We start from the raw sequence: 68,219 nt of genomic DNA, 5'->3' as shown, positions 1-68,219 counted from the left end.
CAAACTTACTAAAGAAAAATACCTTACACACTCAGACGGTGTTATAATGACTCTAATAGAGAACAACACACTACATGCAAAGGGGGTTACAGTAGAATTACAGTAGAATTACACCTCCCACCTCCCAATACCTAAGTCTAGCTAGGTTAGACTCCAGGACAGGCAAGGACTATGCTTACCAATCCTTTTGACAGTTAACGATAGATCACAGTTTCACAGTTCATTGGATGTGGTAGGGTCTGCTTGCCGTACCCCGAACGTTGGAGAAGACATTCTGCTGCGCAATCTTCAGTTGGGTTGAGTCCGCTGATGCGGTAAGATCTGTGGGGTAAATACCCGTTTTCTTTGGTTAGAAATAGGTTTCTACAGTCCTTTCGGTAATGTTTTACCTGTTGGTAGGTCAGGGTTAGATTGCAGAGTGGAAATTTTTCGATTCTTCGGGTTTTGCCCGCTGGAGTTTGTTTCGAGTTTGGTGGTTCGCGGTGGTTTTCCGTTGATACCACGTTGGCTGTGGTCGGTTGCTGCCGCGATGGTGATGTTCTTCCTTCCTTCAGGACTTCAGGACTTTGAGGCTGGAGAAGTTAGTTTACAACTGTCGCGTTGGTTTCTCTCCTTATCTTGATGAGGTAGTAGCAACCTTGTAGCTACTTAGCAATCCAACCTCTGTTGAAAACAGGGGCCAGTTATACGGTTTCTAATCTTGGTGCCAAATCTGTTCAGAATTCTTTGTTTAAATTTGGCGGGCTTGGCTCTTCTTTGTAATATTTTGGCGGGCTCGTTAAAAGTTAATATGTCTCGGGTGGGCTGATGTTCGAAAACTGTTTCCTGATGGAAATATTAGTTTGGTAATTGCAATGTCCTTTGTGCTTAGTTTTTGGCATACAGGCTGGATTGGGCCTCTTTGTGATGTATATGCTGAAATGGTTTTTCCAGATCCATGTTGATGGGTAGCTATCTCTGAGTGATTTTGTAATGTTAATGCCTCTTGTGGAGAACGATTCTTGAACACCCATTTCTCCAGACAGGTTACTTTAGTCCTCACAGCCAGGTAGTCTCACTAATCAGGTTGTCTCCTGTTAGTTCTTTAGGTCCGCCCACAGACTTGAATTTGTCTTGTAAAATCCAAAATTCGATTAAAGTTCTAGTTTCTTCCATAAGCACTTTAGGGTTCCAAACTTTTCGGTAGATAGTCCCAAATTAAATACCCTTTCAATGAGCCCAAACACTGCAGGGAGGGGTGGGGGGTTCTTATGAATTTTGCACCTCCCTTCAACTGTTTCTCCTGTTTTCTAGTTACATTCTGCCAGTAGATATCATTCACATTCTGCTACTTTCTCTTTAGTGTAATGAACCAGACTTTGTTAATAATTAACAACAACAACTTGCATTTATATAGCGCCTTTAACGTCCCAAGACACCTAACAAGAGCATTATCAATATAATTTTTCACACCGAACCACAGAAGGAGATATCAGGACAGATGGCCAATGGCTTAGTCAAAGAGGTAGGTTTTAAGACGTGTCCTAAAGGAGAGGAGAGAGGCGGGGAGGTGGAGGGGAGGTGAGGTGGAGGGGAGGGGACAGAGGTGGGGAGGGGGAGGGGAGGGGAGAGAGGCTGAGAGGGGGAGGGGTGGGGAGAGAGGCAGGGAGTGAGAGGGGAGGGGAGAGAGGCAGGGAGGTGGAGAGGAGGGGAGAGAGGCGGGGAGGGGGAAGGGAGGAGAGAGAGGCGGGGAGGTGGAGGGGAGGGGAGAGAGAGACGGGGAGGGGGAGGGGAGGGGAGAGAGTCAGGGAGTGGGAGGAGAGGGGAGAGAGGCGGGGAGTGGGAGGGGAGGGGAGAGAGTCAGGGAGTGGGAGGAGAGGGGAGAGAGGCGGGGAGGGGGAGGGGAGGGGAGAGAGGCGGTGAGGTGGAGGGGAGGAGAGAGAGGCGGGGAGGTGGAGGGGAGGGGAGAGAGAGACGGGGAGGGGGAGGGGAGGGGAGAGAGTCAGGGAGTGGGAGGAGAGGGGAGAGAGACGGGGAGGGGGAGGGGAGGGGAGAGAGTCAGGGAGTGGGAGGAGAGGGGAGAGAGGCGGGGAGGTGGAGGGGAGGGGAAAGAGGTGGGGAGGGGGAGGGGAGGGGAGAGAGGTGTGGAGGTGGAGGGGAGGGGAGAGAGGCGGGGAGGGGGAGGGGAGGGGAGAGAGGCGGGGAGGTGGAGGGGAGGGGAGAGAGGTGTGGAGGTGGAGGGTGAGGGGAGAGAGGCGGGGAGGTGGAGGGGAGGGGAGAGAGGCGGGGAGCGGGAGGGAAGGGGAGAGGGGGAGGGGAGGGGAGAGAGGTGTGGAGGTGGAGGGTGAGGGGAGAGAGACGGGGAGGTGGAGGGGAGGGGAGAGAGGCGGGGAGGGGGAGGGGAGGGGAGAGAGACGCGGAGGGGGAGGGGAGGGGAGAGAGGTGTGGAGGTGGAGGGTGAGGGGAGAGAGACGGGGAGGTGGAGGGGAGGGGAGAGAGGCGGGGAGGGGGAGAGGAGGGGAGAGAGGTGTGGAGGTAGAGGGGAGGGGAGAGAGACGGGGAGGGGGAGGGGAGAGAGATGGGGAGGGGGAGGGGAGGGAAGAGAGGTGTGGAGGTGGAGGGGAGGGGAGAGAGACGGTAAGGTGGAGGGGAGGGGAGAGAGACGGGGAGGTGGAGGGGAGGGGAGAGAGACGGGGAGGTGGAGGGGAGGGGAGAGAGACGGGGAGGTGGAGGGGAGGGGAGAGAGACGGGGAGGTGGAGGGGAGGGGAGAGAGACGGGGAGGGGGAGGGGAGGGGAGAGGAGGGAGGCGGGGAGGGGGAGGGGAGGGGAGAGAGGCGGGGAGCGGGAGAGGATTAGAGAGGGAATTCCAGAGCTTAGGACCAAGGCAGCTGAAAGGACGGCTGCCAGTGGTAGAGCGATTAAAATCAGTGATGCACAAGATGCCGGAATTGAAGGAGCGCAGAGATCTCGAAAGCTTGTAGGGCTCGAGTAGGTCACAGAGATAGGGAGGGCTGAAGTCATGGGGGGATTTGAAAAAAAGGATGGAGACTTTTAAATTGAGGTGTTGTTGGGCTGGGAGCCAAGGTAGGTCAGCAAGCACAGGGTGATGGGTGAATGAGACTTGGTGCAAGTTAAGATGCGGGCTTAATGTAACAGTAAGGGAATAATTATCTAACAGTGATCATTGTATGACCAAATTCAATATTAGGTTTGAAAAGGAGAAACTTAACACAGTTACAAAGGTTATAGATTGGTAAGGCTAATTATAACGGGATGAGACACAGACTGACGACAGCAAACTGGACCAAAGTGTTACGCGCTAAAACTACAGAAGAGCAGTGGGAGGTGTTCAAAACTGCAGGACCAGTGTATACCCCTCAGGGGAAAGAGCTCTGCTCACCAAACAAAACAGCCATGGTTGACAAAAGAGGTGAGAGATAAATAAAACTAAAGGAAAGAGGATATAATAGTGCAAAGCATAGTGTAGATCCAGGGGACTGGAAGAGATATAAAGTACAGCAAAGGAAGGCACAAAAGATCGTAAGAGCTGCAGAAAGGGAATATGTAAAGAAACTTTCGAGGGACATCCACATTAACACAAAAAGTATTTACAATTCTATTAGAAGAAAAAAGGTAGTCAAGGTTCATGTGCGTCCTTATAAAAACAGATGGGGGTAATATAGCAAATCTAAATAAGGGCACGGCAAACTTGTTGAATAATTCCTTTGTGTCGGTCTTCTCAGTAGAGGAAGAGGATAATATAGCTGACATTCCGGGGAAATGAATAATGAATCAAGGACTGGAACTCACTAAAGTTAACATAAGCAAGAAAACAGTATTACAAAAAATAATGGCATGAAAGACTTACAAATCCTTAGGTCTTCATGGCTTCCCCCCTACAATTTTAAAAGAAGTAGGTGAGGAAATTGCAGATGCTTTAACCATAATCTTCCAAAACTGTTTTGATTCAGGAATTGTCCATTTAGATTGGAAAATTGCAAATGTAACTAAAGCAGCAAACCTGAGGACTGGGAGAATTTTATAATTCAGCAGAGGAGGACAAAGGGTTTAATTAGGAGGGGGGAGTATGAGAGGAAGCTTGCTGGGAACATAAAAACTGACTGCAAAAGCTTCTATAGATATGTGAAGAGAAAAAGATTAGTGAAGACAAACGTAGTCAGATTTACGTGAATTTATAATGGAGAACAAAGAAATGGCAGATTAGATATTTGGTTCTGTCTTCACGAAGGACGACACAAATAACCTTCCTGAAATACTAGGGGACCGCGGGTCTAGTGAGAAGGAGGAACAGAAGGATATCCTTATTAGGCGGGAAATTGTGTTAGGAAAATTGATGGGATTGAAGGCCGATAAACCCCCGGGGCCTGATAGTCTGCATCCCAGAGTACTTAAGGAAGTGGCCCTAGAAATAGTGGATGCATTGGTGATCATTTTCCAACAGTCTATCGACTCTGGATCAGTTCCTATGGACTGGAAAGTAGCTAATGTAACACCACTTTTTAAGAAAGGAGGAAGAGAAAAAACGGGTAAATATAGATTGGTTAGCCTGACATCAGTAGTGGGGATAATGTTGGAATCAATTACCAAAGATGAAATAGCAGCGCATTTGGAAAGCAGTGACAGGACCGGCCCAAGTCAGCATGGATTTATGAGAGGGCAAGCATGCTTGACAAATCTTCTAGAATTTCTTGAGGATGTAACTAGTAGAGTGGACAAGGGAGAACCCGTGGATGTGGTGTATTTGGACTTTCAAAAGGCTTTTGACAAGGTCCCACACAAGAGATTGGTGTGCAAAATTAAAGCACATGGTATTGGGGGTAATGTACTGACGTGGATAGAGAACTGGTTGGCAGACGAAAAGCAGAAAGTCGGGATAAACGGGTCCTTTTCAGAATGGTAGGCAGTGACTAGTGGGGTGCCACAGGGCTCAGTGCTGGGACCCTAGCTATTTACAATATACATTAATGATTTAGATGAAGGAATTGAGTGTAATATCTCCAAGTCTGCAGATGACACTAAGCTGGGTGGCGGTGTGAGCTGTGAGGAGGACACTAAGAGACTGCAGGGTGACTTGGACAGGTTAGGTGAGTGGGTAAGCGTATGGCAGATGCAGTATAATGTGGATAAATGTGAGGTTATGCACTTTGGGGGCAAAAACAGGAAGGCAGAATATTATTTGAATGGCGGCAGATTAGGAAAAGGGGAGTTGCAATGAGACCTGGGTGTCATGGTACATCAGTCATTGAAAGTTGGCATGCAGGTACAGCAGGTGGTGAAGAAGGTTAACGGTATGTTGACCTTCATAGCTAGGGGATTTGAGTATAGGAGCAGGGAGGTCTTACTGTAGTTGTACAGGATCTTAGTGAGGTCTCACCTGGAATGTTGTGTTCAGTTTTGGTCTCCTAATCTGAGGAAGGACGTTCTTGCGATTGAGGGAGTGCAGCAAAGGTTCACCAAACTGATTCCCGGGATGGCAGGACTGACATATGAGGAGAGACTGGATCGACTGGGCCTGTATTCACTGGAGTTTAGAAGGATGAGAGGGGATCTGCCGGGACTGGACAGGTTAGAGGCAGGAAAAATGTTCCCAATGTTGGGGAAGTCCAGAACCAGGGGATATAGTCTAAGGATAAGGGGTAGGTTATTTCGGACTGAGATGAGGAGAAACCTCTTCACTCAGAGAGTTGTTAACCTGTGGAATTCCCTGCCGCAGAGAGTTGTTGATACCAGTTCATTGGATATATTCAAGAGGGAGTTAGATTTGGACCTTACGGCTAAAGGGATCAAGGGGTATGGAGAGAAAGCAGGACAGGGTTACTGAGGGAATGATCAGCCATGATCTTATTGAGTGGTGGTGCAGGCTCGAAGGGCCGAATGGCCTACTCCTGCACCTATTTTCTATGTTTCTATGTTTCTATTTAAGAAAGGCGAGAGAGGAAAACAAGAAAATGATAGGTCTGTTAGTCTAACATCTGTTGTGAGGAAGTTATGGGAATCTATAATTAAGGACAGGGTGACTGAGCACTTCGACACATTTGAGGTGATTGGAGAAAGCCAACATGGATTTGTAATGAGTAGGTCATGTCTAATGAACCTAATTGAAGGTTTTGAGAAAGTAACTGAAGTAGAAGGGAATTTTTAATAGATGTCATGATTGTTGGTGTCTCGCCTGGGCTGTCTATTGGGATTGCCCTTTCCTCAGGTTATTCCCTCTGTCTGTCCACCAGGTGTGGTGTGAGTTCCACATTGTAGTCTGCCTCTGGTTCAGCAGTGTTGTTGGTGAATCTACTTTTGACTTGGTCTACATGCCTCCGGCAGGTTTTGCCATTGTCTATTTGTACAACCAGTAGCCTGTTCCCTTCCTTGCCCGTTACTGTCCCTGCACGCCATTTGGGACCCCTGCCATAGTTTAGTACAAACACTTTGTCCCCTATCTCATTCCACCTCCCCCTCGAATTTCGGTCATGGTACTCAGTTAGCTTACGGCGCTTTGCCTCAACAATTTCGTGCATATCTGGGAGGATTAATGAGAGCCTTGTCTTTAAGGCCCTTTTCATCAACAGTTACCCAGTCAATGAATGCGGACGAGATCTGTATGCCAGCAGCAGTCGCAACAGGCAGCCCTGCAGCGTGGGACCTTGGATTTTAAGCATGCCTTGTTTAATGATTTGCACTGCTCGCTCCACCTGGCCATTGGAGGCCGGCTTGAACAGTGCCGTCTTAACGTGATTTATGCCGTGGTCAATTATAAAATCTTGAAATTCTGTGCTGGTGAAGCACGGACCATTATCACTGACCAATATGTCAGGAATTACGTGCGTTGCAAACATGGTTCCAAGGCTCTCCACAGTGGTGGAGGTTGTGCTCAAGTTTAAAATGGTGCATTCGATCCACTTTGAAAATGTATCTACAACTACGAGGAACATTTTTCCCATGAATGTGCCCGCATAGTCTACATGCACCCGCGACCACGGTTTGGTGGGCCAGGGCCAGGGGCTCAAGGGAGCCTCCTTGGGGGCATTATTTAGTTGGGCACAAATGGTGCACCACCGGACGCAGAGCTCCAAGTCCGTGTCAATGCCAGGCCACCAGACGTGGGATCTGGCTATGGCCTTCATGAGAACAATCCCCGGGTGCTCGCGGTGGAGCACCCGGACAAACGCCTCTCTGCGTCGCAGAGGCATGACTACTCAGCTGCCCCACATCAGGCAGTCTGCTTATAGTGACAGCTGATGCATGCGCCTATGAAAGGGTTTGATCTCCTCGGGGCAGGCATCGCGAGCCTCTGCCCAGTCACCAGATAAGACACATCTTTTTACTAAGGATAATGTGGGGTCGCTGGTCGTCCAGGCTCTGATTTGGCGAGCCGTCATGGGCGAACCTGTGAACTCAAAGGCATTGATTGCCATGACTATCTCACAGTCCTGTTCGTCAGACCCTTCTGTGGTCGCCAGGGTTAGCCTGCTAACCGCGTCGGCACAGTTGTCTGTGCCTGGTCTGTGCCTTATGGTGTAGTCGTAAGACGCCAGCATGAGTACCCACCGTTGAATGCGTGCCGAGGCGTTGCCGTTTATTGCCTTGCTCTCAGATAGCAGGGACATGAGGGGCTTGTGGTCGGTTTCTAACACGAACTTGGCCCCGAAAAGGTATTGGTGCATCTTTTTGACACCGTACACGCACGCGAGCGCCTCCTTCTCTACCATACCGTACCCGCGCTCCGCCCGCGAAAGTGACCTGGAGGCATAAGCTATGGGTTATAATTTGCCCGCACTATTGACATGTTGTAAAACGCACCCGACCCCTTACGCTGACTCATCACATGGAAGAACTAGCTTTTTACCTGGATCAAAAAAAGCTAAAACACAGTTGGAACATAGAAGGTTGCATGCCTTATTGAAGGCGCGTTCCTGGGCATCCCCCCAAAACCAATCGTACCCCTTTCTGAGTAGCACGTGGAGAGGCTCCAGCAGCATGCTTAGGTTCTGCATAAAGTTCCCAAAGTAATTGAGTAGCCTGAGAAAGGCGCGCAGTTCCGAGACATTCCGAGGCCTGGGTGCCAGGCGAATTGCTTTTGTTTTGGGCTCTGTTGGGTGGATTCCATCAGTGGCAATCCTTCTGCCCAAAAATTCAACCTCGGGCGCGAGAAACAGACACTTGGATTTCTTCACTCTTAGGCCTACCCGATCCAACCGCTTTAGTACTTCCTCCAAATTGCGGAGATGAGAGTCGGTGTCCCTGCCCGTGATAAGTATGTCGTCTTGAAATACAACCGTCCCCGGGATGAACTTGAGCAGACTCTCCATGTTGCGCTGGAATATAGCAGCTGCCGACCTGATGCCGAATGGGCATCGATTGTACATGAAAAGGCCTCGGTGTGTGTTGATGGTGGTGAGTAGCTTAGACTCTTTGGTCAGTTCTTGCATCATATACCCAGATGTGAGGTCTAGTTTTGAGAAAAGTTTTCCTCCAGCCAATGTGGCAAATAAGTCCTCCGCTCTGGCAGCGGGTATCGGTCCTGTAGGGAGACTCTGTTTTTGGTAGATTTGCAGTCCCCACAGATTCGTACGGATCCATCAGGCTTCATGACTGGGACGATGGGACTTGCCCAGTCGCTAAATTCCACGGGTGATATAATGCTTTCCCGCAGAAGCCTGTCTAGTTCATGTTCAATCTTTTCCCTCATCACATAGGGTACAGCTCTAGCATGCTGTGTGATGTAGATTTTGACTTTAACCCCTTTGAAGGTGCCCACACCTGGCTGAAAGAGATGTTCAAATCGACTTAGACCTGTTGAGCAGGAGGTCCGTTCCTCTGATGATATGGCGTGAACATCATCCCATTTCCAATTTAGTTTAGCCAGCCAGCTTCTCCCCAGCAGTGCTGGGAGGTCTCCAGGAACAATCCACAGGGGAAGTCGGTTCACTGTCCCTTTGTGTGTGACTGAGAGCATGGCGCTGCCAAGGACTGGGACGATTTATTTCGTATAGGTCCTTAGTTTGGTGTCGATCCTTGTGAGTTTTGGTCTGTTGCTTTTGTGCGGCCACAGCTGTTCAAATTGTTGAGCGCTCATGAGAGATTGACTCGCTCCCGTATCCAGCTCCATGGTGACGGGTATCCCGTTGAGTAGGACCTTCATCATTATTGCAGGCATCTTGTTGTAAGAACAGTGGCCATTGATCGTGTTGACCCGCTGTACCTCGGTGTCCCTGTTACTGTCCCCACTGTCTTGTGTTCCGCTTTCCGACCCTTCCGATTCGTATACCAGCCGAGCTGCCATTTTCCTGCACATGCGGGCCAGATGCCCTGTATAGCTGCAGTTTCTGCAAATGACGTGCTGAAATCAACACTCCCTTGATGAGTGCCTTCCCCCACATCTCCAGCACAGACCGCTTCCATTGTTTCCGAAGGATGAGCTGCGTCTGGATGATCTCTTGAGCTTCTCTCAGTTTGTAGTTGATTGCTCGCATTGTGGGTTGATGAGGTGTAAATGGCCGTTCATGTGGCCCTTGACGGCTTCTGGCGCCACTGCCTGCTATTGAGGGCCTGCTCTCCTGCCTTTGTCTGTGTGTGGGGGTAGCGGCTTGTTTCACACTGTGAACCCCTTGTTCCGATATTTCATTAGTTGTCGTACCTGCAGTGTAGATCAACCTCGTTTCTTCTTCTCCTGCCAAGAATGTCTGTGCAACCAGTGCTGCTGCCTCTAGAGTCAAGTTCTTGGTCTCTATGAGCTTTCGGAATATGCCTGCGTGGCCTATTCCTTCAATAAAAAAGTCTCTCAGTACTTCTCTCCTTAGTTCATCGGAGAACTCACATAAGTTAGCCAACCTCCAAAGTTCCACCACGAAGTCGGGTATGCTCTGGCCCACACAGCGTCTGTAGTTGTAGCACCTGTGACTGGCCATGTGTAGGCTGCTCGCTGGCTTCAGGTGGTCTCTTACCAGTGTGCTCAGCTCTTCAAACGACTTGCTTGCTGGTTTCTCGGGTGCCAGCAGGTCCTTCATTAAGGCATATGTTTTCGAGCCACCGCTGGTCAAGAGATGGGCTCTTCTCTTGTCTACCTTATCATTGCCTAACCAGTCTTTGGTTATGAAGCTTTGCTGGAGCCTTTCTATAAAGTTCTCCCAATTATCTCCAGCATTGTATTTTTCATCTGAGCCGTTGGTCGCCATTCTGTGGATTCTGTAATCCCGTAACTCGTCGCCACTGTAAAATCCTGTCCCTGCAGTACAGACTTACATGAGGCACATGCTGAAGTCAAGGGCACTCAGGACCTGCACCTTTATTACACAGCACTCAAATGCCACACTTGCCTGAGACCTACTTTTATATACCTGCGTGGGGCAGGTATCCAATGTCTCCTGCAAGTGCACCTCTGGTGGTAAGGTATGCTGGTGGTTACAGGTCATATCTAGTTACAGTCATGTATAGCATGGTAAGATACAGTTATATGCAGTAGTGTGAGATACATGACACTAAGTGTGAAGTTAGCCATTTTGGACCAAAAAAGGATAGATCCGAATATTATTTAAGTGGTGAAAATCTAGGAACAGCGGCGGTCCATATGTACAGATCACTGAAATGATCACTGAAATGTAGAAGTCAGGAAACAAAACATCATAAAGGCTAATGGAATGATAGCCTTTCTAACTCAAGGGCTAAAATATAAAGGGAAGGCGGTTTTGTTTCAGTTATACCAAGCTCTAGTTAGACCACATCTGGAGTACTGTGTACAGTTCTGGGCATTAGAAAGGATATATTGGCCTTGGAAGAAGTCAGCACAGATTCACCAGAATGTTACCAGGGCTCCAAGAGTTTGATTATATAAACTAGGCTTATATTCCTTGGAATATAGAAGGTTAGGGGTGAAATGAATGAGGTTTTTAGGATTTTGTAAAGGATTGATGAGATCGACAGGGAGAAACTTTATCCGCTGGTGGGGAAGTCTAGGACAAGAAGTCATAACATTAAAATCAGAGCCAGGCCATTCAGGAGAGAAGTTCGGAAACACCTCTTGATGCAAAGGGTGGTAGAAGTGTGGAACTCTCTCCCACAAAAAACATAGATGCTAGCTCAATTTATAATTTTAAATCTGTGATCAACAGATTTTTGCTAGATAAGTGTACAAGGGGATATGGAGTCAAGGCAGGGGGATGGAGTTAGGATACAGATCAACCTTGATTTCATTGAATGGCGGAACAGGCACGAGGAGCTGAATGGCCTCCTCCTGTTCCTATGTTCCTATCCCTAGATTGTCTGGAGTAATTTTAACATTCATCATGCAGCAATAGCGAATGGGCAGCCCATCTTACACCCCACTCCATTGCCTTTTCCATTGACTTCAATAGATAAAAGAAAGATAGAAAGACTTGCATTTGTATAGTGCCTTTCACAACCTCAGGATGTCCAAAAGCACTTCACAGCCAATTAAGCACTTTTTGAAGTACTTTTGTAGTCACTGTTGTAACGTAGGAAACATGGCAGACAATTTGCGTACAGCAAGCTCCCACAAACAGCAATGTGATAATGACTAGATCATCTGTTTTAGTGATGTTGGTTGAGGGATAAGTATTGGCCAGGACACCGAGGAAAACTCCCCTGCTCTTCTTCAAAATAGTGCCGTGGGATCTTTTACATCCACCTGAAAGGGCAGACGGAGCCTCGGTTTAACGTCTCATCCAAAAGACAGCACCTCCAACAGTGGAAATCAGTGGTGTACCATGAACTTCTGTTAATTAGTTTTTTATATGGAACATAGGACCTGGAGCAGGCCATTCAGCTGCTCGAGCCTGTTCCGCCATTCAATTAGAGCATGGCTGATCTCAACTCCATTTATCTGCCTTGATTCTGTAATCCTTAATACCCTTGCCTAACACAAATCTATCAATCTCAGTTTTTAAACTTTCAATTGTCCCCAGCTTCAACAACTTTTGGGTCAGAGAGTTCCAGATATCCACTCTCATTTATGCGAAGAAGTGTTTCCTGATATCACTCCTGAACGGCCTAGCTCTAATTTTAAGGTGATTCCCTCTTGTTCTGGACTCCCTCAGAACCAGCTGTCACCCACCCTTACCCGTGGCTAAGTTGTTCCCGTACAGTTATGACACCGACACCTCGAGGGGCAGGGAGGTGTTACTACAGTTGTACAGGGCCTTGGTGAGGCCACACCTGGAGTATTGTGTACAGTTTTGGTCTCCTAACTTGAGGAAGGACATTCTTGCTATTGAGGGAGTGCAGCGAAGGTTCACCAGACTGATTCCCGAGATGGCGGGACTGACATATCAAGAAAAATTGGATCAACTGGGCTTGTATTCACTGGAGTTCAGAAGAATGAGAGGGGACCTCATAGAAACGTTTAAAATTCTGACAGGTTTAGACAGGTTAGATGCAGGAAGAATGTTCCCAATGTTGGGGAACCAGGGGTCACAGTCTAAGGACAAGTGGTAAGCCATTTAGGACCGAGATGAGGAGAAACTTCTTCACCCAGAGAGTGGTGAACCTGTCTACCACAGAAAGTTGAGGCCAATTCACTAAATATATTCAAAAAGGAGTTCGATGTAGTCCTTACTACTCGGGGGATCAAGGGGTATGGCGAGAAAGCAGGAATGGGGTACTGAGGTTGCATGTTCAGCCATGAACTCATTGAATGGCGGTGCAGGCTAGAAGGGCCGAATGGCCTACTCCTGCACCTATTTTCTATGTTTCTATGTTTCTATGTCCGATAGCAGCAACTGCTCACCAATACAAAAGCAAAATACTGCGTCGCTGGAAAACTGAACTAAAAGCAGAAAATGCTGGAAACACTCAGCAGGTCAGGCAGCATCTGTGGAGAGAGAAACAGAGTTAATTGGCTAGAAATTCGGTATCACGTTTGGGGTGCTAACTTTTGAGAAGCTGGAAGCTTAGCGCCAGACACTAAATAATCCCGCTGCCCGCTAAACTCAATCTCGGTGCTCAAAGATTGCAGGGGAGCATTAAATGAGGCACTAATGGCTTAGCTGGGTGGCATTAGGTTCCAAACGATAACGAACATGATGGGGCTGAAATTGCCCACTGCCTGAAATGAGGCGCACCTACGGTTTTCAATGTGTTCTGGTCACCCCAATGCATGGGGCGGCCTAACCGTCGAAATTCAGCACTTCGGAGATGTTTTTGCAGCCTGGCGGAAGTGGCCTCATCATGTGGGCGGAAGTGGCCTCATCAGTGCCGCGCTGATGACATCATAGCGCTGACGCATCACAACGTCTCTCCCCTTCCGTTAAAGGGGACGGCCGCTGCGAACTCTGCAGCCACTTTAGTGGCAAAACCTGGGCCACCGGGGAGAGTTTCGGCCAAGAGGGGGTGCCAGGCTGCCTGTTGGCGGCCCGGCCGAACCGGCGGTCACAACTGTCGGACAACAAAAAAAAAACATGGCGGCTGCGGCAGTGCGCCCTCCCCTTTAAGGGCAGCCGGCTGCCATGCCACAGAGAGTGCACCAGTGCACCGATAGAAAAAGCTGTCGGGGCCACCGACCGGCGGTGTGGCCAATCACGCGGGGCAATTCCAGGAAAGGGGTAATTTCCCGAGGGGCAATTTCATGAAGGGGTCCTCACCAGTCAGTAAGGGATCGGCGATTGCACAATGCGGTGGAAATATGGGCGGAGCGGTCCCAGACACTGCTCCAAAACTGAGGAAGGGCAATTTCCAAAATGGCGGCGCCTCAGCGGCCATTCTGCGCCACCTCGTGGCAGTTGCTTTCAGGCGGCCATTGGCCTTACCGGATTGGACAATTTCGGCCCTGAGGTGTTGTGTAATCGGGAGTGAGCATTGGCGAAGGCGACTTCCAGTCATTAAAGGGTCACTGGAGTCAGCATACTGGCCCCCAATAATTCGGGGAGTGCAGAACGGCGATCTGCTGTGGGATCAAATGCAAAGTCCTTTGACGGGCCCCAACACACCGGGCACTAAGCAGCCTTTATTTGGCTGCTGATACATCCTGTACTCTCTGCCACTCATGACTGATCTCTGGAACGGAAGATGGGTTCTCTTTGGGTTCCCTTTAAGTATCTCCCCGCCAGCCGGCTGGTACACGCCTCCGCTCCCTGGCGCTGTCGGCGTAAGGCAGTGAGGCGGGGTGCGCTACTGAAGTATGTAGATCGGGCCGCTCGCTGACATCACGATCTGCATGGCGAATGGTGCCCTGGCACTAACTGTTATCACCGGTGGTACGGGGCTGGCAAATTTGCCGTGAACGCGAGATTTGCCCCACGGTTGCGCTACTGCCTGAGCGCCCCGTTAGTGCCCCCGCCAGGTGCTAACTGGGCGCACTAACGTGCCGAATTTCTACCCCAACGTTTGAGGTCGATGACTGGAAAAAGTTAGAGGTGCAATGGAATTTAATCAAGTGCAGGGGCAAGGAGAGGTGGGAGGGGAGCATAGAACAAAGGGAAGGTCTGTGATAGGGTGGAAGCCAGGAGTGATTAAATGATTGCGCAAAGCAAAAGGAGATGGTCACGGGACAAGTAAAGAAACAAAAGATGGGTCTAGAAGAGGTGTAAATGAGTTTGGCAGAATAATCAATGGTTGACAGCTGAAAAAATTGGGGCAGAGGTTATATTATGAAAATGTTGAAATCTATGTTGAGTCCAGAAGGCTGTAAAGTGCCTAATTGAAAGATGAGGCACTGTTCCTTGATCTTATATTGAGCTTTATTGGAACAATGCAAGAGACCGAAGACAGAGAGGTCAGAATGGGAACAGAGCGGGGTGACCAGATGCTCGAGGCCAAGCTTGTGACTGAACAGAGGTGTTCCACAAAGCGGCACCCAACCTGCGTTTGGTCTCCCCAATGCAGTATCTGTAATGGTGACCATGAAACTACCGGATAGTCATTAAAAAAAACATCTGATTCACTAATGTCAGTTGGGGAAGGACATCTGCCGTCCTTACCAAATCTGGCCTTATGTGACTCCAGACACACAGCAAATTGGTTGACTCTTAACTGCCCTCTGAATTGGCGGCTCACCACTAGCTTCTCAAGGTCAATTAGAGATGGGCAATAAATGCTGGCCTTACCATCGACGCCCACATCCCATGAACGAATTTTTTAAAAATGTGGAGGAGACTGCAACGTGAGCAGTGAATACAGTATATCAAATTGGAAGAAGTACAAGTAAATCGCTGTTTCATCTGGAAAGAGTGTTTGGGGCCCTGGACATGGGGAGGGAGGAGGTAAAAGGGCAGCTGTTGCATCTCCTGCGTTTGCACGGGAAGGTGGCGTAGGAAGGGAAGGAGGTGTTGGAGGTAATTGAGAAGTGTACCAAGGTGTCACGGAGGGAGCAGTCCCTTCAGAAGGCTGAAAGGAGAGGGAAGGTGAAGATGTGTTTGGTGGTGGGATCATGCTGGAGGTGACAGAAATGGCGGAAGATGATCCGTTGACTGTGGAAGCAGGTGGGGTGAAAGGTGAGGACAAGGGGAACCCTATCATAGTTCTGGGAGGTAGAGGAAGGGGTGAGAGCAGAAGAGCGTCTAATGGAACGGGCACGGTTTGAGGGCCATGTCAACCAGATTGGGGGGAAGCCTTGGTTGAGGAAAAAGGAAGACATATTGGAAGCATTAGCATGGAAGGTGACATCATCAGAGCAGATGCGACGGAGACGAAGAATCTGGGAGAAGGGAATAGAGTCCTTACAGGAAGCAGGGTGGGAGGAAGTGTAGTCCAGGTAGCTGTGGGAGTCAGTGGGTTTATAGCGTATGTTTGTCGATAGCCTATCCCCAGAAATGGAGACAGAGAAGTCGAGGAAGAGCAAAGTCAGAGATGGACCATGTGAAGGTGAGGGAAGGGTGCAAATTGGAAGCAAAGTGATTGAAATTGTCCTGTTCAGGGCGAGAGCAGGTGATTACAAATCATAGATCGATATATTTTTAACCAATAAGGGAATTAAGGGTTACGGGGAGCGGGCGGGTAAGTGGAGCTGAGTCCACGGCCAGATCAGCCATGGTCTTGTTGAATGGCAGAGCAGGCTCGAGGGGCTAGATGGCCTACTCCTGTTCCTAATTCTTATGTTTTTATGTAAACCGCACCAATACAGTCATCAATGTATTGGAAAAAGAGATGCGGGAGGGGACCCGAGTAGACTGGAACAAAGAATGTTCCACACATCCCACGAAAAGGCAGCCATAGCTAGGGCCTATGCAGGTTCACATAGCAATACCTTTTATTTGGTGGAAATGAGTGGAGTCAAAGGAGAAGTTGTTCAATGTGAGAACAAGTTCAGCTCGGCAGAGAAGGGTGGTGGTGGATCTGGACTGGTTGGGCCTCTGTTCAAGGAAGAAGCGAAGCTCGTTCAGGCTGTCCTGGTGGGGGATGGAGATGTAGAGGGATTGGACATCCGTGGCTCACTAATAGTCTGCTCACTGGCTGTCACCTTGGGTTCCACAAAACCACTAAGTTCCAACTTCAACCTAGCCTTAATCTCAACATAGATTCAAGAGCTGAATACTAGAGAGAGGTGAAAGTAACTTCCCTCAACATCAAAACAGCATTTGACTAAACAACCCTAGCAAAACTGCAATGAAAGGGGGTCAATGGGAAAATCTTCCATAGGCTAGCATCCTTCCTAGCACAAAGGAAAATGGTTGTGGGTGTTTGGAGGTCTTTCATCACAAGCCCCGAGGACATCACTGCCGGATTTCCTCAGAAAAGCATTCTCTGCCCAACCATCTGCAACTGCTTTATCAATGGACTTCCCTCCATTATAAGACCAGGGGTGAGTCTCTTTGCTCATGATTCAGAGCATTCAGTTCCATTTACAACTCATCTAACAATGAAGCAGCCCGTGCCAGCCTACAGCAGGACCTAGATAACATCCATGCTTGGGCCGATAAGTGGCAGGTAACTTCCGCCCTACATAGGTGTACGGTCATGGCGATCGAGAACCAGAGAAAGCCCAGCCATCAATCTGTGACGTTCAATGGCATCAGTATCACCAAACCTCCATCATAACCATCTTAGGGCCATCACTAACCAGAGGGTTAACTTTTCTTTATTATTCATTCATGGCATCACGGGCAAGGCTAGCATTTATTGCCCATCCCTAGTTGCCCTTGAGAAGGTGGTGGTGAGCCACCTTCTTGAACGCTGCAGTCCGTGTGGTGAAGGTATTCCCAGGGTGACATTGTTATTGCGGTTTGGTACAAATGGCTTGTTCGGCCATTTCAGAGAGCAGTTAAGAGTCAACCACATTGCTGCGTGAATCTGGAGTCACGTGTAGGTTGGACCAGGTAAGGACAACAGATTTCCTTTCCTAAAGGCCATTAATGAACCAGTTGGGTTTTTACAACAATCTGTTAGTTACATGGTCACCATTACTGATACTAGCTTTTTATTCCAGATTTATTTAATGAACTGAATTTAAATTCCCCAGATGCCATGGTGGGACTTGAACTCATGTCTCCAGACCATTAGTCCAGGCCTCTGGATTACTAGACCAGTAGCATAACCATTATGCTAACGTTCCCGTAACTGAACCAGTCTTATCAACACCAGGCAGAAGCTGGATATTCTGCGGGGAGTGGCTCACTTTCAGATCCCTCAAAGCCTTTCCGCCATCTAAAAAGCAAAATCAGCAGTGTGATGGAATACTTGCCACTTGCCTGGATAGATACATCTTCAACAACACTCAAGAAGCTTGACACCATTCTAGACAGAACGGTTTCCTTGATCAGCCCCTGTACGATGGGACTCTATCCAGCCCCTCCACCACCACTGGCCTGTGGCTGCAGTGTGTATGGTCGACAGGATACATCATCATCATCACAGGCAGTCCCTCGAAATCGAGGAAGACTTGCTTCCACTCTAAAAGTGAGTTCGCAGGTGACTGAACAGTCCAATACGGGAATCACAGTCTCTGTCACAGGTGGGACAGACAGTGGTTGAAGGAAAGGGTGGCTGGGGAGTCTGGTTTGCCGCACGCTCCTTCCGCTGCCTGCACTTGGTTTCTGCATGCTCTCAGCGATGAGACTCGAGGTGTTCAGCGCCCTCCCGGATGCTCTTCCTCCACTTCGGGTGGTCTTTGACCAGGAACTCCCAGGTGCCGGTAGGGATGTTGCATTTTATCAAGAAGGCTTTGAGCGTGTCCTTGAAACACTTCCTCTGCCCACTTGGGGCTCGCTTGCCGTAGGAGTTCTGTATAGAGTGCTTGCTTTGGGAGTCTTGTGTCGGGTTGCGAACGATGTGGCCCGCCCAACGGAGCTGGTCGAGTGTGTTCAGTGCTTCGATGCTGGGGATGTTGGACTGGTCGAGAACACTGACGGTGGTGCATCTGTTCTCCCAGGGGATTTGCAGGATCTTGCGGAGACATCGTTGGTGGTATTTCTCCAGCAATTTGAGGTGTCTACTGTATAATGTCCACATCTCTGAGCCATACAGGAGGGCGGGTGTCACTGCAGCCTGTAGACCATGAGCTAGGTGCCAGATTTGAGGGCCTGATCTTCGAAAACTCTTCCTCAGGTGGCCGAAGGCTGCGATGATGCACTGGAGGAGGTGTTGAACCTCATCGTAGATGTCTGCATCCGATAGGATGCATTTGTAAGCGGTTTTGATCCTAGCCCAATTGCTAGGCGGACGGTTCGAATCGCCCCCGCCTTATGAAAATTCTAAACCTGGGGATTATTATTCAGAGTGTAAATAAAATAAGTCACGGACAGGAACGCTTCGGTGAAAAATCGTACTTATATTTATTTGGTCTAACATACACTTGCTAAAACATGCACTACTAAATGAAATCACTGTCTCGGTTGAGAATACGGAACAAAACTGAGGACCTGTAACATGCAGTAATTCTTTGGTGGATTCTAACTCCACCCCTACCAATGATTACCCAGTCAAAGTTTCCTCCCCAGGATAGCCCTAAAAGGCTTCACTTCTGACAAAACCATGAGCTCTTAGTCTCACCCAGCACGCCTGGGATCTCTGATTACCGCTTGGGACACTCGCGATCATGCTCACCACTACACACACAGTTGGTTCCCTCGCTCAGCTCAGCTTTATGGGAAGTCACTGCCTGGTTTTCAATCTCGGTGGCTTCTTCTGCAGAACTGCGGCTTCCTCTTCTGGAACATCGATCTTGGTGGAGCGAGAGCGAGAGGGAGAGGGAGCTCTCTCTAGATACAAGCTGCAAACTCCAAGCTACAAGCCAAAAATAAAGTGGAAAAGAGCCTTTCTTTATGGGAGTCTTGCTACCCCTTATCTTTCCCGCCAATCTTTAAAATTCTTTTGTTTCTAAGCACAGGTACTGAGTCAGTGATGGGCCATCCAACCCATGTGTATTGGACTAATGGCCCTTAGTCTGGAGCATATCTCTCAGCCTTTGTGTTGGGAAAGACCTGGTTCCTCTTTGGCTGGCCAGGCTAGAGGGTTCATTGTTCTGCTCTTCTTCTGAGGTGGAGGTGAGAGGTGCTTTTGCATATTAGAGTGGCTTGGTCAATGGCCCCCCTTCCTGGCCGACAGTTCTTTTGTCAATATTCATGGCCCCCTTCCTTTAGCTGGGACTGGTGGGCGAACCCGTACATGACTGACATTTCTTTTCTCAGAGCTAACTGCCATACAGTCTCCAGAGTCTTAACAAAAAACAACTTTTTCACGTATCGACTGAGTCCATTCTTTAAACAGAAACTTTGCAATCTCTTCAGTCCCCGGTTTGATGCTTTTTCTTTCCATAAAGCATCACTCGACGAGAGAGCAAAGGCCAAAGTCTCCCACAAGTGAAGCTGTTCCCCTGATTGTACATTTTAAAACCCCAGAACTGTACCCCTTACTGCGTGTCACAGTTCCCTTCTACAGAGTCAAGACAACAGTGCAAACAGCTTCTTAACACATTCAAATGGTGGGTTCCACTCCACAAAATGTTACAAAAGAAACACCGCGCACATTGCGCAATGCAGAGTTTAAAACTCTAACCAGAATATATAATACACTTACTTACAGAACTTTGGTACATTACAAATTTTAGCAGGGAGAAACTATCATCAACATACCTCAATTACAGCTCTCCGGGTCGATGTAACTCCCCTTGCCACTGCACTCGGAGCATCTGGCTCCGTCGCCTGCAGCTGATGTAAAACAAGTAGCCTATAAGCAACAATTGTATGATAACCAATGCATGGGATCAGACACGGATCCAGGGAGAAATCTCTACACTCAGACCAATGTCCCACCACGGTGGCGAGACAATCCCCTTTATCTCCTCCCTCAGTTCTACTGTCTTTTGCTCTAAAGTGTAAAAATGTTTCTGGGAGAGCTCAATGGCCTTTATTAACTCAGTGAGGTGTTCCGGAAGAAAAGGGATCGGGTACCTGAAATGCTCCACATAGTCCTGGAGATGCGTGAAGGTGTCGTTCACGGTGAGGTGAATGGTCGAGGGTTCGGGGATGGGGGTAACTCGCTCTTGTGCCACTTGAGCCTTGGGTTTTGTTATGTATCTGGATTTGTATATACTCTGTACAGCCACCAGAGGGCTCATTCCCCCGAGTCCCAAGGGATCTCATAATCCCTTGGGAGCACAGGTATTTAATAGTGCTTCACAGGTTGGAGAGGCACTCTGGAGACCTGCAATAAAGGACTAAGGTCACACTTTACTTTGAGCTCACAGTGTTCAGTCTGACTCTTTCTACCTACACTACAACTGGCGACGAGATACAGATAGCGAACCCAAAGATGCAAAGAACAGTGGGCATCCTGGAGAAATTCTTGGAGGGAGATGATTGGGAAACTCGACCAATATTTCGTGGCCAACGAGCTAGATGGCCAAACGTAGAGTGATCCTCCTCACCGTCTGTGGGGCACCAACGTATGGCCTCATGAAGAATCTGCTCACTCCAGCGAAACCCACGGAGAAATCGTACGACGATTTGTGCACACTAGTCCGAGAGCATTTGAACCTGAAGGAGAGCGTCCTGATTGCGAGGTACTGGTTCTACACCTACAAAAGGTCTGAAGGCCAGGAGGTGGCCGAGCTAAGACGCCTGGCAGGACACTGTGAATTTGAAGGACATTTGGAGCACATGCTCAGAGACTTTTTCGTGCTTGGCATTGGCCACGAAACCATACCTCGCAAACTTTTGACTGTAGAGACCCCAACCTTGAGTAAGGCCATAGCGTTAGCCCAGGCGTTCATTGCCACCAGTTACAATGCTAAGCAAATCTCTCAGCACACAAGTGCTGCTACAAGTACTGTGAACAAAGTGATGTTGTTTTCGAATCATAACAGACAGGGCAGGTCACACATACCTGCAGTTATCGTCCGCAGATGTCTCAGAGTCCACCATCAAGGGTGATGAATGCAAGCCCATTAACACCTTGTTGGCGCTGCAGGGGCGATCATCATTTCTATTCATGCCGATTCAAAGGATATATTTGCAGTGGCTGTGAAACAATCGGACACCTCCAACGAGTGTGCAGGTGAGCTGCAAAGCCTGCCAAACCTACAAACCACTACGTTGCAAGGAGGACAGATCCACGGAGGATCACGACCCAGTGTCCCAGTGTCTCTGTGTCTCTGTGTCTCTGTGTCTCAATGTCCCAGTGTCCTAGTGTCTCTGTGTCTCAGTGTCTCAGTGACCCAGTGGCCTAGTGTCTCTGTGTCTCTGTGTCTCAGTGTCTCAGTGACCCAGTGGCCTAGTGTCTCTGTGTCTTTGTGTCTCAGTATCTCAGTGACCCAGTGTCCTAGTGTCTCTGTGTCTCTGTGTCTCAGTGTCCTAGTGTCTCAGTGTCCCAGTGTCTCTGTGTCTCAGTGTCTCTGTGTCTCTGTGTCTCAGTGTCTCAGTGTCTCAGTGACCCAGTGTCCTAGTCTCTGTGTCTCTGTGTCTCGGTGTCTCAGTGACCCAGTGTCCCAGTGTCTCTGTGTCTCTGTGTCTCTGTGTCTCAGTGAATTAGTGTCCGAGTGTCTCTCTGTCTCAATGTCCCAGTGTCCAAGTGTCTCTGTGTCTCAGTGTCTCAGTGATCCAGTGTCCTAGTGTCTCTGTATCTCTGTGTCTTTGTGTCTCAGTGACCCAGTGTCCTAGTGTCTCTGTGCCTCTGTGTCTCGGTGTCTCAGTGTCTCAGTGTCTCAGTGACCCAGTGTCCTAGTGTCTCTGTGTCACTGTGTCTCAGTGTTCCAGTATTCCAGTGTCCCAGTGTCCTAGTGTCTCTCTGTCTCAATGTCCCAGTGTCCTAGTGTCTCTGTGTCTCAGTGTCCCAGTGTCTCAATGTCTCAGTATCTCTGTGTCTCCGTGTCTCAGTGTCTCAGTGTCTCAGTGACACAGTGTCCTAGTATCTCTGTGTCTCTGTATCTCAGTGTTCCCGTGTCCCAGTGTCCTAGTGTCTCTCTGCCTCAATGTCCCGGTGTCTCTGTGTTTCAGTGTCCCAGTGTCTCAGTGTCTCAGTGACCCAGTGTCCTAGTGTCTCTGTGTCTCTGTGTCTCTGTGTCTCAGTGACCCAGTGTCCTAGTGTCTCTGTGCCTCTGTGTCTCGGTGTCTCGGTCTCTCAGTGTCTCAGTGACCCAGTGTCCAATGTCTCTGTGTCACTGTGTCTCAGTGTCCCAGTGTCCCAGTGTCCTAATGTCTCTCTGTCTCAATGCCCCAGTGTCCTAGTGTCTCTGTGTCCCAGTGTCCCAGTGTCTCTGTGTCTCTGTGTCTCGGTGTCTCAGTGCCTCAGTGTCCTAGTGTCCGAGTGTCTCTGTGTCTCGTTGTCTCAGTGTCTCAGTGACCCAGTGTCCTAGTGTCTCTGTGTCTCTGTGTCTCAGTGTTCCAGTGTCCCAGTGTCCTAGTGTCTCTCTGTCTCAATGTCCCAGTGTCCTAGTGTCCTAGTGTCTCAGTGTCTCAGTGTCTCAGTGACCCAGTGTCCTAGTGTCTCTGTGTCTCTGTGTCTCAGTGACGCAGTGTCCTAGTGTCTCTGTGTCTCTGTGTCTCAGTGTCTCAGTGACCCAGTGTCCTAATGTCTCTGTGTATCTGTGTCTCTGTAGTCCAGTGTCCCAGTGTCCTAGTGTTTCTCTGTCTCAATGACCCACTGTCCTAGTGTCTCTGTGCCTCTGTGTCTCAGTGTCTCAGTGTGCCCGTGTGTCTGTATCTCTGTGGCTTAGTGTCTGTGTCCCAGTGACCCAGTGTCCTAGTGTCTGTGTCTCAGTGTACCCAGTGTCTCAGTGTCTCAGTGTCCCAGTATCTCAGTGTCCCAGTGTCCCAGTGTCTCTGTGTCTAAGTGTCTCAGTGTCCCAGTATCTCAGAGTCTCTGTGTCTCAGAGTCTCAGTGACCCAGTGTCCCAGTGTCTCTGTGTCTCAGTGTCCTCGTGTCTTTGTGTCTCAGTGTCCATGTGTCTCTGTGTCCTCGTGTCTCTGTGTCTCAGTGTCCATGTGTCTCTGTGTCTCTGTGTCTCAGTGTCCCAGTGTCTCAGAGTCTCTGTGTCTCAGTGTCTCAGTGACCCAGTGTCCGAGTGTCTCTGTGTCTCAGTGACTCAGTGTCCCAGTGTCTCTGTGTCTCTGTATCTCTGTATCTCAGTGTTCAAGTGTCCTCGTGTCTCTCTGTTCCAATGTCCCAGTGTCCTAGTGTCTCTGTGTCTCTGTGTCTCAGTGGCCCAGTGTCCTAGTGTCTCTGTGTCTCTGTGTCTCTGTGTCTAAGTATCTCAGTGACCCAGTGTCCTAGTGTCTCTGTGTCTCTGTGTCTCAGTGACCAAGTGTCCTAGTGTCGCTGTGTCTCTGTGTCTCTGTGTCTCAGTATCTCAGTGACCCAGTGTCCTAGTGTCTCTGTGTCTCTGTGTCTCAGTGACCCAGTGTCCTAGTGTCTCTGTGTCTCTGTGTCTCTGTGTCTCAGTGTCTCTGTGTCTCAGTGTCCCAATGTCCCTGTGTCTCAGTGTCCCAATGTCCCTGTGTCTCAGTGTCTCTGTGTCTCAGTGTCTCTGTGTCTCAGTGTCTCTATGTCTCTGTGTCTCAGTGTCACAGTGTCTCAGTGTCTCAGTGTCACAGTGTCCTAGTGTCTCAGTGTCCCAGTGTCCCAGTGTCTCTCTGTCTCAATGTCCCAGTGTCATAGTGTCTCTGTGTCTCAGTGTCTCTGTGTCTCTGTGTCCCAATGTCCCTGTGTCTCAGTGTCCCAATGTCCCTGTGTCTCAGTGTCTCTGTGTCTCAGTGTCTCTGTGTCTCTATGTCTCTGTGTCTCAGTGTCACAGTGTCTCAGTGTCTCAGTGTCACAGTGTCCTAGTGTCTCAGTGTCCCAGTGTCTCTGTGTCTCAGTGTCCTAGTGTCTCATTGTCTCAGTGTCTCAGTGTCACAGTGTCCTAGTGTCCCAGTGTCCCAGTGTCTCTCTGTCTCAGTGTCCCAGTGTACAAGTGTCTCATTGTCTCAGTGTCACAGTGTCACAGTGTCCTAGTGTCTCAGTGTCCCAGTGTCCCAGTGTCTCTGTGTCTCAGTGTCCCAGTGTTCTAGTGTCTCGTTGTCTCAGTGTCTCAGTGTCTCTATGTCTCTGTGTCTCAGTGTTCCAGTGTCCCAGTGTCTCTGTTTCTCAGTGTCCCAGTGTCCTAGTGTCTCTGTGTCCCAGTGTCCCTGTGTCTCTGTGTCTCAGTGTCTCAGTGTCCCAGTGCCCCAGTGTCCGTGTCTCTGTGTCTCTGTGTCTCAATGACCCAGTGTCGCTGTGTCTCTGTGTCTCAGTGACCCAGTGTCCTATTTTATCTGTGTTTCTGTGTCTCAGTATCCCAGTGTCCGAGTGTCTCTGTGTCTCTGTGACCCAGTGTCCCAGTGTCTCTGTGTCTCTGTGTCTCCGTGTCTCTGTGTCTCTGTGTCTCTGTATCTCAGTGTTCAAGTGTCCTCGTATCTCTCTGTCCCAATGTCCCAGTGTCCTAGTGTCTCTGTGTCTCTGTGTCTCTGTGTCTCAGTATCTCAGTGACCCAGTGTCCTAGTGTCTCTGTGTCTCTGTGTCTCAGTGACTCAGTGTCCTAGTGTCTCTGTGTCTCTGTGTCTCTGTGTCTCAGTGTCCCAGTGACCTAGTGTCTCTGTGTCTCTGTGTCCCAGTGTCCCAGTGTCTCTGTGCCTCAGTGTCTCAGTGTCCCAGTGCCCCAGTGCCCCAGTGTCCCAGTGTCTCTGTGTCTCTGTGCCTCAGTGACCCAGTGTCCTAGTGTCTCTGTGTTTCTGTGTCTCAGTATCTCAGTTACCCAGTGTCCTAGTGTCTCTGTGTTTCTGTGTCTCAGTATCTCCGTTACCCAGTGTCCGAGTGTCTCTGTGTCTCAGTGTCTCAGTGTCTCAATGACCCCAGTGTCCCAGTGTCTCTGTGTCTCTGTGTCTCTGTGTCTCAGTGTTCCAGTGTCCCAGTGTCCTAGTGTATCTCTGTCTCAATGTCCCAGTTATCTAGTGTCTCTGTGTCTCAGTGTCTCAGCGTCTCAGTGTCTCAGTGTCCTAGTGTCTCTGTGTCTCTGTGTCTCTGTGTCTCAGTGGTCCAGTGTCCCAGTGTCTTAGTGTGCCAGTGTCTCTGTGTCTCAGTGTCTCAGTGTCATAGTGTCCTAGAGTCTTCGTGTCCCAGTGTCCCAGTGTCTCAGTGTCTCTGTGTCTCTGTGTCTCTGTGTCTCCGTGTCTCAGTGTCTCAATGACCCAGTGTCCCAGTGTCTCTGTGTCTCTGTGTCTCTGTGTCTCAGTGTCTCAGTGTCCTAGTGTCTCAGTGTCCCAGTTTCCCAGTGTCTCTGTGTCTCAGTGTCCCAGTGTCCTAGTGTCTCATTGTCTCAGTGTCTCAGTGTCGCAGTGTCCCAGTGTCTCAGTGTCTCCGTGTCCCAGTGTCCCAGGGTCCTCGTGTCTCAGCGTTCGAGCATCCCAGTATCTCAGTGTCTCAGTATCACAGTGTCCCAATGTCCCAGTGTCCACGTGTATCTGTGTCTCTCTGTCTCAATGTCCCAGTGTCATAGTGTCTCTGTGTCTCAGTGTCTCTGTGTCTCTGTGTCTCTGTGTCTCAGTGTCCCAATGTCCCTGTGTCTCAGTGTCCCAATGTCCCTGTGTCTCAGTGTCTCTGTGTCTCAGTGTCTCTGTGTCTCAGTGTCTCTATGTCTCTGTGTCTCAGTGTCACAGTGTCTCAGTGTCTCAGTGTCCCAGTGTCCTAGTGTCTCTGTGTCTCAGTGTCCTAGTGTCTCATTGTCTCAGTGTCTCAGTGTCACAGTGTCCTAGTGTCTCAGTGTCCCAGTGTCTCTCTGTCTCAGTGTCCCAGTGTACAAGTGTCTCATTGTCTCAGTGTCACAGTGTCACAGTGTCCTAGTGTCTCAGTGTCCCAGTGTCCCAGTGTCTCTGTGTCTCAGTGTCCCAGTGTTCTAGTGTCTCGTTGTCTCAGTGTCTCAGTGTCTCAGTGTCTCTATGTCTCTGTGTCTCAGTGTCCCAGTGTCTCTGTTTCTCAGTGTTCCAGCGTCCTAGTGTCTCTGTGTCCCAGTGTCCCTGTGTCTCTGTGTCTCAGTGTCTCAGTGTCCCAGTGTCCCAGTGTCCCTGTGTCTCTGTATCTCTGTGTCTCAATGACCCAGTGTCGCTGTGTCTCTGTGTCTCAGTGACCCAGTGTCCTATTTTATCTGTGTTTCTGTGTCTCAGTATCCCAGTGTCAGAGTGTCTCTGTGTCTCTGTGACCCAGTGTCCCAGTGTCTCTGTGTCTCCGTGTCTCTGTGTCTCTGTGTCTCTGTATCTCAGTGTTCAAGTGTCCTCGTATCTCTCTGTCCCAATGTCCCAGTGTCCTAGTGTCTCTGTGTCTCTGTGTCTCTGTGTCTCAGTATCTCAGTGACCCAGTGTCCTAGTGTCTCTGTGTCTCTGTGTCTCAGTGACCCAGTGTCCTAGTGTCTCTGTGCCTCAGTGTCTCAGTGTCCCAGTGACCTAGTGTCCCAGTGTCCCAGTGTCTCTGTGTCTCTGTGTCTCTGTGTCTCAATGACCCAGTGTCGCTGTGTCTCTATGCCTCAGTGACCCAGTGTCCTAGTGTCTCTGTGTTTCTGTGTCTCAGTATCTCAGTTACCCAGTGTCCTAGTGTCTCTGTGTTTCTGTGTCTCAGTATCTCCGTTACCCAGTGTCCGAGTGTCTCTGTGCCTCTGTGTCTCTGTGACCCAGTGTCCCAGTGTCTCTGTGTCTCTGTGTCTCAGGGTCACAGTGTCCTAGTGTCTCCGTGTCCCAGTGTCCCAGTCTCTCTGTGTCTCAGTGTCTCAGTGTCTCAATGACCCCAGTGTCCCAGTGTCTCTGTGTCTCTGTGTCTCTGTGTCTCAGTGTTCCAGTGTCCCAGTGTCCTAGTGTATCTCTGTCTCAATGTCCCAGTTATCTAGTGTCTCTGTGTCTCAGTGTCTCAGCGTCTCAGTGTCTCAGTGTCCTAGTGTCTCTGTGTCTCTGTGTCTCTGTGTCTCAGTGGTCCAGTGTCCCAGTGTCTTAGTGTGCCAGTGTCTCTGTGTCTCAGTGTCTCAGTGTCATAGTGTCCTAGAGTCTTCGTGTCCCAGTGTCCCAGTGTCTCAGTGTCTCTGTGTCTCTGTGTCTCTGTGTCTCCGTGTCTCAGTGTCTCAATGACCCAGTGTCCCAGTGTCTCTGTGTCTCTGTGTCTCTGTGTCTCAGTGTCTCAGTGTCCTAGTGTCTCAGTGTCCCAGTGTCCCAGTGTCTCTGTGTCTCAGTGTCCCAGTGTCCTAGTGTCTCATTGTCTCAGTGTCTCAGTGTCGCAGTGTCCCAGTGTCTCAGTGTCTCCGTGTCCCAGTGTCCCAGGGTCCTCGTGTCTCAGCGTTCGAGCATCCCAGTATCTCAGTGTCTCAGTGTCACAGTGTCCCAATGTCCCAGTGTCCACGTGTATCTGTGTCTCTCTGTCTCAATGTCCAGTGTCATAGTGTCTCTGTGTCTCAGTGTCTCTGTGTCTCTGTGTCTCTGTGTCTCAGTGTCCCAATGTCCCTGTGTCTCAGTGTCCCAGTGTCGCAGTGTCTCAGTGTCTCTGTGTCTCAGTGTCTCAGTGTCCTAGTGTCTCAGTGTCTAAGTGTTCCAGTGTCTTAGCGTCCCAGTGTCGCTGTGTCTCAGTGTCCCAGTGTCCCAGTGTCTCAGTGTCCCAGTGTCTCAGTGTCCCAGTGTCTCAGTGTCTCTGTGTCTCAGTGTCTCAGTGTCCTAGTGTCTCAGTGTCCCAGTGTCCCAGTGTCTCAGTGTCTCTGTGTCTCAGTGTCTTAGTGTCCTAGTGTCTCAGTGTCCCAGTGTCGCTGTGTCTCAGTGTCTCAGTGTCCCAGTGTCTCAGTGTCCCAGTGTCCCAGTGTCTCAGTGTCTCTGTGTCTCAGTGTCTCAGTGTCCTAGTGTCTCAGTGTCCCAGTGTCCCAGTGTCTCAGTGTCTCTGTGTCTCAGTGTCACAGTGTCCTAGTGTCTCAGTGTCCCAGTGCCCCAGTGTCTCAGTGTCTCAGTGTCTCTATGTCTCTGTGTCTCAGTGTCTCAGTGTCCCAGTGTCCTAGTGTCTCTGTGGCTTAATGTCTCAGTGTCACAGTCTCCTAGTGTCTCAGTGTCCCAGTGTCTCTGTGTATCTGTGTCTCAGTGTCACAGTGTCCATGTATCTCAGTGTCCCAGTGTCCAAGTGTCTCTGTGTATCTGTGTCTCTGGGTCTCAATGACCCAGTGTCGCTGTGTCTCTGTGTCTCAGTGACCCAGTGCCTAGTGTCTCTGTGTCTCTGTGTCTCAGTATTTCAGTGACCCAGTGTCCTAGTGTCTCCGTGTCTCTGTGCCTTTGTGTCTCAGTGTCTCAGTGACCCAGTGACCCAGTGTCCCAGTGTCTCTGTGTCTCTGTCTCTCTGTGTCTCAGTGTTCCAGTGTCCCAGTGTCCTAGTGTCTCTCTGTCTCAAGGTCCAAGTGTCATCGTGTCTCTGTGTCTCACTGTCCCAGTGACACAGTGGCCTAGTGTCTGTGTCTCTGTGTCTCAGTATCTCAGTGACCCAGTGTCCCAGTGTCTCTGTGTCTCTGTCTCTCTGTGTCTCAGTATCTCAGTGACCCAGTGTCCTAGTGTCTCTGTGTCTCTGTGCCTCTGTGTCTCAGTGTTCCAGTGTCCCAGTGTCCTAGTGTATCTCTGTCACAATGTCCCAGTGTCCTAGTATCTCTGTCTCTCAGTGTCTCTGTGTCTCAGTGAACCAGTGTCCTAGTGTCTCTGTGTCTCTGTGTCTCAGTGGTCCAGTGTCCCAGTGTCCCAGTGTCCTAGTGTCTTAGTGTCTCTCTGTCTCAATGTCCCAGTGTCCTAGTGACTCGATGTCTCTGTGTCGCTGTGTCTCTGTGTCTCAGTGTCCCAATGTTCCAGTGTATCTGTGTCTCAGTGTCACAGTGTCACAGTGTCTCTGTGTCTCTGTGTCTCTGTGTCTCAGTGTCTCTGTGTCTCTGTGGCTCATTGTCCCAGTGTCTTAGTGTCCCAGTGTCTCTGTGTCTCAGTGTCATAGTGTCCTAGTGTCTCAGTGTCCCAGTGTCCAAGTGTCCCAGTGTCTCTGTGTCTCAGTGTCTCTGTGTCTCTGTGTCTTAGTGTCTCTCTCTCTCAATGTCCCAGTGTCCTAGTGTCTCTATGTCTCTGTGTCACTGTGTCTCTGTGTCTCATTGTCCCAATGTCCCAGTGTCTCAGTGTCACAGTGTCACAGTGTCTCTGTGTCTCAGTGTCTCTGTGTCTCTGTGTCTCAGTGTCCCAGTGTCTTAGTGTCCCAGTGTCTCTGTGTCTCAGTGTCATAGTGTCCTAGTGTCTCAGTGTCCCAGTGTCCAAGTGTCCCAGTGTCTCTGTGTCTCAGTGTCTCTGTGTCTCAGTGTCTCAGTGTCCCAGTGTCCTAGTGTCTCTGTGGCTTAATGTCTCAGTGTCACAGTCTCCTAGTGTCCCAGTGTCCCAGTGTCTCTGTGTATCTGTGTCTCAGTGTCACAGTGTCCATGTATCTCAGTGTCCCAGTGTCCAAGTGTCTCTGTGTATCTGTGTCTCTGGGTCTCAATGACCCAGTGTCGCTGTGTCTCTGTGTCTCAGTGACCCAGTGCCTAGTGTCTCTGTGTCTCTGTGTCTCAGTATTTCAGTGACCCAGTGTCCTAGTGTCTCCGTGTCTCTGTGCCTTTGTGTCTCAGTGTCTCAGTGACCCAGTGACCCAGTGTCCCAGTGTCTCTGTGTCTCTGTCTCTCTGTGTCTCAGTGTTCCAGTGTCCCAGTGTCCTAGTGTCTCTCTGTCTCAAGGTCCAAGTGTCATCGTGTCTCTGTGTCTCACTGTCCCAGTGACACAGTGGCCTAGTGTCTGTGTCTCTGTGTCTCAGTATCTCAGTGACCCAGTGTCCCAGTGTCTCTGTGTCTCTGTCTCTCTGTGTCTCAGTATCTCAGTGACCCAGTGTCCTAGTGTCTCTGTGTCTCTGTGTCTCTGTGTCTCAGTGATTCCAGTGTCCCAATGTCCCAGTGTCCTCGTGTCTCTCTGTCTCAATGTCCCAGTATCCTAGTGTCTCTGTGTCTCTGTGTCTCTGTGTCTCAGTGTCCCAATGTCCCAGTGTCCCAGTGTATCTGTATCTCAGTGTCTCTGTGTCTCCGTGTCTCAGTGTCTCTATGTCTCTGTGTCACAGTGTCTCAGTGTCACAGTTTCCTAGTGTCTCAGTGTCCCAGTGTTCCAGTGTCTCTGTGTCTCAGTGTCCCAGTGTCCTAGTGTCTCATTGTCTCAGTGTCTCAGTGTCACAGTGTCCTAGTGTCTCAGTGACCCAGTGTCCTAGTGTCTCTGTGTCTCTGTGTCTCAGTATCTCAGTGACCCAGTGTCCTAGTGTCTCCGTGTCTCTGTGTCTCTGTGTCTCAGTGTCTCAATGACCCAGTGTCCCAATGTCTCTGTGTCTCTGTGCCTCTGTGTCTCAGTGTTCCAGTGTCCCAGTGTCCTAGTGTATCTCTGTCACAATGTCCCAGTGTCCTAGTATCTCTGTCTCTCATTGTTTCTGTGTCTCAGTGAACCAGTGTCCTAGTGTCTCTGTGTCTCTGTGTCTCAGTGGTCCAGTGTCCCAGTGTCCCAGTGTCCTAGTGTCTTAGTGTCTCTCTGTCTCAATGTCCCAGTGTCCTAGTGACTCTATGTCTCTGTGTCGCTGTGTCTCTGTGTCTCAGTGTCCCAATGTTCCAGTGTATCTGTGTCTCAGTGTCACAGTGTCACAGTGTCTCTGTGTCTCTGTGTCTCTGTGTCTCAGTGTCTCTGTGTCTCTGTGGCTCATTGTCCCAGTGTCTTACTGTCCCAGTGTCTCTGTGTCTCAGTGTCATAGTGTCTTAGTGTCTCAGTGTCCCAGTGTCCAAGTGTCCCAGTGTCTCTGTGTCTCAGTGTCTCTGTATCTCTGTGTCTTAGTGTCTCTCTCTCTCAATGTCCCAGTGTCCTAGTGTCTCTATGTCTCTGTGTCACTGTGTCTCTGTGTCTCATTGTCCCAATGTCCCAGTGTCTCAGTGTCACAGTGTCACAGTGTCTCTGTGTCTCAGTGTCTCTGTGTCTCTGTGTCTCAGTGTCCCAGTGTCTTAGTGTCCCAGTGTCTCTGTGTCTCAGTGTCATAGTGTCCTAGTGTCTCAGTGTCCCAGTGTCCAAGTGTCCCAGTGTCTCTGTGTCTCAGTGTCTCTGTGTCTCAGTGTCTCAGTGTCCCAGTGTCCTAGTGTCTCTGTGGCTTAATGTCTCAGTGTCACAGTCTCCTAGTGTCTCAGTGTCCCAGTGTCCCAGTGTCTCTGTGTATCTGTGTCTCAGTGTCACAGTGTCCATGTATCTCAGTGTCCCAGTGTCCAAGTGTCTCTGTGTATCTGTGTCTCTGGGTCTCAATGACCCAGTGTCGCTGTGTCTCTGTGTCTCAGTGACCCAGTGCCTAGTGTCTCTGTGTCTCTGTGTCTCAGTATTTCAGTGACCCAGTGTCCTAGTGTCTCCGTGTTTCTGTGCCTTTGTGTCTCAGTGTCTCAGTGACCCAGTGACCCAGTGACCCAGTGTCCCAGTGTCTCTGTGTCTCTGTCTCTCTGTGTCTCAGTGTTCCAGTGTCCCAGTGTCCTAGTGTCTCTCTGTCTCAAGGTCCAAGTGTCATCGTGTCTCTGTGTCTCACTGTCCCAGTGACACAGTGGCCTAGTGTCTGTGTCTCTGTGTCTCAGTATCTCAGTGACCCAGTGTCCCAGTGTCTCTGTGTCTCTGTCTCTCTGTGTCTCAGTATCTCAGTGACCCAGTGTCCTAGTGTCTCTGTGTCTCTGTGTCTCTGTGTCTCAGTGATTCCAGTGTCCCAGTGTCCCAGTGTCCTCGTGTCTCTCTGTCTCAATGTCCCAGTATCCTAGTGTCTCTGTGTCTCTGTGTCTCTGTGTCTCAGTGTCCCAATGTCCCAGTGTCCCAGTGTATCTGTATCTCAGTGTCTCTGTGTCTCCGTGTCTCAGTGTCTCTATGTCTCTGTGTCACAGTGTCTCAGTGTCACAGTTTCCTAGTGTCTCAGTGTCCCAGTGTTCCAGTGTCTCTGTGTCTCAGTGTCCCAGTGTCCTAGTGTCTCATTGTCTCAGTGTCTCAGTGTCACAGTGTCCTAGTGTCTCAGTGACCCAGTGTCCTAGTGTCTCTGTGTCTCTGTGTCTCAGTATCTCAGTGACCCAGTGTCCTAGTGTCTCCGTGTCTCTGTGTCTCTGTGTCTCTGTGTCTCAGTGTCTCAATGACCCAGTGTCCCACTGTCTCTGTGTCTCTGTGCCGCTGTGTCTCAGTGTCCCAGTGTCCCAGTGTCCTAGTGTATCTCTGTCACAATGTCCCAGTGTCCTAGTATCTCTGTCTCTCAGTGTCTCTGTGTCTCAGTGAACCAGTGTCCTAGTGTCTCTGTGTCTCTGTGTCTCAGTGGTCCAGTGTCCCAGTGTCCCAGTGTCCTAGTGTCTTAGTGTCTCTCTGTCTCAATGTCCCAGTGTCCTAGTGACTCTATGTCTCTGTGTCGCTGTGTCTCTGTGTCTCAGTGTCACAGTGTCTCTGTGTCTCTGTGTCTCTGTGTCTCAGTGTCTCTGTGTCTCTGTGGCTCATTGTCCCAGTGTCTTAGTGTCCCAGTGTCTCTGTGTCTCAGTGTCATAGTGTCCTAGTGTCTCAGTGTCCCAGTGTCCAAGTGTCCCAGTGTCTCTGTGTCTCAGTGTCTCTGTGTTTCTGTGTCTTAGTGTCTCTCTCTCTCAATGTCCCAGTGTCCTAGTGTCTCTATGTCTCTGTGTCACTGTGTCTCTGTGTCTCATTGTCCCAATGTCCCAGTGTCTCAGTGTCACAGTGTCTTAGTGTCCCAGTGACTCTGTGTCTCAGTGTCATAGTGTCCTAGTGTCTCAGTGTCCCAGTGTCCAAGTGTCCCAGTGTCTCTGTGTCTCTGTGTCTCTGTGTCTTAGTGTCTCTCTGTCTCAATGTCCCAGTGTCTCTATGTCTCTGTGTCACTGTGTCTCTGTGTCTCATTGTCCCAATGTCCCAGTGTATCTGTGTCACAGTGTCACAGTGTCTCTGTGTCTCTGTGTCTCAGTGTCTCAGTGTCTCTGTGTCTCAGTGTCCCAGTGTCTTAGTGTCCCAGTGTCTCTGTGTCTCAGTGTCATAGTGTCCTAGTGTCTCAGTGTCCCAGTGTCCAAGTGTCCCAGTGTCTCTGTGTCTCTGTGTCTCTGTGTCTCCGCGTCTCTGTGTCTCAGTGTCGCAGTGTCCCAGTGTCTCTGTGTCTCTGTGTCTCAGTGTCACAGTGTCCTAGTGTCTCAGTGTCCCAGTGTCCCAGTGTCCCAGTGTCTCTGTGTCTCAGTGTCACAGTGTCCTAGTGTCTCAGTGTCCCAGTATCCCAGTGTCTCAGTGACTCAGTGTCCCAGTGTCCTAGTGTCTCATTGTCTCAGTGACTCAGTGTCCCAATGTCCTAGTGTCTCATTGTCTCAGTGTCTCAGTGTACCAGTGTCCCAGTGTCTCTGTGTCTCAGTGTCCCAGTGTCCTAGTGTCTCATTGTCTCAGTGTCTCAGTATCTCAGTGTCTCTATGTCTCTGTGTCTCAGTGTCCCAGTGTCCCAGTGTCTCTGTGTCTCTGTTTCTCAGTGTCAGAGTGTCCTAGTGTCTCAGTGTCCCAGTGTCCTAGTGTCTCTGTGTCCCAGTGTCCCTGTGTCTCTGTGTCTCCGTGTCTCTGTGTCTCAGTGTTCCAGTGTCCCAGTGTCCTAGTTTCTCCCTGTCTCAATGTCTAAGTGTCCAAGTGTCTCTGTGTCTCAGTGTCCATGTGTACCCAGTGGCCTAGTGTCTCTGTGTATCTGTGTCTCAGTATCTCAGTGACCCAGTGTCTCAGTGTCTCTGTGTCTCTGTCTCTCTGTGTCTCTGTGTCTCTGTCTCTCTGTGACCCAGTGTCCCAGTGTCTCTGTGTCTCTGTGTCTCTGTGTCTCATTGTCCCAGTGTCCTCGTGTCTCTCTGTCTCAATGTCCCAGTGTCCGAGTGTCTCTGTGCCTCTGTGTCTCTGTGACCCAGTGTCCCAGTGTCTCTGTGTCTCTGTGTCTCAGGGTCACAGTGTCCTAGTGTCTCCGTGTCCCAGTGTCCCAGTCTCTCTGTGTCTCAGTGTCTCAGTGTCTCAATGACCCCAGTGTCCCAGTGTCTCTGTGTCTCTGTGTCTCTGTGTCTCAGTGTTCCAGTGTCCCAGTGTCCTAGTGTATCTCTGTCTCAATGTCCCAGTTATCTAGTGTCTCTGTGTCTCAGTGTCTCAGCGTCTCAGTGTCTCAGTGTCCTAGTGTCTCTGTGTCTCTGTGTCTCTGTGTCTCAGTGGTCCAGTGTCCCAGTGTCTTAGTGTGCCAGTGTCTCTGTGTCTCAGTGTCTCAGTGTCATAGTGTCCTAGAGTCTTCGTGTCCCAGTGTCCCAGTGTCTCAGTGTCTCTGTGTCTCTGTGTCTCTGTGTCTCCGTGTCTCAGTGTCTCAATGACCCAGTGTCCCAGTGTCTCTGTGTCTCTGTGTCTCTGTGTCTCAGTGTCTCAGTGTCCTAGTGTCTCAGTGTCCCAGTGTCCCAGTGTCTCTGTGTCTCAGTGTCCCAGTGTCCTAGTGTCTCATTGTCTCAGTGTCTCAGTGTCGCAGTGTCCCAGTGTCTCAGTGTCTCCGTGTCCCAGTGTCCCAGGGTCCTCGTGTCTCAGCGTTCGAGCATCCCAGTATCTCAGTGTCTCAGTGTCACAGTGTCCCAATGTCCCAGTGTCCACGTGTATCTGTGTCTCTCTGTCTCAATGTCCCAGTGTCATAGTGTCTCTGTGTCTCAGTGTCTCTGTGTCTCTGTGTCTCTGTGTCTCAGTGTCCCAATGTCCCTGTGTCTCAGTGTCCCAGTGTCGCAGTGTCTCAGTGTCTCTGTGTCTCAGTGTCTCAGTGTCCTAGTGTCTCAGTGTCTAAGTGTTCCAGTGTCTTAGCGTCCCAGTGTCGCTGTGTCTCAGTGTCCCAGTGTCCCAGTGTCTCAGTGTCCCAGTGTCTCAGTGTCCCAGTGTCTCAGTGTCTCTGTGTCTCAGTGTCTCAGTGTCCTAGTGTCTCAGTGTCCCAGTGTCCCAGTGTCTCAGTGTCTCTGTGTCTCAGTGTCTTAGTGTCCTAGTGTCTCAGTGTCCCAGTGTCGCTGTGTCTCAGTGTCTCAGTGTCCCAGTGTCTCAGTGTCCCAGTGTCCCAGTGTCTCAGTGTCTCTGTGTCTCAGTGTCTCAGTGTCCTAGTGTCTCAGTGTCCCAGTGTCCCAGTGTCTCAGTGTCTCTGTGTCTCAGTGTCACAGTGTCCTAGTGTCTCAGTGTCCCAGTGCCCCAGTGTCTCAGTGTCTCAGTGTCTCTATGTCTCTGTGTCTCAGTGTCTCAGTGTCCCAGTGTCCTAGTGTCTCTGTGGCTTAATGTCTCAGTGTCACAGTCTCCTAGTGTCTCAGTGTCCCAGTGTCTCTGTGTATCTGTGTCTCAGTGTCACAGTGTCCATGTATCTCAGTGTCCCAGTGTCCAAGTGTCTCTGTGTATCTGTGTCTCTGGGTCTCAATGACCCAGTGTCGCTGTGTCTCTGTGTCTCAGTGACCCAGTGCCTAGTGTCTCTGTGTCTCTGTGTCTCAGTATTTCAGTGACCCAGTGTCCTAGTGTCTCCGTGTCTCTGTGCCTTTGTGTCTCAGTGTCTCAGTGACCCAGTGACCCAGTGTCCCAGTGTCTCTGTGTCTCTGTCTCTCTGTGTCTCAGTGTTCCAGTGTCCCAGTGTCCTAGTGTCTCTCTGTCTCAAGGTCCAAGTGTCATCGTGTCTCTGTGTCTCACTGTCCCAGTGACACAGTGGCCTAGTGTCTGTGTCTCTGTGTCTCAGTATCTCAGTGACCCAGTGTCCCAGTGTCTCTGTGTCTCTGTCTCTCTGTGTCTCAGTATCTCAGTGACCCAGTGTCCTAGTGTCTCTGTGTCTCTGTGCCTCTGTGTCTCAGTGTTCCAGTGTCCCAGTGTCCTAGTGTATCTCTGTCACAATGTCCCAGTGTCCTAGTATCTCTGTCTCTCAGTGTCTCTGTGTCTCAGTGAACCAGTGTCCTAGTGTCTCTGTGTCTCTGTGTCTCAGTGGTCCAGTGTCCCAGTGTCCCAGTGTCCTAGTGTCTTAGTGTCTCTCTGTCTCAATGTCCCAGTGTCCTAGTGACTCGATGTCTCTGTGTCGCTGTGTCTCTGTGTCTCAGTGTCCCAATGTTCCAGTGTATCTGTGTCTCAGTGTCACAGTGTCACAGTGTCTCTGTGTCTCTGTGTCTCTGTGTCTCAGTGTCTCTGTGTCTCTGTGGCTCATTGTCCCAGTGTCTTAGTGTCCCAGTGTCTCTGTGTCTCAGTGTCATAGTGTCCTAGTGTCTCAGTGTCCCAGTGTCCAAGTGTCCCAGTGTCTCTGTGTCTCAGTGTCTCTGTGTCTCTGTGTCTTAGTGTCTCTCTCTCTCAATGTCCCAGTGTCCTAGTGTCTCTATGTCTCTGTGTCACTGTGTCTCTGTGTCTCATTGTCCCAATGTCCCAGTGTCTCAGTGTCACAGTGTCACAGTGTCTCTGTGTCTCAGTGTCTCTGTGTCTCTGTGTCTCAGTGTCCCAGTGTCTTAGTGTCCCAGTGTCTCTGTGTCTCAGTGTCATAGTGTCCTAGTGTCTCAGTGTCCCAGTGTCCAAGTGTCCCAGTGTCTCTGTGTCTCAGTGTCTCTGTGTCTCAGTGTCTCAGTGTCCCAGTGTCCTAGTGTCTCTGTGGCTTAATGTCTCAGTGTCACAGTCTCCTAGTGTCCCAGTGTCCCAGTGTCTCTGTGTATCTGTGTCTCAGTGTCACAGTGTCCATGTATCTCAGTGTCCCAGTGTCCAAGTGTCTCTGTGTATCTGTGTCTCTGGGTCTCAATGACCCAGTGTCGCTGTGTCTCTGTGTCTCAGTGACCCAGTGCCTAGTGTCTCTGTGTCTCTGTGTCTCAGTATTTCAGTGACCCAGTGTCCTAGTGTCTCCGTGTCTCTGTGCCTTTGTGTCTCAGTGTCTCAGTGACCCAGTGACCCAGTGTCCCAGTGTCTCTGTGTCTCTGTCTCTCTGTGTCTCAGTGTTCCAGTGTCCCAGTGTCCTAGTGTCTCTCTGTCTCAAGGTCCAAGTGTCATCGTGTCTCTGTGTCTCACTGTCCCAGTGACACAGTGGCCTAGTGTCTGTGTCTCTGTGTCTCAGTATCTCAGTGACCCAGTGTCCCAGTGTCTCTGTGTCTCTGTCTCTCTGTGTCTCAGTATCTCAGTGACCCAGTGTCCTAGTGTCTCTGTGTCTCTGTGTCTCTGTGTCTCAGTGATTCCAGTGTCCCAATGTCCCAGTGTCCTCGTGTCTCTCTGTCTCAATGTCCCAGTATCCTAGTGTCTCTGTGTCTCTGTGTCTCTGTGTCTCAGTGTCCCAATGTCCCAGTGTCCCAGTGTATCTGTATCTCAGTGTCTCTGTGTCTCCGTGTCTCAGTGTCTCTATGTCTCTGTGTCACAGTGTCTCAGTGTCACAGTTTCCTAGTGTCTCAGTGTCCCAGTGTTCCAGTGTCTCTGTGTCTCAGTGTCCCAGTGTCCTAGTGTCTCATTGTCTCAGTGTCTCAGTGTCACAGTGTCCTAGTGTCTCAGTGACCCAGTGTCCTAGTGTCTCTGTGTCTCTGTGTCTCAGTATCTCAGTGACCCAGTGTCCTAGTGTCTCCGTGTCTCTGTGTCTCTGTGTCTCTGTGTCTCAGTGTCTCAATGACCCAGTGTCCCAATGTCTCTGTGTCTCTGTGCCTCTGTGTCTCAGTGTTCCAGTGTCCCAGTGTCCTAGTGTATCTCTGTCACAATGTCCCAGTGTCCTAGTATCTCTGTCTCTCATTGTTTCTGTGTCTCAGTGAACCAGTGTCCTAGTGTCTCTGTGTCTCTGTGTCTCAGTGGTCCAGTGTCCCAGTGTCCCAGTGTCCTAGTGTCTTAGTGTCTCTCTGTCTCAATGTCCCAGTGTCCTAGTGACTCTATGTCTCTGTGTCGCTGTGTCTCTGTGTCTCAGTGTCCCAATGTTCCAGTGTATCTGTGTCTCAGTGTCACAGTGTCACAGTGTCTCTGTGTCTCTGTGTCTCTGTGTCTCAGTGTCTCTGTGTCTCTGTGGCTCATTGTCCCAGTGTCTTACTGTCCCAGTGTCTCTGTGTCTCAGTGTCATAGTGTCTTAGTGTCTCAGTGTCCCAGTGTCCAAGTGTCCCAGTGTCTCTGTGTCTCAGTGTCTCTGTATCTCTGTGTCTTAGTGTCTCTCTCTCTCAATGTCCCAGTGTCCTAGTGTCTCTATGTCTCTGTGTCACTGTGTCTCTGTGTCTCATTGTCCCAATGTCCCAGTGTCTCAGTGTCACAGTGTCACAGTGTCTCTGTGTCTCAGTGTCTCTGTGTCTCTGTGTCTCAGTGTCCCAGTGTCTTAGTGTCCCAGTGTCTCTGTGTCTCAGTGTCATAGTGTCCTAGTGTCCTAGTGTCTCTGTGGCTTAATGTCTCAGTGTCACAGTCTCCTAGTGTCTCAGTGTCCCAGTGTCCCAGTGTCTCTGTGTATCTGTGTCTCAGTGTCACAGTGTCCATGTATCTCAGTGTCCCAGTGTCCAAGTGTCTCTGTGTATCTGTGTCTCTGGGTCTCAATGACCCAGTGTCGCTGTGTCTCTGTGTCTCAGTGACCCAGTGCCTAGTGTCTCTGTGTCTCTGTGTCTCAGTATTTCAGTGACCCAGTGTCCTAGTGTCTCCGTGTTTCTGTGCCTTTGTGTCTCAGTGTCTCAGTGACCCAGTGACCCAGTGACCCAGTGTCCCAGTGTCTCTGTGTCTCTGTCTCTCTGTGTCTCAGTGTTCCAGTGTCCCAGTGTCCTAGTGTCTCTCTGTCTCAAGGTCCAAGTGTCATCGTGTCTCTGTGTCTCACTGTCCCAGTGACACAGTGGCCTAGTGTCTGTGTCTCTGTGTCTCAGTATCTCAGTGACCCAGTGTCCCAGTGTCTCTGTGTCTCTGTCTCTCTGTGTCTCAGTATCTCAGTGACCCAGTGTCCTAGTGTCTCTGTGTCTCTGTGTCTCTGTGTCTCAGTGATTCCAGTGTCCCAGTGTCCCAGTGTCCTCGTGTCTCTCTGTCTCAATGTCCCAGTATCCTAGTGTCTCTGTGTCTCTGTGTCTCTGTGTCTCAGTGTCCCAATGTCCCAGTGTCCCAGTGTATCTGTATCTCAGTGTCTCTGTGTCTCCGTGTCTCAGTGTCTCTATGTCTCTGTGTCACAGTGTCTCAGTGTCACAGTTTCCTAGTGTCTCAGTGTCCCAGTGTTCCAGTGTCTCTGTGTCTCAGTGTCCTAGTGTCTCATTGTCTCAGTGTCTCAGTGTCACAGTGTCCTAGTGTCTCAGTGACCCAGTGTCCTAGTGTCTCTGTGTCTCTGTGTCTCAGTATCTCAGTGACCCAGTGTCCTAGTGTCTCCGTGTCTCTGTGTCTCTGTGTCTCTGTGTCTCAGTGTCTCAATGACCCAGTGTCCCACTGTCTCTGTGTCTCTGTGCCGCTGTGTCTCAGTGTCCCAGTGTCCCAGTGTCCTAGTGTATCTCTGTCACAATGTCCCAGTGTCCTAGTATCTCTGTCTCTCAGTGTCTCTGTGTCTCAGTGAACCAGTGTCCTAGTGTCTCTGTGTCTCTGTGTCTCAGTGGTCCAGTGTCCCAGTGTCCCAGTGTCCTAGTGTCTTAGTGTCTCTCTGTCTCAATGTCCCAGTGTCCTAGTGACTCTATGTCTCTGTGTCGCTGTGTCTCTGTGTCTCAGTGTCACAGTGTCTCTGTGTCTCTGTGTCTCTGTGTCTCAGTGTCTCTGTGTCTCTGTGGCTCATTGTCCCAGTGTCTTAGTGTCCCAGTGTCTCTGTGTCTCAGTGTCATAGTGTCCTAGTGTCTCAGTGTCCCAGTGTCCAAGTGTCCCAGTGTCTCTGTGTCTCAGTGTCTCTGTGTTTCTGTGTCTTAGTGTCTCTCTCTCTCAATGTCCCAGTGTCCTAGTGTCTCTATGTCTCTGTGTCACTGTGTCTCTGTGTCTCATTGTCCCAATGTCCCAGTGTCTCAGTGTCACAGTGTCTTAGTGTCCCAGTGACTCTGTGTCTCAGTGTCATAGTGTCCTAGTGTCTCAGTGTCCCAGTGTCCAAGTGTCCCAGTGTCTCTGTGTCTCTGTGTCTCTGTGTCTTAGTGTCTCTCTGTCTCAATGTCCCAGTGTCTCTATGTCTCTGTGTCACTGTGTCTCTGTGTCTCATTGTCCCAATGTCCCAGTGTATCTGTGTCACAGTGTCACAGTGTCTCTGTGTCTCTGTGTCTCAGTGTCTCAGTGTCTCTGTGTCTCAGTGTCCCAGTGTCTTAGTGTCCCAGTGTCTCTGTGTCTCAGTGTCATAGTGTCCTAGTGTCTCAGTGTCCCAGTGTCCAAGTGTCCCAGTGTCTCTGTGTCTCTGTGTCTCTGTGTCTCCGCGTCTCTGTGTCTCAGTGTCGCAGTGTCCCAGTGTCTCTGTGTCTCTGTGTCTCAGTGTCACAGTGTCCTAGTGTCTCAGTGTCCCAGTGTCCCAGTGTCCCAGTGTCTCTGTGTCTCAGTGTCACAGTGTCCTAGTGTCTCAGTGTCCCAGTATCCCAGTGTCTCAGTGACTCAGTGTCCCAGTGTCCTAGTGTCTCATTGTCTCAGTGACTCAGTGTCCCAATGTCCTAGTGTCTCATTGTCTCAGTGTCTCAGTGTACCAGTGTCCCAGTGTCTCTGTGTCTCAGTGTCCCAGTGTCCTAGTGTCTCATTGTCTCAGTGTCTCAGTATCTCAGTGTCTCTATGTCTCTGTGTCTCAGTGTCCCAGTGTCCCAGTGTCTCTGTGTCTCTGTTTCTCAGTGTCAGAGTGTCCTAGTGTCTCAGTGTCCCAGTGTCCTAGTGTCTCTGTGTCCCAGTGTCCCTGTGTCTCTGTGTCTCCGTGTCTCTGTGTCTCAGTGTTCCAGTGTCCCAGTGTCCTAGTTTCTCCCTGTCTCAATGTCTAAGTGTCCAAGTGTCTCTGTGTCTCAGTGTCCATGTGTACCCAGTGGCCTAGTGTCTCTGTGTATCTGTGTCTCAGTATCTCAGTGACCCAGTGTCTCAGTGTCTCTGTGTCTCTGTCTCTCTGTGTCTCTGTGTCTCTGTCTCTCTGTGACCCAGTGTCCCAGTGTCTCTGTGTCTCTGTGTCTCTGTGTCTCATTGTCCCAGTGTCCTCGTGTCTCTCTGTCTCAATGTCCCAGTGTCCTAGTGTCTCAGTGTCCCAGTGTCTTAGTGTCCCAGTGTCTCTGTGTCTCAGTGTCATAGTGTCCTAGTGTCTCAGTGTCCCAGTGTCCAAGTGTCCCAGTGTCTCTGTGTCTCAGTGTCTCTGTGTCTCTGTGTCTTAGTGTCTCTCTGTCGCAATGTTCCAGTGTCTCTATGTCTCTGTGTCACTGTGTCTCTGTGTCTCATTGTCCCAATGTCCCAGTGTATCTGTGTCTCAGTGTCACAGTGTCACAGTGTCTCTGTGTCTCAGTGTCTCTGTGTCTCTGTGTCTCAGTGTCCCAGTGTCTTAGTGTCCCAGTGTCTCTGTGTCTCAGTGTCATAGTGTCCTAGTGTCTCAGTGTCCCAGTGTCCCAGTGTCTCTGTGTCTCAGTGTCACAGTGTCCTAGTGTCTCAGTGTCACAGTGTCCTAGTGTCTCAGTGTCCCAGTATCCCAGTGTCTCAGTGACTCAGTGACTCAGTGTCCCAGTGTCCTAGTGTCTCATTGTCTCAGTGACTCAGTGTCCCAAAGTCCTAGTGTCTCATTGTCTCAGTGTCTCAGTGTACCAGTGTCCCAGTGTCTCTGTGTCTCAGTGTCCCAGTGTCCTAGTGTCTCATTGTCTCAGTGTCTCAGTGTCTCAGTGTCTCTATGTCTCTGTGTCTCAGTGTCCCAGTGTCCCAGTGTCTCTGTGTCTCTGTTTCTCAGTGTCAGAGTGTCCTAGTGTCTCAGTGTCCCAGTGTCCTAGTGTCTCTGTGTCCCAGTGTCCCTGTGTCTCTGTGTCTCCGTGTCTCTGTGTCTCAGTGTTCCAGTGTCCTAGTTTCTCTCTGTCTCAATGTCCAAGTGTCCAAGTGTCTCTGTGTCTCAGTGTCCCAGTGTACCCAGTGGCCTAGTGTCTCTGTGTCTCTGTGTCTCAGTATCTCAGTGACCCTGTGTCCCAGTGTCTCTGTGTCTCTGTCTCTCTGTGTCTCTGTGTCTCTGTGTCTCTGTCTCTCTGTGACCCAGTGTCCCAGTGTCTCTGTGTCTCTGTGTCTCTGTGTCTCAGTGTCCCAGTGTCCTCGTGTCTCTCTGTCTCAATGTCCCAGTGTCCTAGTGTCTCTGTGTCTCTGTGTATCTGTGTCTCAGTGTCCCAATGTTCCAGTGTCCCAGTGTATCTGTGTCTCAGTGTCTCTGTGTCTGCGTGTCTCAGTGTCTCTATGTCTCTGTGTCTCAGTGAACCAGTGTCCAAGTGTCCCAGTGTCCTAGTGCCTTAGTGTCTCTCTGTCTCAATGTCCCAGTGTCCGAGTGTTTCTATGTCTCTGTGTCGCTGTGTCTCTGTGTCTCATTGTCCCAATGTCCCAGTGTATCTGTGTCTCAGTGTCACAGTGTCACAGTGTCTCTGTGTCTCTGTGTCTCAGTGTCTCTGTGTCTCTGTGTCTCAGTGTCCCAGTGTCTTAGTGTACCAGTGTCTCTGTGTCTCAGTGTCATAGTGTCCTAGTGTCTCAGTGTCCCAGTGTCCAAGTGTCCCAGTGTCTCTGTGTCTCAGTGTCTCTGTGTCTCTGTGTCTTAGTGTCACTCTGTCTCAATGTCCCAGTGTCCTAGTGTCTCTATGTCTCTGTGTCACTGTGTCTCTGTGTCTCATTGTCCCAATGTCCCAGTGTATCTGTGTCTCAGTGTCACAGTGTCACAGTGTCTCTGTGTCTCTGTCTCTCTGTGTCTCTGTGTCTCTGTCTCTCTGTGACCCAGTGTCCCAGTGTCCTAGTGTCTCATTGTCTCAGTGTCTCAGTGTACCAGTGCCCCAGTGTCTCTGTGTCTCAGTGTCCCAGTGTACCAGTGTCCCAGTGTCTCTGTGTCTCAGTGTCCCAGTGTCCTAGTGTCTCATTGTCTCAGTGTCTCAGTGTCTCAGTGTCTCTATGTCTCTGTGTCTCAGTGTCCCAGTGTCCCAGTGTCTCTGTGTCTCTGTTTCTCAGTGTCAGAGTGTCCTAGTGTATCCATGTCCCAGTGTCCTAGTGTCTCTGTGTCCCAGTGTCCCTGTGTCTCTGTGTCATCGTGTCTCTGTGTCTCAGTGTCCCAGTGTACCCAGTGGCCTAGTGTCTCTGTGTCTCTGTGTCTCAGTATCTCAGTAACCCAGTTTCCCAGTGTCCCAGTGTCCCTGTGTCTCTGTGTCATCGTGTCGCTGTGTCTCAGTGTCCCAGTGTACCGAGTGGCCTAGTGTCTCTGTGTCTCTGTGTCTCAGTATCTCAGTGACCCAGTGTCCCAGTGTCCCAGTGTCCCAGTGTATCGGTGTCTCTGTGTCTCCGTGTCTCAGTGTCTCTATGTCTCATTGTCACAGTGTCCTAGTGTCTCAGTGTCCCAGTGTCTCTGTGTCTCTGTGTCCCAGTGTCCTAGTGTCTCATTGTCTCAGTGTCTCAGTGTACCAGTGTCACAGTGTCCAAGTGTCTCAGTGTCCCAGTGTCTCTGTGTCCCAGTGTCCTAGTGTCTCATTGTCTCAGTGTCTCAGTGTACCAGTGTCCCAGTGTCTCAGTGTCACAGTGTCCTAGTGTCTCAGTGTCCCAGTGTCTCTGTGTCTCAGTGTCCCAGTGTCCTAGTGTCTCATTGTCTCAGTGTCTCAGTGTACCAGTGTCCCAGTGTCTCTGTGTCTCAGTGTCCCAGTGTCCGAGTGTCTCATTGTCTCAGTGTCTCAGTGTCTCAGTGTCTCTATGTCTCTGTTTCTCAGTTTCCTAGTGTCCCAGTGTCTCTGTGTCTCTTTTTCTCAGTGTCAGAGTGTCCTAGTGTCTCAGTGTCCCAGTGTCTCTGTGTCTCTGTGTCCCAGTGTCCTAGTGTCTCATTGTCTCAGTGTCTCATTGTACCAGTGTCACAGTGTCCTAGTGTATCAGTGCCCCAGTGTCCTAGTGTCTCTGTGTCCCAGTGTCCCTGTGTCTCTGTGTCTCCCGTCTCTGTGTCTCAGTGTTCCAGTGTCCCAGTGTCCCAGTGTCTCTCTGTCTCAATGTCCAAGTGTCATCGTGTTTCTGTGTCTCAGTGTCCCAGTGACCCAGTGGCCTAGTGTCTCTGTGTCTCTGTGTCTCAGTATCTCAGTGACCCAGTGTCCCAGTGTCCTAGTGTCCTAGTGTCTCTGTGTCTCTGTGTCTCTGTGTCTCAATGTCCCAATGTCCCAGTGTCCCAGTGTTTCTGTGTCTCAGTGTCCCAGTGTCCTAGTGTCTCATTGTCTCAGTGTCTCAGTGTCTCAGTGTCTCTATGTCTCTGTGTCTCAGTGTCCCAGTGTCCCAGTGTCTCTGTGTCTCTTTTTCTCAGTGTCAGAGTGTCCTAGTGTCTCAGTGTCCCAGTGTCTCAGTGTCTCTGTGTCCCAGTGTCCTAGTGTCTCATTGTCTCAGTGTCTCATTGTACCAGTGTCACAGTGTCCTAGTGTATCAGTGTCCCAGTGTCCTAGTGTCTCTGTGTCCCAGTGTCCCTGTGTCTCTGTGTCTCCCGTCTCTGTGTCTCAGTGTTCCAGTGTCCCAGTGTCCCAGTGTCTCTCTGTCTCAATGTCCAAGTGTCATCGTGTTTCTGTGTCTCAGTGTCCCAGTGACCCAGTGGCCTAGTGTCTCTGTGTCTCTGTGTCTCAGTATCTCAGTGACCCAGTGTCCCAGTGTCCTAGTGTCCTAGTGTCTCTGTGTCTCTGTGTCTCATTGTCTCAGTGTCTCAGTGTACCAGTGTCCCAGTGTCTCTGTGTCTCAGTGTCCCAGTTTCCTAGTGTCTCATTGTCTCAGTGTCTCAGTGTCTCAGTGTCTCTATGTCTCTGTGTCTCAGTGTCCCAGTGTCCCAGTGTCCCAGTGTCTCTGTGTCTCTGTTTCTCAGTGTCAGAGTGTCCTAGTGTCTCAGTGTCCCAGTGTCCTAGTGTCTCTGTGTCCCAGTGTCCCTGTGTCTCTGTGTCTCCGTGTCTCTGTGTCTCAGTGTTCCAGTGTCCTAGTTTCTCTCTGTCTCAATGTCCAAGTGTCCAAGTGTCTCTGTGTCTCAGTGTCCCAGTGTACCCAGTGGCCTAGTGTCTCTGTGTCTCTGTGTCTCAGTATCTCAGTGAACCTGTGTCCCAGTGTCTCTGTGTCTCTGTCTCTCTGTGTCTCTGTGTCTCTGTGTCTCTGTCTCTCTGTGACCCAGTGTCCCAGTGTCTCTGTGTCTCTGAGTCTCTGTGTCTCAGTGTCCCAGTGTCCTCGTGTCTCTCTGTCTCAATGTCCCAGTGTCCTAGTGTCTCTGTGTCTCTGTGTATCTGTGTCTCAGTGTCCCAATGTTCCAGTGTCCCAGTGTATCTGTGTCTCAGTGTCTCTGTGTCTGCGTGTCTCAGTGTCTCTATGTCTCTGTGTCTCAGTGAACCAGTGTCCAAGTGTCCCAGTGTCCTAGTGCCTTAGTGTCTCTCTGTCTCAATGTCCCAGTGTCCGAGTGTTTCTATGTCTCTGTGTCGCTGTGTCTCTGTGTCTCATTGTCCCAATGTCCCAGTGTATCTGTGTCTCAGTGTCACAGTGTCACAGTGTCTCTGTGTCTCTGTGTCTCAGTGTCTCTGTGTCTCTGTGTCTCAGTGTCCCAGTGTCTTAGTGTACCAGTGTCTCTGTGTCTCAGTGTCATAGTGTCCTAGTGTCTCAGTGTCCCAGTGTCCAAGTGTCCCAGTGTCTCTGTGTCTCAGTGTCTCTGTGTCTCTGTGTCTTAGTGTCACTCTGTCTCAATGTCCCAGTGTCCTAGTGTCTCTATGTCTCTGTGTCACTGTGTCTCTGTGTCTCATTGTCCCAATGTCCCAGTGTATCTGTGTCTCAGTGTCACAGTGTCACAGTGTCTCTGTGTCTCTGTCTCTCTGTGTCTCTGTGTCTCTGTCTCTCTGTGACCCAGTGTCCCAGTGTCCTAGTGTCTCATTGTCTCAGTGTCTCAGTGTACCAGTGTCCCAGTGTCTCTGTGTCTCAGTGTCCCAGTGTCCCAGTGTACCAGTGTCCCAGTGTCTCTGTGTCTCAGTGTCCCAGTGTCCTAGTGTCTCATTGTCTCAGTGTCTCAGTGTCTCAGTGTCTCTATGTCTCTGTGTCTCAGTGTCCCAGTGTCCCAGTGTCTCTGTGTCTCTGTTTCTCAGTGTCAGAGTGTCCTAGTGTATCCATGTCCCAGTGTCCTAGTGTCTCTGTGTCCCAGTGTCCCTGTGTCTCTGTGTCATCGTGTCTCTGTGTCTCTGTGTCTCAGTGTCCCAGTGTACCCAGTGGCCTAGTGTCTCTGTGTCTCTGTGTCTCAGTATCTCAGTGACCCAGTTTCCCAGTGTCCCAGTGTCCCTGTGTCTCTGTGTCATCGTGTCGCTGTGTCTCAGTGTCCCAGTGTACCCAGTGGCCTAGTGTCTCTGTGTCTCTGTGTCTCAGTATCTCAGTGACCCAGTGTCCCAGTGTCCCAGTGTCCCAGTGTATCGGTGTCTCTGTGTCTCCGTGTCTCAGTGTCTCTATGTCTCATTGTCACAGTGTCCTAGTGTCTCAGTGTCCCAGTGTCTCTGTGTCTCTGTGTCCCAGTGTCCTAGTGTCTCATTGTCTCAGTGTCTCAGTGTACCAGTGTCACAGTGTCCAAGTGTCTCAGTGTCCCAGTGTCTCTGTGTCTCTGTGTCCCAGTGTCCTAGTGTCTCATTGTCTCAGTGTCTCAGTGTACCAGTGTCCCAGTGTCTCAGTGTCACAGTGTCCTAGTGTCTCAGTGTCCCAGTGTCTCTGTGTCTCAGTGTCTCAGTGTCTCTATGTCTCTGTTTCTCAGTTTCCTAGTGTCCCAGTGTCTCTGTGTCTCTTTTTCTCAGTGTCAGAGTGTCCTAGTGTCTCAGTGTCCCAGTGTCTCTGTGTCTCTGTGTCCCAGTGTCCTAGTGTCTCATTGTCTCAGTGTCTCATTGTACCAGTGTCACAGTGTCCTAGTGTATCAGTGTCCCAGTGTCCTAGTGTCTCTGTGTCCCAGTGTCCCTGTGTCTCTGTGTCTCCCGTCTCTGTGTCTCAGTGTTCCAGTGTCCCAGTGTCCCAGTGTCTCTCTGTCTCAATGTCCAAGTGTCATCGTGTTTCTGTGTCTCAGTGTCCCAGTGACCCAGTGGCCTAGTGTCTCTGTGTCTCTGTGTCTCAGTATCTCAGTGACCCAGTGTCCCAGTGTCCTAGTGTCCTAGTGTCTCTGTGTCTCTGTGTCTCTGTGTCTCAGTGTCCCAATGTCCCAGTGTCCCAGTGTTTCTGTGTCTCAGTGTCTCAGTGTCTCTGTGTCTCCGTGTCTCAGTGTCTCTATGTCTCTGTGTCTCAGTGTCCCAGTGTATCTGTGCCTCAGTGTCCCAATGTCCCAGTGTCTCTGTGTATCTGTGTCTCAGAGTCTCTGTGTCTCCGTGTCTCAGTGTCTCTATGTCTCTGTGTCTCAGTGTCCCAGTGTATCTGTGCCTCAGTGTCTCTGTGTCTCAGTGTCTCAGTGTCTCTATGTCTCAGTGTCTCAGTGTCTCAGTGTCACAGTGTCCTAGGGTCTCTGTGTCCCAGTGTCCCAGTGTCCCTGTGTCTCTGTGTCTCCGTGTCTCTGTGTCTCAGTGTCCCAGTGTACCCAGTGGCCTAGTGTCTCAGTGTCTCTGTGTCTCAGTATGTCAGTGACCCAGTGTCCCAGTGTCTCTGTGTCTCAGTCTCTCTGTGTCTCTGTCTCTCTGTGTCTCAGTGTCCCAGTGTCCTTGTGTCTCTCTGTCTCAATGTCCCAGTGTCCTAGTGTCTCTGTGTCTCTGTGTCTCTGTGTCTCAGTGTTCAATGTCCCAGTGTCCCAGTGTATCTGTGTCTCAGTGTCTCAGTGTCTCTGTGTCTCTGTGTCTCAGTGTCCCAATGTCCCAGTGTATCTGTGTCTCAGTGTCTCTGTGTCTCTGTGTCTCAGTGTCCCAATATCCCAGTGTCCCAGTGTATCTGTGTCTCAGTGTCTCTGTGTCTCAGTGTCCCAATGTCCCAGTGTATCTGTGTCTCAGTGTCTCTGTGTCTCTGTGTCTCAGTGTCCCAATGTCCCATTGTCCCAGTGCATCTGTGTCTCAGTGTCTCTGTGTCTCCGTGTCTCAGTATCTCTATGTCTCTCTGTCTCAGTGTCACAGTGTCTCAGTGTCTCAGTGACACAGTGTCCTAGTGTCTCAGTGTCCCAGTGTCTCAGTGTCCCAATGTCCCAGTGTCCCAGTGTATCTGTGTCTCAGTGTCTCTGTGTCTCCGTGTCTCAGTGTCTCTATGTCTCTGTGTCTCAGTGTCACAGTGTCTCAGTGTCTCAGTGTCACAGTGTCCTAGTGTCTCAGTTTCCCAGTGTCCCAGTGTCCCAGTGTCTCTGTGTCTCAGTGTCCCAGTGTACAAGTGTCTCATTGTCTCAGTGTCTCATTGTCTCAGTGTCACAGTGTCACAGTGTCCTAGTGTCTCAGTGTCCCAGTGTCCCAGTGTCTCTGTGTCTCAGTGTCCCAGTGTCCTAGTGTCTCATTGTCTCAGTGTCTCAGTGTCTCTATGTCTCTGTGTCTCAGTGTCCCAGTGTCCCTGTGTCTCTGTGTCTCCGTGTCTCTGTGTCTCAGTGTCCCAGTGTACCCAGTGGCCTAGTGTCTCAGTGTCTCTGTGTCTCAGTATGTCAGTGACCCAGTGTCCCAGTGTCTCTGTGTCTCAGTCTCTCTGTGTCTCTGTCTCTCTGTGTCTCAGTGTCCCAGTGTCCTTGTGTCTCTCTGTCTCAATGTCCCAGTGTCCTAGTGTCTCTGTGTCTCTGTGTCTCTGTGTCTCAGTGTTCAATGTCCCAGTGTCCCAGTGTATCTGTGTCTCAGTGTCTCAGTGTCTCTGTGTCTCTGTGTCTCAGTGTCCCAATGTCCCAGTGTATCTGTGTCTCAGTGTCTCTGTGTCTCTGTGTCTCAGTGTCCCAATATCCCAGTGTCCCAGTGTATCTGTGTCTCAGTGTCTCTGTGTCTCAGTGTCCCAATGTCCCAGTGTATCTGTGTCTCAGTGTCTCTGTGTCTCTGTGTCTCAGTGTCCCAATGTCCCATTGTCCCAGTGCATCTGTGTCTCAGTGTCTCTGTGTCTCCGTGTCTCAGTATCTCTATGTCTCTCTGTCTCAGTGTCACAGTGTCTCAGTGTCTCAGTGACACAGTGTCCTAGTGTCTCAGTGTCCCAGTGTCTCAGTGTCCCAATGTCCCAGTGTCCCAGTGTATCTGTGTCTCAGTGTCTCTGTGTCTCCGTGTCTCAGTGTCTCTATGTCTCTGTGTCTCAGTGTCACAGTGTCTCAGTGTCTCAGTGTCACAGTGTCCTAGTGTCTCAGTTTCCCAGTGTCCCAGTGTCCCAGTGTCTCTGTGTCTCAGTGTCCCAGTGTACAAGTGTCTCATTGTCTCAGTGTCTCATTGTCTCAGTGTCACAGTGTCACAGTGTCCTAGTGTCTCAGTGTCCCAGTGTCCCAGTGTCTCTGTGTCTCAGTGTCCCAGTGTCCTAGTGTCTCATTGTCTCAGTGTCTCAGTGTCTCTATGTCTCTGTGTCTCAGTGTCCCAGTGTCCCAGTGTCTCTGTGTCTCTGTTTCTCAGTGACCCAGTGTCCTAGTGTCTCTGTGTCCCAGTGTCCCTGTCTCTCTGTGTCTCAGTGTCTCAGTGTCCCAGTGCCTCAGTGTCCCAGTGTCTCTGTTTCTCTGTGTCTCAATGACCCAGTGTCGCTGTGTCTCTGTGTCTCAGTGACCCAGTGTCCTAGTGTATCTGTGTTTCTGTGTCTCAGTATCCCAGTTACCCAGTGTCCGAGTGTCTCTGTGTCTCTGTGTCTCTGTGACCCAGTGTCTCTGTGTCTCTGTATCTCAGTGTTCAAGTGTCCTCGTGTCTCTGTGTCTCAGTGACCCAGTGTCCAAGTGTATCTGTGTTTCTGTGTCTCAGTATCCCAGTTACCCAGTGTCCGAGTGTCTCTGTGTCTCTGTGTCTCTGTGACCCAGTGTCTCTGTGTCTCTGTGTCTCTGTATCTCAGTGTTCAAGTGTCCTCGTGTCTCTCTGTCCCAATGTCCCAGTGTCCCAGTGTCTCAGTGTCCCAGTGTCCCAGTGTCTCTGTGTCTCAGTGTCTCAGTGTCCCAGTGTACAAGTGTCTCATTGTCTCAGTGTCTCATTGTCTCAGTGTCACAGTGTCACAGTGTCCTAGTGTCTCAGTGTCCCAGTGTCCCAGTGTCTCTGTGTCTCAGTGTCCCAGTGTCCTAGTGTCTCATTGTCTCAGTGTCTCAGTGTCTCTATGTCTCTGTGTCTCAGTGTGCCAGTGTCCCAGTGTCTCTGTGTCTCTGTTTCTCAGTGTCCCAGTGTCCTAGTGTCTCTGTGTCCCAGTGTCCCTGTCTCTCTGTGTCTCAGTGTCTCAGTGTCCCAGTGCCCCAGTGTCCCAGTGTCTCTGTGTCTCTGTGTCTCTGTGTCTCAATGACCCAGTGTCGCTGTGTCTCTGTGTCTCAGTGACCCAGTGTCCTAGTGTATCTGCGTTTCTGTGTCTCAGTATCCCAGTTACCCAGTGTCCGAGTGTCTCTGTGTCTCTGTGTCTCTGTGACCCAGTTTCTCTGTGTCTCTGTGTCTCTGTGTCTCTGTATCTCAGTGTTCAAGTGTCCTCGTGTCTCTCTGTCCCAATGTCCCAGTGTCCTAGTGTCTCTGTGTCCCTGTGTCTCAGTATCTCAGTGACCCAATGTCCTAGTGTCTCTGTGTCTCTGTGTCTCAGTGTTCCAGTGTCCCAGTGTCCCAGTGTCCCAGTGTCCTAGTGTCTCAGTGTCCCAGTGTCCCAGTGTCTCTGTGTCTCTGTGTCTCTGTGTCTCCGTGTCTCAGTGTCCCAGTGTCTCTGTGTCTCCGTGTCTCAGTGTCTCTATGTCTCTGTGTCTCAGTGTCCCAGTGTATCTGTGCCTCAGTGTCCCAATGTCTCAGTGTCTCTGTGTCTCCGTGTCTCAGTGTCTCTGTGTCTCCGTGTCTCAGTGTCTCTATGTCTCTGTGTCTCAGTGTCCCAGTGTATCTGTGCCTCAGTGTCTCTGTGTCTCTGTGTCTCAGTGTCTCTATGTCTCTGTGTCTCAGTGTCACAGTGTCACAGTGTCCTAGTGTCTCAGTGTCCCAGTGTCCCAGTGTCTCTGTGTCTCAGTGCCCCAGTGTACAAGTGTCTCATTGTCTCAGTGTCTCATTGTCTCAGTGTCACAGTGTCACAGTGTTCTAGTGTCTCAGAGTCCCAGTGTCCCAGTGTCTCTGTGACTCAGTGCCCCAGTGTCCTAGTGTCTCATTTTCTCAGTGTCTCTATGTCTCTGTGTCTCAGTGTCACAGTTTCAAGTGGCTCAGTGTCCCAGTGTCCCAGTGTCACAGTGTCTCTGTGTCTCAGTGTCACAGTGTCCTAGTGTCTCAGTGTCCCAGTATCCCAGTGTCTCAGTGACTCAGTGTCCCAGTGTCCTAGTGTCTCATTGTCTCAGTGTCTCAGTGACTCAGTGTCCCAGTGTCCTAGTGTCTCATTGTCTCAGTGTCTCAGTGTACCAGTGTCCCAGTGTCTCTGTGTCTCAGTGTCCCAGTGTCCTAGTGTCTCATTGTCTCAGTGTCTCAGTGTCTCTATGTCTCTGTGTCTCAGTGTCCCAGTGTCCCAGTGCCCTAGTTTCTCTCTGTCTCAATGTCCAAGTGTCATCGTGTCTCTGTGTCTCAGTGTCCCAGTGTACCCAGTGGCTCTGTGTCTCTGTGTCTCAGTGTTCAATGTCCCAGTGTCCCAGTGTATCTGTGTCTCAGTGTCTCTGTGTCTCTGTGTCTCAGTGTCCCAATGTCCCAGTGTCCCAGTGTATCTGTGTCTCAGTGTCTCTGTGTCTCCGTGTCTCAGTGTCTCTATGTCTCTGTGTCTCAGTGTCACAGTGTCTCAGTGTCTCAGTGACACAGTGTCCTAGTGTCTCAGTGTCCCAGTGTCCCAGTGTCTCAGTGTCCCAATGTCCCAGTGTCCCAGTGTATCTGTGTCTCAGTGTCTCTGTGTCTCCGTGTCTCAGTGTCTCTGTGTCTCAGTGTCACAGTGTCCTAGTGTCTCAGTGTCCCAGTGTCCCAGTGTCCCAGTGTCCCAGTGTCTCTGTGTCTCAGTGTCCCAGTGTACAAGTGTCTCATTGTCACAGTGTCACAGTGTCCTAGTGTCTCAGTGTCCCAGTGTCTCTGTGTCTCAGTGTCCCAGTGCACAAGTGTCTCAATGTCTCAGTGTCACAGTGTCCTAGTGTCTCAGTGTCCCAGTGTCCCAGTGTCCTAGTGTCTCTGTGTCCCAGTGTCCCTGTCTCTCTGTGTCTCAGTGTCTCAGTGTCCCAGTGCCCCAGTGTCCCAGTGTCTCTGTGTCTCTGTGTCTCTGTGTCTCAATGACCCAGTGTCGCTGTGTCTTTGTGTCTCAGTGACCCAGTGTCCTAGTGTATCTGTGTTTCTGTGTCTCAGTATCCCAGTTACCCAGTGTCCGAGTGTCTCTGTGTCTCTGTGTCTCTGTGATCCAGTGTCTCTGTGTCTCTGTGTCTCTGTATCTCAGTGTTCAAGTGTCCTCGTGTCTCTCTGTCCCAATGTCCCAGAGTCCTAGTGTCTCTGTGTCCCTGTGTCTCAGTATCTCAGTGACCCAATGTCCCAGTGTCTCTGTGTCTCTGTGTCTCAGTGACCCAGTGTCCAAGTGTCTCTGTGTCTCTGTGTCTCTGTGTCTCAGTGTTCCAGTGTCGCTGTGTCTCTGTGTCTCAGTGACCCAGTGTCCTAGTGTATCTGTGTTTCTGTGTCTCAGTATCCCAGTTACCCAGTGTCCGAGTGTCTCTGTGTCTCTGTGTCTCTGTGACCCAGTGTCTCTGTGTCTCTGTGTCTCTGTATCTCAGTGTTCAAGTGTCCTCGTGTCTCTCTGTCCTAATGTCCCAGTGTCCAAGTGTCTCAGTGTCCCAGTGTCCCAGTGTCTCTGTGTCTCAGTGTCCCAATGTACAAGTGTCTCATTGTCTCAGTGTCTCATTGTCTCAGTGTCACAGTGTCACAGTGTCCTAGTGTCTCAGTGTCCCAGTGTCCCAGTGTCTCTATGTCTCTGTGTCTCTGTGTCTCAGTGTCCCAGTGTCCCAGTGTCTCTGTGTCTCTGTTTCTCAGTGTCCCAGTGTCCTAGTGTCTCTGTGTCCCAGTGTCCCTATCTCTCTGTGTCTCAGTGTCTCAGTGTTCCAGTGCCCCAGTGTCCCAGTGTCTCTGTGTCTCTGTGTCTCTGTGTCCCAGTGTCCCAGTGTCTCTGTGTCTCTGTGTCTCAGTGACCCAGTGTCCTATTGTATCTGTGTTTCTGTGTCTCAGTATCCCAGTTACCCAGTGTCCGAGTGTCTCTGTGTCTCTGTGTCTCTGTGACCCAGTGTCTCTGTGTCTCTGTGTCTCTGTGTCTCTGTATCTCAGTGTTTAAGTGTCCTCGTGTCTCTCTGTCCCAATGTCCTAGTGTCCTAGTGTCTCTGTGTCCCTGTGTCTCAGTATCTCAGTGACCCAATGTCCTAGTGTCTCTGTGTCTCTGTGTCTCAGTGTCTCATTGTCTCAGTGTCACAGTGTCACAGTGTCACAGTGTCCTAGTGTCTCAGTGTCCCAGTGTCCCAGTGTCTCTGTGTCTCAGTGTCCCAGTGTCCTAGTGTCTCATTGTCTCAGTGTCGCAGTGTCTCTATGTCTCTGTGTCTCAGTGTCCCAGTGTCGCTGTGTCTCTGTGTCTCAGTGACCCAGTGTCCTAGTGTATCTGTGTTTCTGTGTCTCAGTATCCCAGTTACCCAGTGTCCGAGTGTCTCTGTGTCTCTGTGTCTCTGTGACCCAGTGTCTCTGTGTCTCTGTGTCTCTGTATCTCAGTGTTCAAGTGTCCTCGTGTCTCTCTGTCCCAATGTCCCAGTGTCCTAGTGTCTCAGTGTCCCAGTGTCCCAGTGTCTCTGTGTCTCAGTGTCCCAGTGTACAATTGTCTCATTGTCTCAGTGTCTCATTGTCTCAGTGTCACAGTGTCACAGTGTCCTAGTGTCTCAGTGTCCCAGTGTCCCAGTGTCTCAGTGTCTCAGTGTCCCAGTGTCCTAGTGTCTCATTGTCTCAGTGTCTCAGTGTCTCTATGTCTCTGTATCTCAGTGTACAAGTGTTTCATTGTCTCAGTGTCTCATTGTCTCAGTGTCACAGTGTCACAGTGTCCTAGTGTCTCAGTGTCCCAGTATCCCAGTGTCTCTGTGTATCTGTGTCCCAGTGTCCTAGTGTCTCATTGTCTCAGTGTCTCAGTGTCTCTATGTCTCTGTGTCTCTGTTTCTCAGTGTCCCAGTGTCCTAATGTCTCTGTGTCCCAGTGTCCCTGTCTCTCTGTGTCTCAATGACCCAGTGTCGCTGTGTCTCTGTGTCTCAGTGACCCAGTGTCCTAGTGTATCTGTGTTTCTGTGTCTCAGTATCCCAGTTACCCAGTGTCCGAGTGTCTCTGTGTCTCTGTGTCTCTGTGACCCAGTGTCTCTGTGTCTCTGTGTCTCTGTGTCTCTGTATCTCAGTGTTCAAGTGTCCTCGTGTCTCTCTGTCCCAATGTCCCAGTGTCCTAGTGTCTCTGTGTCCCTGTGTCTCAGTATCTCAGTGACCCAATGTCCTAGTGTCTCTGTGTCTCTGTGTCTCAGTGTCTCATTGTCTCAGTGTCACAGTGTCACAGTGTCCTAGTGTCTCTGTGTCTCTGTGTCTCTGTATCTCAGTGTTGAAGTGTCCTCATGTCTCTCTGTCCCAATGTCCCAGTGTCGCTGTGTCTCTATGTCTCTGTGTCTCAGTGTCCCAGTGTCCGAGTGTCTCAGTGTCCCAGTGTCCCAGTGTCGCTGTGTCTCTGTGTCTCAGTGTCTCTGTGTCTCTGTGTCTCTGTGTCTCCGTGTCTCAGTGTCTCCGTGTCTCAGTGTCCCAGTGTCCCAGTGTCTCTGTGTCCAAGTGTCCCAGTGTCGCTGTGTCTCTGTGTCTCAGTGTCTCTGTGTCTCTGTGTCTCCGTGTCTCAGTGTCCCAGTGTCCCAGTGTCTCTGTGTCTCCGTGTCTCAATGTCTCTATGTCTCTGTGTCTCAGTGTCCCAGTGTATCTGTGCCTCAGTGTCCCAATGTCTCAGTGTCCTAGTGTCTCAGTATCCCAGTGTCCCAGTGTCTCTGTGTCTCAGTGTCACAGTGTACAAGTGTCTCAGTGTCTCATTGTCTCAGTGTCAGTGTCACAGTGTCCTAGTGTCTCATTGTCCCAGTGTCTCAGTGTACCAGTGTCCCAGTGTCTCTGTGTCTCTGTGTCTCAGTGTCCCAGTGTCCGAGTGTCTCATTGTCTCAGTGTCTCAGTGTCTCAGTGTCTCTATGTCTCTGTGTCTCAGTGTCCCAGTGTCCCAGTGTCTCTGTGTCTCTGTTTCTCAGTGTCAGAGTGTCCTAGTGTATCAGTGTCCCAGTGTCCTAGTGTCTCTGTGTCCCAGTGTCCCTGTGTCTCTGTGTCTCTGTGTCTCCCGTCTCTGTGTCTCAGTGTCCCAGTGTCCCAGTGTCCCAGTGTCTCTGTGTCTCAGTGTCCCAGTGTACAAGTGTCTCATTGTCTCAGTGTCACAGTGTCACAGTGTCCTAGTGTCTCAGTGTCCCAGTGTCCCAGTGTCTCTGTGTCTCAGTGTCCCAGTGTACAAGTGTCTCATTGTCTCAGTGTCACAGTGTCACAGTGTCCTAGTGTCTCAGTGTCCCAGTGTCCCAGTGTCTCTGTGTCTCAGTGTCCCAGTGTGCAAGTGTCTCATTGTCTCAGTGTCACAGTGTCACAGTGTCCTAGTGTCTCAGTGTCCCAGTGTCCCAGTGTCTCTGTGTCTCAGTGTCCCAGTGTCCTAGTGTCTCATTGTCTCAGTGTCTCAGTGTCTCTATGTCTCTGTGTCTCAGTGTCCCAGTGTCCCAGTGTCTCTGTGTCTCTGTTTCTCAGTGTCCCAGTGTCCTAGTGTCTCTGTGTCCCAGTGTCCCTGTCTCTCTGTGTCTCAGTGTCTCAGTGTCCCAGTGCCCCAGTGTCCCAGTGTCTCTGTGTCTCTGTGTCTCAATGACCCAGTGTCGCTGTGTCTTTGTGTCTCAGTGACCCAGTGTCCTAGTGTATCTGTGTTTCTGTGTCTCAGTATCCCAGTTACCCAGTGTCCGAGTGTCTCTGTGTCTCTGTGACCCAGTGTCTCTGTGTCTCTGTGTCTCTGTATCTCAGTGTTCAAGTGTCCTCGTGTCTCTCTGTCCCAATGTCCCAGATTCCTAGTGTCTCTGTGTCCCTGTGTCTCAGTATCTCAGTGACCCAATGTCCTAGTGTCTCTGTGTCTCTGTGTCTCAGTGACCCAGTGTCCAAGTGTCTCTGTGTCTCTGTGTCTCAGTGTTCCAGTGTCGCTGTGTCTCTGTGTCTCAGTGACCCAGTGTCCTAGTGTATCTGTGTTTCTGTGTCTCAGTATCCCAGTTACCCAGTGTCCGAGTGTCTCTGTGTCTCTGTGTCTCTGTGACCCAGTGTCTCTGTGTCTCTGTGTCTCTGTATCTCAGTGTTCAAGTGTCCTCGTGTCTCTCTGTCCCAATGTCCCAGTGTCCTAGTGTCTCAGTGTCCCAGTGTCCCAGTGTCTCTGTGTCTCAGTGTCCCAGTGTACAAGTGTCTCATTGTCTCAGTGTCTCATTGTCTCAGTGTCACAGTGTCACAGTGTCCTAGTGTCTCAGTGTCCCAGTGTCCCAGTGTCTCTATGTCTCTGTGTCTCAGTGTCCCAGTGTCCCAGTGTCTCTGTGTCTCTGTTTCTCAGTGTCCCAGTGTCCTAGTGTCTCTGTGTCCCAGTGTCCCTGTCTCTCTGTGTCTCAGTGTCTCAGTGTTCCAGTGCCCCAGTGTCCCAGTGTCTCTGTGTCTCTGTGTCTCTGTGTCTCAATGACCCAGTGTCGCTGTGTCTCTGTGTCTCAGTGACCCAGTGTCCTATTCTATCTGTGTTTCTGTGTCTCAGTATCCCAGTTACCCAGTGTCCGAGTGTCTCTGTGTCTCTGTGTCTCTGTGTCTCCGTGTCTCAGTGTCTCCGTGTCTCAGTGTCCCAGTGTCCCAGTGTCTCTGTGTCCAAGTGTCCCAGTGTCGCTGCGTCTCTGTGTCTCAGTGTCTCTGTGTCTCTGTGTCTCCGTGTCTCAGTGTCCCAGTGTCCCAGTGTCTCTGTGTCTCCGTGTCTCAATGTCTCTATGTCTCTGTGTCTCAGGTCCCAGTGTATCTGTGCCTCAGTGTCCCAATGTCTCAGTGTCCTAGTGTCTCAGTATCCCAGTGTTCCAGTGTCTCTGTGTCTCAGTGTCACAGTGTACAAGTGTCTCAGTGTCTCATTGTCTCAGTGTCAGTGTCACAGTGTCCTAGTGTCTCAGTGTCCCAGTGTCCCAGTGTCTCTGTGTCTCAGTGTCCCAGTGTCCTAGTGTCTCATTGTCTCAGTGTCTCAGTGTACCAGTGTCCCAGTGTCTCTGTGTCCCTGTGTCTCAGTATCTCAGTGACCCAATGTCCTAGTGTCTCTGTGTCTCTGTGTCTCAGTGACCCAGTGTCCAAGTGTCTCTGTGTCTCTGTGTCTCAGTGTTCCAGTGTCGCTGTGTCTCTGTGTCTCAGTGACCCAGTGTCCTAGTGTATCTGTGTTTCTGTGTCTCAGTATCCCAGTTACCCAGTGTCCGAGTGTCTCTGTGTCTCTGTGTCTCTGTGACCCAGTGTCTCTGTGTCTCTGTGTCTCTGTATCTCAGTGTTCAAGTGTCCTCGTGTCTCTCTGTCCCAATGTCCCAGTGTCCTAGTGTCTCAGTGTCCCAGTGTCCCAGTGTCTCTGTGTCTCAGTGTCCCAGTGTACAAGTGTCTCATTGTCTCAGTGTCTCATTGTCTCAGTGTCACAGTGTCACAGTGTCCTAGTGTCTCAGTGTCCCAGTGTCCCAGTGTCTCTATGTCTCTGTGTCTCAGTGTCCCAGTGTCCCAGTGTCTCTGTGTCTCTGTTTCTCAGTGTCCCAGTGTCCTAGTGTCTCTGTGTCCCAGTGTCCCTGTCTCTCTGTGTCTCAGTGTCTCAGTGTTCCAGTGCCCCAGTGTCCCAGTGTCTCTGTGTCTCTGTGTCTCTGTGTCTGAATGACCCAGTGTCGCTGTGTCTCTGTGTCTCAGTGACCCAGTGTCCTATTCTATCTGTGTTTCTGTGTCTCAGTATCCCAGTTACCCAGTGTCCGAGTGTCTCTGTGTCTCTGTGTCTCTGTGTCTCCGTGTCTCAGTGTCTCCGTGTCTCAGTGTCCCAGTGTCCCAGTGTCTCTGTGTCCAAGTGTCCCAGTGTCGCTGTGTCTCTGTGTCTCAGTGTCTCTGTGTCTCTGTGTCTCCGTGTCTCAGTGTCCCAGTGTCCCAGTGTCTCTGTGTCCCAGTGTCCCAGTGTCTCTGTGTCTCCGTGTCTCAATGTCTCTATGTCTCTGTGTCTCAGTGTCCCAGTGTATCTGTGCCTCAGTGTCCCAATGTCTCAGTGTCCTAGTGTCTCAGTATCCCAGTGTCCCAGTGTCTCTGTGTCTCAGTGTCACAGTGTACAAGTGTCTCAGTGTCTCATTGTCTCAGTGTCAGTGTCACAGTGTCCTAGTGTCTCAGTGTCCCAGTGTCCCAGTGTCTCTGTGTCTCAGTGTCCCAGTGTCCTAGTGTCTCATTGTCTCAGTGTCTCAGTGTACCAGTGTCCCAGTGTCTCTGTGTCTCAGTGTCCCAGTGTCCGAGTGTCTCATTGTCTCATTGTCTCAGTGTCTCAGTGTCCCAGTATCCCAGTGTCTCTGTGTCTCTGTTTCTCAGTGTCAGAGTGTCCTAGTGTATCAGTGTCCCAGTGTCCTAGTGTCTCTGTGTCTCAGTGTCCCAGTGTCCTAGTGTCTCATTGTCTCAGTGTCGCAGTGTCTCTATGTCTCTGTGTCTCAGTGTCTCTGTGTCTCTGTGTCTCTGTGTCTCAATGACCCAGTGTCGCTGTGTCTTTGTGTCTCAGTGACCCAGTGTCCTAGTGTATCTGTGTTTCTGTGTCTCAGTATCCCAGTTACCCAGTGTCCGAGTATCTCTGTGTCTCTGTGTCTCTGTGACCCAGTGTCTCTGTGTCTCTGTGTCTCTGTATCTCAGTGTTCAAGTGTCCTCGTGTCTCTCTGTCCCAATGTCCCAGAGTCCTAGTGTCTCTGTGTCCCTGTGTATCAGTATCTCAGTGACCCAATGTCCTAGTGTCTCTGTGTCTCTGTGTCTCAGTGACCCAGTGTCCAAGTGTCTCTGTGTCTCTGTGTCTCTGTGTCTCAGTGTTCCAGTGTCGCTGTGTCTCTGTGTCTCAGTGACCCAGTGTCCTAGTGTATCTGTGTTTCTGTGTCTCAGTATCCCAGTTACCCAGTGTCCGAGTGTCTCTGTGTCTCTGTGTCTCTGTGACCCAGTGTCCAAGTGTCCCTGTGTCTCTGTGTCTCAGTGACCCAGTGTCCAAGTGTCCCTGTGTCTCTGTGTCTCTGTGTCTCAATGACCCAGTGTCGCTGTGTCTCTGTGTCTCAGTGACCCAGTGTCCTATTTTATCTGTTTTTCTGTGTCTCAGTATCCCAGTGTCCGAGTGTCTCTGTGTCTCTGTGACCCAGTGTCCCAGTGTCTCTGTGTCTCCGTGTCTCTGTGTCTCTGTGTCTCTGTATCTCAGTGTTCAAGTGTCCTCGTGTCTCTCTGTCCCAATGTCCCAGTGTCCTAGTGTCTCAGTGTCCCAGTGTCCCAGTGTCTCTGTGTCTCAGTGTCCCAGTGTACAAGTGTCTCATTGTCTCAGTGTCTCATTGTCTCAGTGTCACAGTGTCACAGTGTCCTAGTATCTCAGTGTCCCAGTGTCCCAGTGTCTCTATGTCTCAGTGTCCCAGTGTCCTAGTGTCTCATTGTCTCTGTGTCCCAGTGTCCCTGTCTCTCTGTGTCTCAGTGTCTCAGTGTTCCAGTGCCCCAGTGTCCTAGTGTCTCTGTGTCCCTGTGTCTCAGTATCTCAGTGACCCAATGTCCTAGTGTCTCTGTGTCTCTGTGTCTCAGTGTCTCATTGTCTCAGTGTCACAGTGTCACAGTGTCCTAGTGTCTCAGTGTCCCAGTGTCCCAGTGTCTCTGTGTCTCAGTGTCCCAGTGTCCTAGTGTCTCATTGTCTCAGTGTCGCAGTGTCTCTATGTCTCTGTGTCTCAGTGTCCCAGTGTCGATGTGTCTCTGTGTCTCAGTGACCCAGTGTCCTAGTGTATCTGTGTTTCTGTGTCTCAGTATCCCAGTTACCCAGTGTCCGAGTGTCTCTGTGTCTCTGTGTCTCTGTGACCCAGTGTCTCTGTGTCTCTGTATCTCAGTGTTCAAGTGTCCTCGTGTCTCTCTGTCCCAATGTCCCAGTGTCCTAGTGTCTCAGTGTCCCAGTGTCCCAGTGTCTCTGTGTCTCAGTGTCCCAGTGTACAATTGTCTCATTGTCTCAGTGTCTCATTGTCTCAGTGTCACAGTGTCACAGTGTCCTAGTGTCTCAGTGTCCCAGTGTCCCAGTGTCTCTGTGTCTCAGTGTCCCAGTGTCCTAGTGTCTCATTGTCTCAGTGTCGCAGTGTCTCTATGTCTCTGTGTCTCAGTGTCCCAGTGTCGCTGTGTCTCTGTGTCTCAGTGACCCAGTGTCCTAGTGTATCTGTGTTTCTGTGTCTCAGTATCCCAGTTACCCAGTGTCACAGTGTCACAGTGTCCTAGTGTCTCAGTGTCCCAGTGTCCCAGTGTCTCTGTGTCTCAGTGTCCCAGTGTCCTAGTGTCTCATTGTCTCAGTGTCTCAGTGTCTCTATGTCTCTGTGTCTCAGTGTCCCAGTGTCCCAGTGTCTCTGTTTCTCAGTGTCCCAGTGTCCTAGTGTCTCTGTGTCCCAGTGTCCCTGTCTCTCTGTGTCTCAATGACCCAGTGTCGCTGTGTCTCTGTGTCTCAGTGACCCAGTGTCCTAGTGTATCTGTGTTTCTGTGTCTCAGTATCCCAGTTACCCAGTGTCCGAGTGTCTCTGTGTCTCTGTGTCTCTGTGACCCAGTGTCTCTGTGTCTCTGTGTCTCTGTGTCTCTGTATCTCAGTGTTCAAGTGTCCTCGTGTCTCTCTGTCCCAATGTCCCAGTGTCCTAGTGTCTCAGTGTCCCAGTGTCCCAGTGTCTCTGTGTCTCAGTGTCCCAGTGTACAATTGTCTCATTGTCTCAGTGTCTCATTGTCTCAGTGTCACAGTGTCACAGTGTCCTAGTGTCTCAGTGTCCCAGTGTCCCAGTGTCTAAGTGTCTCAGTGTCCCAGTGTCCCAGTGTCCGAGTGTCTCTGTGTCTCTGTGTCTCTGTGACCCAGTGTCTCTGTGTCTCTGTGTCTCTGTGTCTCTGTATCTCAGTGTTCAAGTGTCCTCGTGTCTCTCTGTCCCAATGTCCCAGTGTCCTAGTGTCTCTGTGTCCCTGTGTCTCAGTATCTCAGTGACCCAATGTCCTAGTGTCTCTGTGTCTCTGTGTCTCTGTGTCTCTGTGTCTCTGTGTCTCTGTGTCTCAGTGTTCCAGTGTTCCAGTGTCCCAGTGTCCCAGTGTCCTAGTGTCTCAGTGTCCCAGTGTCCCAGTGTCTCTGTGTCTCTGTGTCTCTGTGTCTCTGTGTCTCTGTGTCTCCGTGTCTCAGTGTCCCAGTGTCCCAGTGTCTCTGTGTCTCTGTGTCTCTGTGTCTCTGTGTCTCTGTGTCTCTGTGTCTCTGTGTCTCCGTGTCGCAGTGTCCCAGTGTCCCAGTGTCTCTGTGTCTCTGTGTCTCTGTGTCTCTGTGTCTCCGTGTCTCAGTGTCCCGGTGTCCCAGTGTCTCTGTGTCTCTGTGTCTCTGTGTCTCAGTGTCATAGTGTCCTAGTGTCTCAGTGTCATAGAGTCCCAGTGTCCCTGTGTCTCTGTGTCTCAGTGTCTCTGTGTCTCTGTGTCTCTGTGTCTCCGTGTCTCAGTGTCCCCGTGTCTCAGTGTCCCTGTGTCTCTGTGTCTCAGTGTCTCTGTGTCTCAGTGTCTCAATGACCCAGTGTCCCAGTATCTCTGTGTCTCTGTGTCTCTGTGTCTCAGTGTCCCAGTGTCCTAGTGTCTCAGTGTCCCAGTGTCCCAGTGTCTCTGTGTCTCTGTGTCTCTGTGTCTCTGTGTCCCAGTGTCCTAGTGTCTCAGTGTCCCAGTGTCCCAGTGTCGCTGTGTCTCTGTGTCTCAGTGTCTCTGTGTCTCTGTGTCTCAGTGTCCCAGTGTATCTGTGCCTCAGTGTCCCAATGTCCCAGTGTCTCTGTGTATCTGTGTCTCAGTGTCTCTGTGTCTCCGTGTCTCAGTGTCTCTATGTATCTGTGTCTCAGTGTCCCAGTGTATCTGTGCCTCAGTGTCTCTGTGTCTCAGTGTCTCTATGTCTCTGTGTCTCAGTGTCTCAGTGTCCCAGTGTCCCAGTGTCTCTGTGTCTCAGTGCCCCAGTGTACAAGTGTCTCATTGTCTCAGTGTCTCATTGTCTCAGTGTCACAGTGTCCTAGTGACTCAGTGCCCCAGTGTCCCTGTGTCTCTGTGACTCAGTGCCCCAGTGTCCTAGTGTCTCATTTTCTCAGTGTCTCAGTGTCTCTATGTCTCTGTGTCTCAGTGTCACAGTGTCCAAGTGTCTCAGTGTCCCAGTGTCCCAGTGTCCTTGTGTCTCTCTGTCTCAATGTCCCAGTGTCCTAGTGTCTCTGTGTCTCTGTGTCTCTGTGTCTCAGTGTTCAATGTCCCAGTGTCTCAGTGTCTCTGTGTCTCTGTGTCTCTGTGTCTCAGTGTCCCAAAGTCCCAGTGTCCCAGTGTCCCAGTGTCGCTGTGTCTCTGTGTCTCTGTGTCTCTGTGTCCCAGTGTCCCAGTGTCCCAGTGTCCCAGTGTCTCTGTGTCCCAGTGTCCCAGTGTCGCTGTGTCTCTGTGTCTCTGTGTCTCCGTGTCTCAGTGTCCCAGTGTCCCAGTGTCTCTGTGTCTCCGTGTCTCAATGTCTCTATGTCTCTGTGTCTCAGTGTCCCAGTGTATCTGTGCCTCAGTGTCCCAATGTCTCAGTGTCCTAGTGTCTCAGTATCCCAGTGTCCCAGTGTCTCTGTGTCTCAGTGTCACAGTGTACAAGTGTCTCAGTGTCTCATTGTCTCAGTGTCAGTGTCACAGTGTCCTAGTGTCTCAGTGTCCCAGTGTCCCAGTGTCTCTGTGTCTCAGTGTCCCAGTGTCCTAGTGTCTCATTGTCTCAGTGTCTGAGTGTACCAGTGTCCCAGTGTCTCTGTGTCTCAGTGTCCCAGTGTCCGAGTGTCTCATTGTCTCATTGTCTCAGTGTCTCAGTGTCTCAGTGTCTCTATGTCTCTGTGTCTCAGTGTCCCAGTGTCCCAGTGTCTCTGTGTCTCTGTTTCTCAGTGTCAGAGTGTCCTAGTGTATCAGTGTCCCAGTGTCCTAGTGTCTCTGTGTCCCAGTATCCCTGTGTCTCTGTGTCTCTGTGTCTCCCGTCTCTGTGTATCAGTGTTCCAGTGTCCCAGTGTCCCAGTGTCTCTCAATGTCCAAGTGTCATCGTGTCTCTGTGTCTCAGTGTCCCAGTGACCCAGTGGCCTAGTGTCTCTGTGTCTCTGTGTCTCAGTATCTCAGTGACCCAGTGTCCCAGTGTCCTAGTGTCTCTGTGTCTCTGTGTCTCTGTGTCTCAGTGTCCCAATGTCCCAGTGTCCCTGTGTATCTGTGTCTCAGTGTCTCTGTGTCTCCGTGTCTCAGTGTCTCTATGTCTCTGTGTCTCAGTGTCCCAGTGTATCTGTGCCTCAGTGTCCCAATGTCCCAGTGTCTCTGTGTATCTGTGTCACAGTGTCTCTGTGTCTCCGTGTCTCAGTGTCTCTATGTCTCTGTGTCTCAGTGTCCCAGTGTATCTGTGCCTCAGTGTCTCTGTGTCTCAGTGTCTCTATGTCTCTGTGTCTCAGTGTCTCAGTGTCTCAGTGTCACAGTGTCCTAGTGTCTCAGTGTCCCAGTGTCCCAGTGTCTCTGTGTCTCAGTGCGCCAGTGTACAAGTGTCTCATTGTCTCAGTGTCTCATTGTCTCAGTGTCACAGTGTCACAGTGTCCTAGTGACTCAGTGCCCCAGTGTCCCTGTGTCTCTGTGACTCAGTGCCCTAGTGTCCTAGTGTCTCATTTTCTCAGTGTCTCAGTGTCTCTATGTCTCTGTGTCTCAGTGTCACAGTGTCCAAGTGTCTCAGTGTCCCAGTGTCCCAGTGTCCTTGTGTCTCTCTGTCTCAATGTCCCAGTGTCCTAGTGTCTCTGTGTCTCTGTGTCTCTGTGTCTCAGTGTTCAATGTCCCAGTGTCCCAGTGTATCTGTGTCTCAGTGTCTCTGTGTCTCTGTGTCTCAGTGTCCCAATGTCCCAGTGTCCCAGTGTATCTGTGTCTCAGTGTCTCTGTGTCTCCGTGTCTCTGTGTCTCTATGTCTCTGTGTCTCTGTGCCTCAGTGTCCCAGTGTCCTAGTGTCTCAGTGTCCCAGTGTCCCAGTGTCCCAGTGTCTCTGTGTCTTAGTGTCCCAGTGTACAAGTGTCTCATTGTCTCAGTGTCACAGTGTCACAGTGTCCTAGTTTCTCAGTGTCCCAGTGTCCTAGTGTCTCTGTGTCCCAGTGTCCCAGTGTCTCTGTGACTCAGTGTCCCGGTGTCCTAGTGTCTCATTTTCTCAGTGTCTCAGTGTCTCTATGTCTCTGTGTCTCAGTGTCACAGTGTCCAAGTGTCTCAGTGTCCCAGTGTCCCAGTGTCTCTGTGTCTCAGTGTCACAGTGTCCTAGTGTCTCAGTGTCCCAGTATCCCAGTGTCTCAGTGACTCAGTGTCCCAGTGTCCTAGTGTCTCATTGTCTCAGTGTCTCAGTGACTCAGTGTCCCAGTGTCCTAGTGTCTCATTGTCTCAGTGTCTCAGTGTACCAGTGTCCCAGTGTCTCTGTGTCTCAGTGTCCCAGTGTCCTAGTGTCTCATTGTCTCAGTGTCTCAGTGTCTCTATGTCTCTGTGTCTCAGTGCCCCAGTGTCCCAGTGTCTCTGTGTCTCTGTTTCTCAGTGTCAGAGTGTCCTAGTGTCTCAGTGTCCCAGTGTCCTAGTGTCTCTGTGTCCCAGTGTCCCAGTGTCCCTGTGTCTCTGTGTCTCCGTGTCTCTGTGTCTCAGTGTTCCAGTGTCTCAGTGCCCTAGTTTCTCTCTGTCTCAATGTCCAAGTGTCATCGTGTCTCTGTGTCTCAGTGTCCCAGTGTACCCAGTGGCCTAGTGTCTCTATGTCTCTGTGTCTCAGTATCTCAGTGACCCAGTGTCCCAGTGTCTCTGTGTCTCAGTCTCTCTGTGTCTCTGTCTCTCTGTGTCTCAGTGTCCCAGTGTCCTTGTGTCTCTCTGTCTCAATGTCCCAGTGTCCTAGTGTCTCTGTGTCTCAGTGTCCCAGTGTCCTAGTGTCTCATTGTCTCAGTGTCTCAGTGTACCAGTGTCCCAGTGTCTCTGTGTCTCAGTGTCCCAGTGTCCGAGTGTCTCATTGTCTCATTGTCTCAGTGTCTCAGTGTCCCAGTGTCCCAGTGTCTCTGTGTCTCTGTTTCTCAGTGTCAGAGTGTCCTAGTGTATCAGTGTCCCAGTGTCCTAGTGTCTCTGTGTCTCAGTGTCCCAGTGTCCTAGTGTCTCATTGTCTCAGTGTCGCAGTGTCTCTATGTCTCTGTGTCTCAGTGTCTCTGTGTCTCTGTGTCTCTGTGTCTCAATGACCCAGTGTCGCTGTGTCTTTGTGTCTCAGTGACCCAGTGTCCTAGTGTATCTGTGTTTCTGTGTCTCAGTATCCCAGTTACCCAGTGTCCGAGTATCTCTGTGTCTCTGTGTCTCTGTGACCCAGTGTCTCTGTGTCTCTGTGTCTCTGTATCTCAGTGTTCAAGTGTCCTCGTGTCTCTCTGTCCCAATGTCCCAGAGTCCTAGTGTCTCTGTGTCCCTGTGTATCAGTATCTCAGTGACCCAATGTCCTAGTGTCTCTGTGTCTCTGTGTCTCAGTGACCCAGTGTCCAAGTGTCTCTGTGTCTCTGTGTCTCAGTGTTCCAGTGTCGCTGTGTCTCTGTGTCTCAGTGACCCAGTGTCCTAGTGTATCTGTGTTTCTGTGTCTCAGTATCCCAGTTACCCAGTGTCCGAGTGTCTCTGTGTCTCTGTGTCTCTGTGACCCAGTGTCTCTGTGTCTCTGTGTCTCTGTGTCTCTGTATCTCAGTGTTCAAGTGTCCTCGTGTCTCTCTGTCCCAATGTCCCAGTGTCCTAGTGTCTCAGTGTCGCAGTGTCCCAGTGTCTCTGTGTCTCAGTGTCCCAGTGTACAAGTGTCTCATTGTCTCAGTGTCTCACTGTCTCAGTGTCACAGTGTCACAGTGTCCTAGTATCTCAGTGTCCCAGTGTCCCAGTGTCTCTATGTCTCTGTGTCTCAGTGTCCCAGTGTCCTAGTGTCTCTGTGTCCCAGTGTCCCTGTCTCTCTGTGTCTCAGTGTCTCAGTGTTCCAGTGCCCCAGTGTCCCAGTGTCTCTGTGTCTCTGTGTCTCTGTGTCTCAATGACCCAGTGTCGCTGTGTCTCTGTGTCTCAGTGACCCAGTGTCCTATTGTATCTGTGTTTCTGTGTCTCAGTATCCCAGTTACCCAGTGTCCGAGTGTCTCTGTGTCTCTGTGTCTCTGTGACCCAGTGTCTCTGTGTCTCTGTGTCTCTGTGTCTCTGTATCTCAGTGTTCAAGTGTCCTCGTGTCTCTCTGTCCCAATGTCCCAGTGTCCTAGTGTCTCTGTGTCCCTGTGTCTCAGTATCTCAGTGACCCAATGTCCTAGTGTCTCTGTGTCTCTGTGTCTCAGTGTCTCATTGTCTCAGTGTCACAGTGTCACAGTGTCCTAGTGTCTCAGTGTCCCAGTGTCCCAGTGTCTCTGTGTCTCAGTGTCCCAGTGTCCTAGTGTCTCATTGTCTCAGTGTCGCAGTGTCTCTATGTCTCTGTGTCGCAGTGTCCCAGTGTCGCTGTGTCTCTGTGTCTCAGTGACCCAGTGTCCTAGTGTATCTGTGTTTCTGTGTCTCAGTATCCCAGTTACCCAGTGTCCGAGTGTCTCTGTGTCTCTGTGTCTCTGTGACCCAGTGTCTCTGTGTCTCTGTATCTCAGTGTTCAAGTGTCCTCGTGTCTCTCTGTCCCAATGTCCCAGTGTCCTAGTGTCTCAGTGTCCCAGTGTCCCAGTGTCTCTGTGTCTCAGTGTCCCAGTGTACAATTGTCTCATTGTCTCAGTGTCTCATTGTCTCAGTGTCACAGTGTCACAGTGTCCTAGTGTCTCAGTGTCCCAGTGTCCCAGTGTCTCTGTGTCTCAGTGTCCCAGTGTCCTAGTGTCTCATTGTCTCAGTGTCTCAGTGTCTCTATGTCTCTGTGTCTCAGTGTCCCAGTGTCCCAGTGTCTCTGTGTCTCTGTTTCTCAGTGTCCCAGTGTCCTAGTGTCTCTGTGTCCCAGTGTCCCTGTCTCTCTGTGTCTCAATGACCCAGTGTCGCTGTGTCTCTGTGTCTCAGTGACCCAGTGTCCTAGTGTATCTGTGTTTCTGTGTCTCAGTATCCCAGTTACCCAGTGTCCGAGTGTCTCTGTGTCTCTGTGTCTCTGTGACCCAGTGTCTCTGTGTCTCTGTGTCTCTGTGTCTCTGTATCTCAGTGTTCAAGTGTCCTCGTGTCTCTCTGTCCCAATGTCCCAGTGTCCTAGTGTCTCAGTGTCCCAGTGTCCCAGTGTCTCTGTGTCTCAGTGTCCCAGTGTACAATTGTCTCATTGTCTCAGTGTCTCATTGTCTCAGTGTCACAGTGTCACAGTGTCCTAGTGTCTCAGTGTCCCAGTGTCCCAGTGTCTAAGTGTCTCAGTGTCCCAGTGTCCCAGTGTCCGAGTGTCTCTGTGTCTCTGTGTCTCTGTGACCCAGTGTCT

This window comes from Pristiophorus japonicus, chromosome 9 (assembly GCF_044704955.1).
Source record: "Pristiophorus japonicus isolate sPriJap1 chromosome 9, sPriJap1.hap1, whole genome shotgun sequence".
Taxonomy (NCBI): domain Eukaryota; kingdom Metazoa; phylum Chordata; class Chondrichthyes; family Pristiophoridae; genus Pristiophorus; species Pristiophorus japonicus.
The sequence above is the reverse complement of the archived record's forward strand: the minus strand, read 5'-3'. Positions refer to the sequence as shown.